At 32.3% G+C, this 60,948-nt stretch overlaps 1 pseudogene; it reads right to left on the bottom strand.

Annotated features, from left to right (window-relative positions):
- Nucleotides 1-9,473: 9,473 nt before the first annotated feature.
- Nucleotides 9,474-36,799, bottom strand: LOC142331250 (26S proteasome regulatory subunit 8-like; annotated as a pseudogene).
- Nucleotides 36,800-60,948: the final 24,149 nt, after the last annotated feature.

Genomic DNA, 60,948 nt, shown 5'->3' with positions numbered 1-60,948 from the left:
ATATTTATGAAAAACGGTAAGTTCCATCAGACTTCAAAAAGAGTGTTGTAGTCATGATACCAAAGAAAGCAGTAGCAGATAAATGTGAAGAATATAGAACAATTAGCTTTACTAGCATCAAAAATCTAAACTAGAATCCTGTGCAAAAGTATTGAAAGGAGAGTGGAAGAAGAATTAGGAGAAGACCAATTTGGTTTCAGGAAAATTATAGGGACAAGGGAAGCAATTATAGCACTCAGATTAATAGTAGAAAGTGATTAAAGAAAAACAAACCAACATACTTGGCATTTATAAACCTAGAAAAGGCATTCGATAACGTAAACTGGAATAAAATGTTCAGCATTTAAAAAAAATTAGGATTCAAATACAGAGATAGAAGAACAATTGCTAACATTTACAGGAACCAAACAGCAACATTAATAATTGAAGAACATAAGAAAGAAGCTGTAATAAGAAAGGCAGTCCAACAAGGATGTTCCCTATCCCCGTTACTTTTTAATCTTTACATAGAACTAGCGGTTAATGATGTTAAAGAAGAATTTAGATTCGGAGTAACAGTACAAGGTGAAAAGATAAAGATGCTACGATTTGCTGATGATATAGTAATTCTAGCCGAGAGTAAAAAGGATTTAGAAGAAACAATGAACGGCATAGATGAAGTCCTACGCAAGAACTATCGTGTGAAAATAAACAAGAACAAAACAAAAGTAATGAAATGTAGTAGAAATAACAAAGATGGACCACTGAATGTGAAAATAGGAGAGAAAAGATTATGGAGGTAGAAGAATTTTGTTATTTGGGAAGTAGAATTACTAAAGATAGACGAAGCTGGAGCGATATAAAATGCCGAATAGCACAAGCGAAACGAGCCTTCAGTAAGAAATATAATTTGTTTACATCAAAAATTAATTTTAATGTCAGGAAAAGATTTTTGAAAGTGTATGTTTGGAGCATCGCTTTATATGGAAGTGAAACTTGGACGATCGAAGTATCTTAGAAGAAAAGATTAGAAGCTTTTGAAATGCGGTGCTATAGGAGAATGTTAAAAATCAGACTGGTGGATAAAATGACAAATGAAGAGGTATTGCGGCAAATAGATGAAGAAAGAAGCATTTGGAAAAATATAGTTAAAAGAAGAGACAGACTTATAGGCCACATACTAAGGCATCCTGGAATAGTCGCTTTAATATTGGAAGGACAGGTAGAAGGAAAAAATTGTGTCGGCAGGCCACGTTTGGAATATGTAAAACAAATTGTTAGGGATGTAGGATGTAGAGGGTATACTGAAATGAAACGACTTGCACTAGATAGGGAATCTTGGAGAGCTGCATCAAACCTTTACTAAACTAGTAAAGGCTAGTTTGTAAACTAGTCTTTACTAGCAGAAAACATAATTGCACTAGTCCTACTCTCATTCTCAGATTTAACAAACGTTTTGCTTTTTCTCAAATAAGAAGTGAACTGAGAGATTCTGTTTATGTTTGAATCTTTGATCCATAAATTCAAAGCTGTTTTGGTTTTTTCAATGTTTGTGTCATGACATACAAAAACAATCGTAGCCAATTGAGAAAACCTACCGTTAAACTTGTCCTTACTTTTTCTTTATGTAGTGAACAATTTATTCATTAATGTTACATAATTTTGCTACTGAAGCTATGCTTTCACTAGTTTTTAGTTTATGAAGAAAGTCAACCTCCCTAATTAGAGTCTTAATATTTTTTGTCATCTTTTCATTGATAAAATGAAAAGAAAAGACCAGACTTATTAAAAAAAAAAAAACCCATGATGTGTGTCTCAAATCTTACTAAAACCACACACAAACTGAATGTATCTGCTCAATACACAACTGCAACTTGCCAGTTGGTTCTATTAATATACATACTGAGCTGGAGAAAATGAAAATGACATAAGTAGCCCGCATACCAACTGCTGCGATTTGCAAATGTCAGCATTGACACCAAGTTTGTTGATAGCGACAAAGCAGTTGCTGGCAATGCTTGTATTTTCTTTATCATCATAATTAGGTTCAGTTAAAATAAACATTTTCACAAAAATATACATATCATGTAGGCTTTGTGTAAATTTATTATCTTGTACTATTATTAAATAAATATTATGTTTATTATTTAATATATTTTCCTGTAATGCTGATAACCTCTTCCCAAATACAGGTGAGAATATTGTTTTCAAATGGTAAAAGATAGTACAGTAATAACAAAGCATTTGTTAACTGCTGTACTAAATGTTCATTTATTTGCAGTTATACTAGTAAAATTCACCCAAAAAATAAGTAAAACTGCAAACAGTGAGGGATTATTTTACAGCAAATTTATTTAAACGATTAAAATATGTTGAAAATGTTACATTACTTAGTTTAAAAAAAATTGTGTTACCTGTTTAAACCTTATTTTGACTGAAGAAAATTTTATTGTACTTCATAATGTTCCTTCCTGTGACATTATTAAGATATCTTTTGTTTAACATCTCTTTTGAAGATATAAAGTAGTTTTTTGTCAGTAAAAAGAAGAAAGCAAGACTTTCTTAGTACAAAAATATAATATTGATTTTATTATTAATTGTAAGTAAATTTTAAAATTATCTAGTTTAATAATAACTACTTTAAATATATTTTGTTTAGCTGCAAGAGATGAAGATATCACTTTGAAGTCGTGATCGGCGTGCTGCTGAATTACAAGTGGAAACTGAACAGTTTAGAGAACAAGCTGCTTGAAAAAATGCAATTATTGCTTCATTAAGCAAGAGAATAAAGGTGGGCTTACAGTGTAGATTATTTTTAATTCATATAGAGATTGGTTAGGTAGAGTATTAGTTAAGGAATATTGATGGCTGAACAGAGTGGAGTTCTTTTATTTGTTTGGTAATTGATTGGTTGGGGTGTATAAGCTGGCCAGTTTTATTTCCACAGTTTCATAGCTGTTATTAATGAATGATAATGTAAAAAATATAGTTTTTTATGTTTATCATTTGGATTATTTTTTTAGTTTATTGTTTGTAAAAATGGATGTGCTCAGTCACCAAAAATAAATGGCATAATGTTTGAGGGTGTATTGGAAAATCAGGATATCGATAACATTGGATAATCTTAAATTATTATTGTTATTTTTATGTCTCTAGTTGGAAAATATTTACTCTAAAACCAGGAAAATTGGACACAATATTTGCATCACAGCTGATATTAGATTGGAAACTTTGTTAATTGGATTATTATTTTCTGTTATATTATGAATGTAAGGAGGTAAAAATGTATACCCTCAAAGAGAAAGTGTTGTGTAAGATTCATTCATACTTTTGAAAGAAATATAGTTATTAGTGAATTCAGAAAGAGCAAAGTTTGTTGAAATAAACAGTGGTACTGCTTCATAGAAAGTAATCGATATAAAATCAATTTGTGCCTCTTGTAAGGTTAATGTAAATATATTTATCTTATAATAGGAAAAAGCTCTGATCGAGTCCTATCTTGAACGGTTAAAAGAGTTATTTACTTACACTCACATAAATCAGGATTATATTTTAGGTGTTGATTTTACTATCTGAGAATCAGAGAATCATAGAGAATTAGAAGTAAGCAGAGGAAGTGAGGAGTTGGTTAATGTGTGGAGAAGAGTGAGATCAAACAAGAGATAAATACAAAAATTTTAAAAACACGATTGCCAAGAAAAAAACATTGCTCTTTAATATAGGATAATTAAAGAGAATGTGGATGACAATTTTTTATATAATATAATTTATGTAAATATAAATATATATACATATTATTATACCCTATGACACTTTACTGGGAAGCATGGAGCTTCATAAACCTTGGTTTATTATATGAAGGTCCATGTTAATTTTAGCTCAGATAATTAATTTTAACAAGATAATTAATTTTGATTTTATTGTACTTACTACTTTTTTAAATTTTAGATATGACTAATTAATTAATTTTGGCAAGGTGTTTAACGAATATTGCATTACATGTTGTAAATGGTATGTTGATTTGCATTAAGTACTACATCATTTTTGGTTAATGTGCGTAAGTATAATGATGGATTGATTGATTTGTTATTTTCTAATGGGAAAAAAAACTCTGATGGGAGGATTTACCTACGGTGTGAAAAGAGATTGACTGATTGACTGAGATTGAAGAATTTTGAGGTTCAGTGTGATGCTGAACATTTTTTTGCCTTTTTTTCAGAGTGTGCTTATTACAGTGTGACATGATTAGGGGCAAAGAAATTTTTAATATGTATAATTCAAGTAAAATAATAAAAAAAATCTTTTTGCTATTTAAAAAAATATTTTTTATTTTGTTACTTAACTCGATTTCTTATGTTTATAATTGGATTTCACATTCATCACTACAGCATTCATTTTCCTCCTGACATTATAATAATTCAATATTAAAGTTTTACGTTTAATAAATTATTTTCAACTTTTTGTAAAAACAAAAAAAACTGCCACAATTTTAACAAATAATATATGAAAATGACTTAAGACACTTTTTTACAATAGCTATGAGTAAAAATAACTTAGTATAATACTAATAATAATAATTTTTGTTAAGCATTAACACAACCCAAAAACGTAGTAGTTATACATAAAAATTCAAATAAAATTTACGTTATTAAATGCAATAAACACTAAAGTACAAATAAAATAGTATAGTATAAATTAAACAACCAGTAATAATTTTTAATTATTTTATACATTTTTGTCTGATGTTGACAGTTGGAGACGATATTAATTTAAAAATTCATACTTCTGATAACGACGATCCAAACCAAATTTATGATTTTTTTTCTAGAAAAACACACTTCACAAGAAATTAGTTGTCTTTTTTTTTTACTGTCACTCACTGTCTAAATCCCCCCCCCCCCCAAATAACTTGTGAAGACCGGAACTGTGTGAAAGTGGCCAGCAAGCAACACAGCAGAGGAGCCCGGCCCGCAGGTACCCACATAACATGTACATCCGTGTCATTAGTTTAGAGGATATGTGTGAATGTAAATGTAGTCTTGTACAATCAAAGGTTGATTTTTCCTGAGATGTGTAGTTAATTGAAACCCAACTACCAAAGAACACTGGTATTCACGATCTAGTATTCAAATCCGTACAAAAGTAACTGGACTATACCAGCCCGTTAGGAACCACTAGACTACCTCTCTCTTTTTCTGTTTACCTCTGGAACGTAGTCTAACCAAACCTAACTGGGGCAGATGGACACCCACCACTCCAGCAGGCTGACCACCATACTATTTCTCAGCCCCCTTACAAACAGTGATGCTCCTCATTCACTAACTCGGAAATTGCATTTGATTACGTTGTTCGTGTCTAGCGCCACAGGAACAAGGCGAGTCTTGTTCCTTTCGGTCTAAACTAAACTGACCTCTGTCTGGAGTGTGGTTAGTAGGAAGTCCCTTGCACGTCTACTTAAGATGTCCGTGTTTCAGGGAAAAGCGAAAGGAGTTATTAGATTCCCTGGGCTATGGAAATATGTTCCAGGTGGAAGACATTCAACAAATATTAATGAGCAGAGAGGAAGAGTGGACTGTGGTGGATCGATGTGCTAGGAAGGTGACAGACAAGCTGCATCCATGAGAGGAGTTCCAGCAGAGAAGAAGACGTCGGAGGTGCCAAGCTAGACAGGTCTGCAGCTGAGTGCCTGGGAGGCTCCTGCAAGCGTTAGGGGGTCACGGTCGCCTTGGCACGTTGAGACCATGAACACTCCAACCAGGTGCCTGAGCGTATGTGTGTTTGAGGAGATCTCATGTTCCTGTGGGAGTGTTTGTGCTTGGATGGAACTGTGTTTGATAGTCTTTAGTGATATGCGTGATGATAAGGCTTTGATGTTTATACATGTGATGATATGGCTTTGACATTAATAACATCCTGCGGAAAGCAAGCCCAACATTGCTTAGGCGCCTGTAAATGGGGTTCCTCCACCACAAAAAAAGGTAAATCTGCGAGCTGTAAAAACTTTGGATTGAAAATGTAATATAATTACGTTAGACTTTGTTAATAATCCCAGTTACCGACTGCCATAATTTCAGATTGGACTAGGGATGGCTTTGTAAATAATTAACTTGTGCAGAGATAATTTTGAGTTTCAGTCTACAATCCAGCCAGTATAAGTGACAAAATTTAGTATTCAGTTATTCTCGTTTTTCCAAAGGTGGGCCTTTTGTCAAGGTGAATACCAAAGTATTTTGTAGAATTTGATTGCAGTAGTTGGAATATCATAGAATATAACAAATGGGCATTTGTTCAGAGCATGAAACTGACATGCATACTTTTATTTTAATTAGACTTTATTTGCCACAACTTTCAGCACGCTTCAATGTTGTTTAAATTTTCTTGAAGCTATGAGATGGTGTCTTGTGAACATCACTTACATGAGAATCACAGTATAAGCAAAGTACATTAGTAAAAGCTGCTATTTTAATGTTGGGAGAAACTGACATATTGGAAGTGTATGTAGAATACAGCATACAGTTCCTTGAGGAATGCCTGTAGAAAATAGTGGATTCAATAGACAATTCAATCTGGAATTTAACCTTGAAATATTTATTACTTAAAAAAGAACTGAAAATGTTAAAATACTGATAACGTAGATACTGATTGATTTTAAAAAGGCCAGTGTGTCACACTTAATCTAAAAGCTTGGCAGATAACAAGAAAACCGGTAGAACAGACTTTTTTTTGTCTAAAGCTATCTGAATATTAGAAAAAACCCTATGAATCTTCAATGTTACAATGATCTGTTTGAAAGCCAAACTGGTAGTCAGATATTAGTTTGCTTTGTTCTAAAAAGGTTTTTTTAATCTTGTGTACAAATTTCTTGAAAACCTTTGAAAGTACAGGTAGCATGCTAATCGAACAATATGATGTTATAAAAAATTAGTATTTAATTTTACAAAACCAAAAATCTATTCATACAATAGTTTTATACTGTTAAGATGTGATTTTTCACTTGATTTCTTATTTCTGCATGCCACAAACATGGAAATTTTTTTAAACAACTTTTGAATTAAAAATTTTTTTAGATGGACTTCAAATTAATTTAATACATATTCTTGGAATTAACCCTCACCATGACAAAGCAGTTCTTATTGTTGACACTTCCTATCTCTTAGTAGTAGATATTTTCTGATACTGATAGAGTTTGGTCTTATTCTTGTTTATGTATAGCAATGATATAAAAATAATAATGCTTGGCTTAAAACTGCACACATAATTCATTTCACATATAACAGAATAATTCATTATATGTAATTATATAATGTATACCGGTCATAAAGCTTATGTGTGTTTTCTTAGTAAGTAAAATTTCTCAACTGATTTATTGAATGATTGAATAAGCCAATCTCTAGTGTTGTATCACACCTATATAATGTATAACACATTGAAACACAATGTATAACATTGAAACACATTAAAATTGTATAACACATAAGTGAGTACATATCCTGGTGTTGTATGCACTCTGAATTAATGATAATACTCTGGTACTGCATGCACTTTAAAAAAATGATAAATAGTTTAATTAAATAATTTAAATTTAAATGAAACATGGGACACATTCCGCATACATAAATCAGGAAGATCCATACAGAATTGTAAGGAAACATATAAAAAGCATGACAAAAGAATTGATCAGAGTTTCAACCTCTGCTCACCATGACAAATCATAATTGAGCCGCCATGGTCTATTGCACAAGAAAAGAATCTTCAGTAAGGAAACTCTAAAATCGGTAACTGACAAAATTGTTGAACTTGGGTTCTAGACCTCTGCCTGCCATGAATAAGAACAATTGGATAGACTGAATCACAGTACTATTTGCAAATGAGAAATCATCAATAAATTCATTATTGTAAGTACCTAAAATACCAAAAAAATTACTTAGTAAAAAAGTATACACAAAAAACTTAGAAAGATGAATGATTAAAAAAAACCCATCCCCAACAACCCCCTCCCATTGCTACTAGCTCCTACTAGCTCATGATATGAATATGTAATAATTATGGTGGAAAGTATAGTTAAGAAGGGTTCATTTCAAAATGGGTGGGTCTTTTGTTAATATTCGATTATTATTCGGAATGATCATAAATTATTCATGTGTTTTAGGTGTTAATAAAAAAGAACAAAGCAGCTTTACTTACATGCAGGTTTTATTGCTGAATAGGGCATTAAACAGTTTTGTTTACAACACTTACTTAACTTCAAGTAACTTCCACATGAGCACCTTTTCTGGTGGGTAAAATGTCCAGACTATATTTAATTTCACACCACACATTACAAAGAATATCTAGAGTTATTCTACAATTACACCTTCGATTCTTCTTTTTAGTTCATTGATGTTGACAGTCTTCATTGGTTACAACAGTTTTTGACAAACCCACATAGAAAGAAATCGAGTGACATAATGTCAGGAGATTGAGGCAGGCAGGAAATTGGTTCATCATAACCAATCCAACATTAAGAAAATTGTTCATGTCAGTAGTTCCAAACATGTAAACTCCAGTGTGGTGGTTCGCGCACCATCTTGTTGAAAATAAACATTGGGTTGTCAATGTTCAATTTGTGGTGCTGCATACTCCTGTAACATGTCTGGAAAAATAGCGCTAATAACCATTGGCTCGGTGAAGCAGAATGGCCCAATCACTTTATAAGCAGTCAACACACCAACTGTTAATTTTCAAGATATCCTGTTGTGTTTGTCAAATATGATTCTCGTTATCCCAAATGTGACAATTATGACAGTTAACATGACCAAAAACATGAAATGTAGCTTTGTCAGAGAAGATTGCTTTTTAAAAAATGAAATAGCTTCGTTCACTTTATCAAAAATGTTCATGGCACAATTATAACGGCACGGGTTATCATAATCTTCAATTGCATGCACTGACTGAATTTTGTATGCTTGAAGTTTTAGGTGATTATATAGAACCTTCAGATTGACAGCGGTCATGCTATTCCCGGTTCTAAATTCACACTAAGAGTTGATTTACCCAAGCTTCTCTTAATCGATCTACAACTCCCTTGGAGACGGGAGGTCTGCCAGCACCTTTTTGTGTACCAGTAACATTTTACCTTTTTAAGGAGGATCCCAGCTGTATCCTAAACTAAAACGAATTCAAAACATCTGTTTTCATGATACCATAGTACGCACATTACTTTTCTCCTGAACGGTAGACAATGCTCAACTGATGATCCCCCCTGTTGTTATCATGCCGGCGTGTTCATTCAAGGTAACTCATTTATTAACTCTAGTACCTATACTAATGTTTGATAAAATCAATGCGCAATACACACTGCTCTGTTTATTTTTATTAACCACCTAAAATGCGCTGAATAATTTATGTTCACCCTGAACTTTAGCTATCAGTCAGGTTATTAAATGCCTATCTTGGGAACCAGGATCTTTACTCTACCTCCATAAAGAGAACTGGTAGAAAACTTATCAAAATCATTCACATAAACATTTTATTCTTAATGTAATATTAAAGTAATCGATTACAATTTTTATAACAATTACATTACTCAAATAATAATAATGTATAACCTTCTTACGTAATTTAAATCAAATAAATCATCTGTATATTTGTATGAAAGTGTTTGTGTGTATATATACATACACACTGATTTAATACACAAATTATCCAGTTTAATCTATTTATTATTTAAATTATACATTAAAAAATTTAATAATAAAACAAAAATAACAATAATAAAAAATTATTTCCAAAGTTTTTTTATTGACATATTTTTTTCTGAATCCTTCTGTATTACTTTAGCTACTGCCATTTCAAAATCTTCTTGAGTTACATGCACTCTACGTTCTTGTAACGCATACATACCAGCTTCAGTACATACACCCTATTAATAACAAAAATATACAAAATTAAACAAAGTTCAATTAGAGTAATACATATATTTTTTTTGTGGGAGAAGAGTATCACAAAAATAAATACAGAAAAATCCAATTTTATATATTACCTACAAATATAGGATTACTTAATCAATTATGTTTAGGATCATATAGAATTAGGTATAAATGTGTTGAATGTATGTTTAGGATTTTTATGTTAATATGTTTAGTAACTTGAATGAATGAAAAAAATCTACATAAATTTTGATGAATACGTAAAATAAAAAAAATTTACATATATTTTGTATTTATATATATTTTTTCTGTATATGTAAAATACACATAGTAAAACCTCCCCCCCCCCCCCCAAAACTGAATCTGACAGGACCGAGTAAGAATTCTGTTTTGAAGAGGTTTCAATCTCGCAGAGTTTAAATCGAGCTAATTTATCGTGAGGTCTTGTGTTATGAATTATACAAATGTAAAATGAAGTTAGACAACTCACAGCACAGAATCGAAAGAATTGTTTAACACAACCCAATAAATGAAAATAGGTGACAACAGCACAATTGAGTTCACTGGAACATTTTCCAGAATATCTGGCAAGAAGCATTACGGTTAATCCAGCCGTATTCATTTAAATGCTGCATGATCATCTTTTTGTAAACATGAAATTGTAAATTCTACTTATAGTATGATCAGAAATTTGTTAACGAAGCAGCGTGTTTAAGAGCTGGAGATTGAATAACTGCTTCAATATTTTTGGGTGTTTGAACACTTCATGGCCTACCTGGAGGTTTCTTCTTCAAAGCTGAACAGATAGCTTTAAAATTGGATACCCATAATTGAATTATCTTCTTATTGAGTTCCGTGACATGTAATAATCACTACGTTGATAACAGAATCAACATTTAAATTTTTTTTTTTGTCTTAAGCCATTTGACTGGTTTGATTCAACCTTGTTTGTTTCATTCCTTAACTAGTGCCAGTCATTTCATTTTGGTATACCCCCCTACATCCTACATCCCTGACACATATTCCAAATGTTGCCTGCCTGCACAATTTTTCCCATCTACCTGTCCCTCCAATATCAAAGTGACTATTTCAGGATGCCTTAAGATGTGGCCTTATAAGTCTGTCTCTTCTTTTAGCTATATTTTTCCAAATGCACTTTCTTCATTGATTTGCCGCAAAAGCTCTTCATTTGTCACTTTATCCACCCATCTGATTTTTAATGTTCTCTATAGCACCACATTTCAAAAAAATGCTTTCTTGATGTTTAAATTAATTTTTTATGTAAACAAATTATATTTCTGACTGAAAGCTTATTTCACCTGTACTATTCAGCATTTTATATCACTCCTGCTTCATCCATCTTTAGTAATTCTACTTCACAAATAACAAAACTGTTTTACTTCCATAGTCTTTACTCATCCTATTTTTATATTCAGCAGTCCATCTACTTTATTTCTACTACATTTCACTACTTTTGTTTTGTTCTGGCATAAACAAATCTCGGCTAGCATTACTATATCATCAGCAAATCGTAGCATTTTTATCTTTTCACCTTTCACTGTTACTCCAGATCTAAACTGTTCCTTAACACCATTAACTGCTAGTTTTATGTAAATATTTAAAATTAACGGTGGTAAGGAACATTCTTGTCTGACTCCCTTTTTTATTATTGCTTCTTTCTTATGCTCTTTGATAATTACTGTTGCAGTTTGGTTCCTGTAAATGTTAGTGATTGTTCTTGTATCTCTATACTTGAACCCTACATTTTTTAAAATGCTTAACATTTTATTCCAGTCTATGTTATCAAATGCCTTTTCTAAGTCAATAAATGCCATCTATATCGGTTTTTTATTCTTTAATCTTCCTTCTACTATTAATCTGAATGCTAAAGTTACTTCCCTTGTCCCTATACTTTTTCTGAAACCAAATTGGTCTTCTTAGCTTAACTACTCATGCATCAAAAGTGTTAACTACAATTCTTACTGAAGAATTGACAGGAGAATGGAGAAGTGTTAGAAACACTTCTCCACTTCAAACATTTCTCTTTTCCATAACTACAATTCTAGTTAACATTTTTGATGCACGAGTAGTCAAGCTAATTGTCCTATTCTTCACATTTATCTTCTCCTGCTTTCTTTAGCATCATGACAATACACTTTTTGAAGTCTGACAAAACTTCTCAAGTTTTGTAACTATAACACACCATTTTTAAAATACGTTAACTGAAATGGCAAGACATCTGCTACAAAATGGGATCCCAACTCCATAACATGTACTATTAGCACTCCACCAGCAGTAGTGGGAAATGAAAGTTACTTCACTATATAAAATTTTAAAAAAAACCACAGTGAAAGTAACTTTTACATTATGGATAAACAATTGATATTTTGAAAATATGTTCTAACAATTGCCTGTTTTAATAAATCCTGAAAAAAAACAAAAACTAAACATACCTTAACTTCAGCACCAGATGCGCCAGGCATTAGTTCAGCAATTTTACGTAAATTGATACCACGTGTTAAATTCATTTTGCGAGAGTGAATACGCAAAATATCAAGACGAGCTTCTTCATTTGGTGGAGGAAATTCTATTTTACGATCAATACGACCTGGTCGCAACAAAGCTGGATCTAATATGTCGATACGATTTGTAGCCATTATAACCTGAAAAAATTACAAAAAATATAATTCAACATCAAATTATTTCCTGTTATTTTTAGACCTAATTAAGTTGTAAATTCTAAATCTCCAATATTCCACAACTTATCTTATAAAAAACACCAAGACAGTCCTAAAGAACTCTATAACTACTCTGTACCACATATTCTGTGACCACATTTTCTCCGATTGTTAATATCTCGTTTAGTTTTTGTGTTATTGTTATTTGAGTGCAAGTGTTAGTGATTTTTGTAATGCGGGATTTTTTGATGACTGAACTTTGTCTCTCAATGTTGTAGTCTTAAACCCAGCTATCGTTTCCCATTATGATCGATCCTTTGCATGAATGTTTCATTGTCATCGGCTTGTTCAAGAAGTTGCCGACAAACATCCACTCGATGTTCTTTCTGCTGTTCGGTCAACAAACAAGGAACAAACTTTGCTGCGACTAGATGCACGCTCAATTTTTCAGTTAAAATGTCACGGCATGATACGATGCAGTTGAAGTAGAGAGCCTTCCTGGTCAAGAGTCATAGTCAATCGATTGACGACCACTTTTAAACCATTAAAAACCATCCATAACATCGCATATGACAAAGAATCTCATAAGCTTGTTTCAAAAGTTGAATCATTTCTGTAAAAGTTTTCTCCAGTTCACGCAAAATTTTATGTTGTTCCTGAAAATCGCACATTATAAAAATTGCTACTAGCACTTCAACATGATGCACTCAAATAACAATAACAAAAAACTAAACAAGATATCAACAATCTAAGAACATGTGGTTACAGAGCATAAGGTTATGGAGAACACAGTGCTGCCAACCGTATCTCAATAAATATCTCTGTTGGCATGTGGCATGTAATTAAAAATGTTCGGTTATTCTCTGAACAGACCTTATACACATAATTATTTTTTTGAAATAATTATCTTAAAATTCATTTTATTTCTCTGTACTGTTACATATAAACATATATATAAAATTTTGGGTTTTATATTTTTCATCATTATAGACATTAATTAAATTTTCAATAATACTATTAGTGTAAGAGTATTTTATATAGATATTATTAACGCTGTGTGATTTATTTGTAGGTTTCTACGTTTAGATTTTAAATTTTGTTTTTTATAAATATTATCAAAGATACAAAGAATATTATATACAACGATAATAAATCACGAGTCCAGGATAATTAAATAAATTATAATTTTTTGGGGGTTAAGAAAAAATTTATCATATCTCAAAAACTTATGCATGGAAATGTGGAATGAAAGTTTTGTAGCACGTGAAAAATGTCATGCCTGATCAAAACCCAGGACCTTCAGGATAAAAGAATGAGACACCACCACTCTGTCACAGATAACTGAAAGCTTCGTAAATTACAAATCACATCAACACTCTTTTAACTAATAAAATTAAAAATAGCATTATTTTTATACCTTAATATTCTTAGTCGCTTCGAAACCATCCAACTGATTCAACAATTCCAACATAGTACGCTGAACTTCAGAATCGCTTCCGCTAACAGACTCAATTCTCGATGAACCGATCGAATCTATTTCATCCATAAAGATAATATATGGTGCATGTTCTCTATTTGATAAATAACAAAAAAAAAGAATTAATAAATTTTTAAATTAACAACTATGGCGTTGAGGGAATGCAATCATTAGACATGTGGTCACATTCAAATAGGTTTTAATTAATCCTTTTATACCTTCTCATTTACATACACAAGGCATATTTATCTAAGTAACATGTTTCCTTTCATTACAAAGCAATTCTGCACAACACTTTAATACTTAAATAATAATTTTATTTCCAAAGAGACTGTATATAATGGCAGTAAATAATGATAAGGGATTGTTGAAGCATTGTACTGAAAAGAAAAAAAAAAATCAAACCAAGATGGGCATAAAACACCATGAAAAAGAAGAAGAAAATAGAGAATTGACGGTTAACATTCTAAGTAAAATATATTATCATTTAATAGCACAGCACCATAAATGTTATTTCTGCATTACTATAAATATGATTGTTTTATCATTAGAAATGCCTACTCGACATAAAACTGCTCAAAGATAGAAAAACGGGTAAAATATTCATTAAGAGCAATATAAATATTTGACACTTCATCAAATTGAACGATTTTCTTTTAACAAAACTTTTCATTTTATACACAACGGGTATAAGTTCGTGCAGAGTCACCAGATGGTGCTTTTCATAGTCATCAGTAAGGTCTTTCATAGTTTTCTTCATCTCTGTTATGAGTATACATAAAGTTTCAGTAAGATACATTCGTAACTTAGCAGTCATTTAATTTGATTAAATAATGCGATTTGTGAAAAATAAACAACAAAGAATTTTATGTGATCAAACATTACTTTCTGAAAGAGAAAGCCACTTCACAAAATAAAGCAAAACAAGTAAATATTATGCTGGTTGGGTTTGTTGACTACAACAGGTTATAAGCGGTTAATTATTTTTAAGTTGGCCAAATGAGCATAAATGGTGCTGAGTATTCTGAACGGTCTGTTGAGATTAACAAGTACAAAGAATAATGAAAAAAATTTTGCATCATAATGCCAGGCTGTATACAACAAATCAGAAAATATATTGAAATTAAAGGCGGCTATATAGAAAAGTAATAAATAAATGTAGTTCTTATAAGTACGTTTCTTCATATTTTTCAGTTTTGTTTTTTATCTCAGGAGACCTTAGTTTAACAACATGCCTTATAATAAGAATAACATTATATAATAGCTTACCTTGCCATTACGAATAATTCTCTGACCATACGTGAACCCTCTCCAATAAATTTTTGTACTAATTCAGAACCATAAACTCTGATAAATGTACACTCAGTATGATGTGCAACAGCTTTTGCTAATAAAGTTTTACCTATATAAATGCATAAACAAATAAATACGGGAAAAAAAAATATATTCATAACACACACAAGAATCATTTTTAAAATAAGAACGGTTTACATACATTAACAAAAGCTGACACTTAGGAATGTAAACTTGCGATTAAAATGTCTTAAAATTACATCCAATAGTCATTTAATTACAACTTAGATGCATTAGACAATATTATTCAGTAGAATTTATTAAATATGTCAACTGATCATCAATCCTACAGATTGCAAGACATGATCGATGACTTGTTTTTTAAATGCAAAACCAAAAGCATGATAAACAAAGTAAAATGTATGGATAAACTGTTCATGATGAAACAAGATTTAATACTCGGCTATCATTACCAAAGAGTTGAAAACTGTTGTCGATATATACATTAGAAAAAAATATTTAATAATACAGGATACATATTTGAAGAAACTGATGAATTTTCCCTAAATCTTTCCATTTTGATAAACACAACTGTTAAAGGTATAGCTTGCTTACTAAGGAGATGCTAGATCCTCACATTATTTGAAGTACACCAGAAAAACTGCAAATGTTTTGACAAGTGACAATCCTTTGAGGTGCAATGTGATTTCATCTTTTCTTGAAATAAAAATCATTTTTAAATGGAAAACACATAAATACTCATAGTGACATTTATCAAATTTTTCAGCTTCTTTCTTGTTTCTTTTTCCTGTTTAGCCTCTGCTAACTACCGCTAAGATAATTTTTCAGAGGATGATATGTATGAGTGTAAATGAAGTGTAGTCTTGTACATTCTCAGTTCGACCATTCCTGAGATGTATGGTTAATTGAAACCCAACCACCAAAGAACACCGGTATCCATGATCTAGTATTCAAATCCGTGTAAAAATAACTGGCTTTACTAGGATTTGAACACTGGAACTCTCGACTTCCAAATCCGCTGATTTGGGAAGACGTGTTCAAATGTTTCAGCTTGGAAATCGTCAAGCTTTCTGTCCTAATCTCAAAAATACTTAATCTCAACGGAGATTATAATACTGAAAGATTATTTTAAGGTTTTTTCATAGTAAAAAAGGAAAGATTTTGAGTTACAATAGTCATCAGTTTATAATAAAATGATTCTTATTTTTAAAAATGCCAGCAATAAATCGCATAATGTTCCTGGGCTATGTCGGTCAAGTTATTAAATTCATTTTTTCAATTCGATCATTTTAAGCTCTATTTGTTGTATCTTTCTGATAGAATAATTCTTTTTTATTGAAAAACAATAACCAATATTATGAATCTTTTTTTACAAATTTTTATGAAAAAAATGTTTATTTCTAATTTTATGAAACACAAAATAATAATTACAAAATACTGATTACTTCTATACTCGATAAATAAAAAATTATTCTTTGATTATATGTAAATCTTCAAATTTTAATTACTGAAACCAAGAAGCTCAATAAAATAATGGGATAACAAAAATTTTTAATATTAATAAATTAGAACTACACTTTCAAAAAATATGTTTTTGCCTTATATAAAAATTTGGGAACTCATGCATCACGAGACTTTTTAATGATTAAAATATTCGCTAAATTGACTTTAAATAAATTATAATAAAATTAAAAAAATAAACTGTTCATTTTTATTTTTAATTTGGTAGCTCCCCATCAGTCAGGGGAGAGATATTAAGTTATTTTAGTAACATAGCTGTTTAACAAAATACATTTTAAATATTAAAATTTGAAATTGTGAAAAAGCTTTTTCTTTCACTTTGGGGCTCCTATACTCAAAGGGAACCATTCAGGTAAAATAAATTTGACAGAAAAGCCTTAAGTAGTGAAAATAAATTTAAAAAATTCAATGGTAGAATCGTAGTTCTAAATAGATGAAGTTGTAATATTCTAAGAGGAGAGTAAAAATTTTTGCCCAATTTTTTTTTCAGGAAATACTAAAGAGTAAAGTCTATCAAGAAAAATTTTAATTTAAAATAAACCTTAATTTTTTTTTTTAAATTAAACATTTGTTACTTCAGACCACTTAAGTGGAATGAGTAAAAAATATTTAAATAGTAGTCTGAAGACCTATTTAAATCAGCTGATTTCGAAGTCGAGAGTTTTAAGGTTCAAATCCTAGTAAAAGCAGTTACTTTTATACGGATTTGAATACTAGATTGTGGATACTGCTGTTCTTTGGTGGTTGGGTTTCAATTAAGCAGGAATGGTCGACCTGAGACTGTACAAGACTGCACTTCATTTACGTTCATACATATCATCCCCATTCATCCTCTGAAGTAATACGTTATGGTGGTTCTGGAGACAAAACAGATAGAAGTAATATTTAAAGTAGTAGTCTGAAGACCTATTGATGAAGAAAATATATACACAAAATCAGTCATTAACTCCTTTTTTGAAGCAAGATATAGATATAGATAAAAAAATTAAAATGTATAAAGTCATTTTTTGGGAAGGAGTGAAAATACTAAGAAATCTTTGGTTATTTCTGATTCAATAAAAAACTGTTCTAAGAAAATATTTTCTCTAAGTGCCCAATAATAGAGATTTGAAATTTTATTTTGGCCAAACATCCCCACCCCTTTTTCTAAATTTAGAAAAATTTTTGGAACCTGTCTACCAAATTTGAAGAAAAATGATCGACATAGTCCAGAGCTATAAGATCAAATACAGGACAACATTCATGCATAAGCACAAACATTCTTTTGGCAAAAATAGATTTTTTAGATTTGAGAGCACTGGAATAAATTTTTTTCTGAGATTATTTACAATTTATTTAAATCTACATTTTTTTTTGTTAAAACAATCTTTTAATATCTCCTTAAGGCACAAAAGTTAAAAACTTCTTTACATACTTTTTTAACTTTATCGACATACTTTCCCATTATTTTTTAGCTGCTTATTAGCTTATTAATTAGCTGCTCTACAGTAACACAACATATAGCTACAGATGCAAGAGTAATTTTTTTTTTAGCCTCCGGTACCTCCATTAGGTATCGCTTCAGAGGATGAGATGAAATGACAATTTTGTAGCGTGTGAAAGTGTCTGACCGGGATTCAAACCTGGGACTGCCATATGAAAGGCTGAGATGTTTTCACTTGAGCCACGGAGGCCGGTGTAGCTAGGAAAGTAATAAGTGACTGATATATTCAATAACAAAAACTATTTTAGAAAAATTTTTAAAACAATATAATCTGCTTTTTTAATTAATATTCAGTGGTGCTTAATGGCCAAATCATATTTAAATATAAAATAAGTTGAAATAATTACGTAGACTTTTCTATTATTTAATAGCGGCTACTATATACTTTATAATGGCAATTATACATTTCATATTTTTATATCATTTACATTTATTTCTATTCCTCAATGAGGCTATATGACCCGATTACAATTCATTATCTCCTATCTCAGACAGGTGATTAATAAAACTATCTGTCCAAGGAAGAAGAGCTAAAAAAGAAGAATAGGAAGATGGTAAAGAAAGGGGACAATCAATCTGCAGAAGAGTTTCCTCTAATCAAGACAATTTTTACTAGGACAATGATTTTTAATATGTACAATAGAAATCTTATCGGGAATACCAGAGTATATAGAGTATATATAGAGTGATTATGAAGGAAAGGGAAATAATTAATTTGGATGCTGATTGCAGAGCTTGTAATAAGGAAAAACGTCCATACAAATGTATGTTCGAAAATGCTTCATCAAGTAATGACTAGCAAAAAATTTTGCCCAGATTTCAGTTCTCCTGGTGAAATGAGTTCATACTGAAATTTTTAAGGCATTATATAAGGATAAACTTTATGATTTCTAATGTTTTCTGATCTGAAAAATAAAAAAAAGATCCTTAATATACGAGGTGTGATAAAAAATACGGTAAATGAATTTTTATAGCGGCAACTGCCGACGCTATATCCATATGCTGTAATTTGTCCAACAGCGTGATCAACTGAGACAGGCAGGGACAAGTTGTAATACGTTCGAGGTTGCCAGTCAGCTGCCAGAGCCGCTAGAGTGAGGTTGTGTTTATCGTGTCTGTCGCCAACACGGATTTTGAACAACGCATTAACATTAAGCTGCAAAAGTGCCAAAGAAGCTCATGAAATGTTAGAATCGGTGTACGGCGATAATGTGGTAACTGTAAGATGTGTACAAGTGGTATGACCGATTTAAAAACGGAAATGAGTCTGTTGAAGACGAGCAGTGTGCGGGACTTCCAGTAACCTCAAAAACAGCTGAAAATGTGCAAAAAGTGGAAACAATGGTCCGTTCAAACAGGCGAATGACTATTCGTGAGCTATCGCAAGACCTTAACATCTCATAGATCCATAAAAGCGTTCAAAGCGAAACGACATACGAAGAAAGTGACCAGAAAAATGGACCAATGGCTTCCTTCTTCACCACGACAATGCGCCGTGTCACACCTCGCTTCTCATTCGCGAGTTTTTGGCCGAAAAAAGTGTTCCTGTCTGTCCCAAAAATTAAAACTGTGCTTAAAGGAAAACGTTTTGACACCATTGCTGACATTGAGAGGGCCACGACCGAGCAGCTGAAAGCCCTTCTGAAAGACGCCTTCCAGAAGTGCCTCCAGTCATGGAGTCAACGTTGGGATAAGTGCATTGCTAGCCAAGGACAGTACTTTGAAGGAGATTAAATTGAATTCTATGTAACCTTATTATTTTTTTTAATAAAAAAATATTCACCGTATTTTTTGATCACACCTTGTATCTTACATATCCTATATTAATCTTAATTAACTTGCATATCCTTAATATATCTCCTGTAGTTTTCATGATAACCAAAGTAAAACAGAAAAATTTGATGACAAAAACACATTTTTAAGGTTTGAAGTACAATAACTTTTGTAAATTTTATTATCAAAACTTGTAGAGGATTTAATTCTGAGAAAACTGATGTAATAAAGTCTATGAAAAACAAAAAAAAAATCACCTTTTATCATTAAAATCAAAACAGAATAAAACTTAACAGAAAAACATTATGAATCAGTAAAAATTATAAACAGCTGTGTTTTTAATACAATAAATTTAGACCTTTGAAAAATTAGGTTGGCAAACTAACTGAATGCTTCGAAATTAATATGAATACTACTCAATGTTATCATAACGCATTAATAATAAATGTTAGGTGGTTAGTAGTTTCTGACATAATATAATAATTTTGATTGTGTTTAATTATGTTTGAGAATCAAGTTATTTAGTATTGTTATATTTAAAACCTAAAAAAAAAAAATTGTTTTTCATCACCAGATTTTTCTAATCTTATGTTGGAGATCATGAAAACTACAGGAAATACAGTTTTGAGACCTATTTTATTCAATTTTTCAGGTCAAAAACCATAAGAAACCATCTAGTTTACCCCCTTATATAATATCTTAGAAATTTCAGTATGACCTCATTTCACCATAGGGAGGGGGGAACTGAAATCCGGGAAAAATTTTTATAGCTGGTCGTAACTTGATAACAAATGTTTGTATCAACTTTTTTCCTCGCTTCAAGCTCTAGAATCAGTTTACAAATCATTCACCTTTCCTCCTGAATCATCCTGTATATCACATATTAATCTAAAGATAAAACGTACTATTAACTAAAATATAATGATATTTATTATTTAGTTACCTGTACCAGGAGGACCATATAATAATACACCTTTAGGTTGTGCAATACCAAGCACATCAAATAATTCTGGATGTTTAACTGGCAACTCAATAACCTCCTTGATTTCTTTAATCTGTTTATCAAGACCACCGACCATTTCATATGTTGAATCCGGAACTTTTTCTACCATCATCAATGAGACCAATGGATCAACCTGAAAAAAAGTTTTTTTAATGTTTTTTGAGTTACAACAAAACAGTGACCCTCACAACACTATTACAATGTGAGAATTGCATAACTTTCATTACTAACTAACAAGAGCAGGCAGAGACAGCTTTCAAGAGAGTTTATTGATGCTCTTTTCCAAGTGGGTAAAAGAGGCATATGTTGTTTCGACATCAAATTTCACAGTTTAATTCTACATTTTGGTCACTTGGGTCATCTCATGAATTTTTTGGGAACTATTATACTCAATTATTTTTTCACAATATCACTCTTTGATAACTGTGAGTTAAGAGTTGATTGTATCAGTCAATGTTTAACATTGCCTATCATAATAATTAGTTAATTTAAAACTGCACGTGACTGTAATCTCATAGCTTTAGTTGGTTTGTTTTATATATATACACATTTGAAGAAACTTCCTAATAATGGACTCCTCATAATACCAGACGCTTTTAAATTCCCCGGTATTTTTATAGTGGTATTAGTAGATAAAATACTTCTCAATAACAGACACGAACAATGAATTTACCTATAAAAACTGTTCAGTTTTGAAAAAGAGACAGCAGAACTAAAAAATTGTTAATTTCTCTTGTTTCATTTTATACTTAGTTTGACTAATTTGTTTACATATTGTGAATTGTATTGTTTCCCACTGAGCTGATCTTCCCATATAGCTGATGTTATGATTTCAATCAATTCATCATCCAGCATGATTTAACGTCAGTTACTGAAAGTGTATTGTACATTGCAAGTATACATTAAGTACATACATTTAGTGTACATTAAACACGTGTAATATTTTTGTTACAGTATACTATACTGTATTTTTTTAATTTTAGTACATTTTCTATGCATACATTTACTGTACGTTCAATTTTGTGTATTGTATAAAAATCATTACAACCAATGTTACTGTGCAAGTTAACACCTCTCAAAAATGTAAACACTTGACATTAAAATAAAAAGTAGCTCTTATAAATGTCTATAAAAAAAAACTCATGTGCGTGATATGGCTAAACGTTTTGATGTTGGAAAAACTAAGATAAGCGATATCTAAAAAGCAAACTTGATATCCTAAGTCTGAACTGAAAATCAGTTAAGCTAATGTGCATTTCCAAAAATGTCAGGTTGACAATTTGACTTACGACTGCTTTTGATATGTGAGATAGCCCTAAAAATTGCTAAAGAACTCTGCTACAATGAGTTTAGAGCATCGGAGGTTGTTAGATAAATTCTGAATCAGACAATGTTTCATTAATAAATGTTTGTGGTGAAGCTGGGGCTCTAGATAGGAATTTGGTGTCTGGGTGGAAGAAAAAGTTAAATGAAATATGCACGAGTTATAATGAAAGAAACGTTTTTAATTGTGATGAGACTGATTTCTTTTCTGGGCTTTATCCAGTAAAACAAAGTGTTTGAAAGAGGAAAAATGTACAGTAGGAAAGAAATCAAAAGAAAGACAAACTTTTATGTTGGCTGTGAATATATCTGGTGAATTTGAAAAACCTTTAAAAATCGGTAAAGCTGCAAAACCATTATGTTTTAAGGGCGTAAACATAAATTCAGTGGAAACTGAACGATATTCAAAAAATCTTGGATGACTAGGAACATAATGATGGAACGGTTTTTAACGTCAACCACCTGATCAGGGGATCTATCAGAACTTTAAAATTTAGTACAGAAAAAAGGTGTTACAGGACTTATTGTCAACAATGAATGTAGTCATGGATGCTGATGAGCTTTCTAAAAGCATTAGCGGAGCTGGAAGCAGTTTTATGGATTCGTGTTAGTGAGAAATTGTTTCATAAAAGCCAGTATTAAACCTCCACAAACTAACTTCAATTCTAACATTGAAAATCTTACTGAAACAAACAAAAATTGTGTGGAACAAAGTAAATTACAAGAACTTATTGAACCATTTGGAAACTACAGACTAGCCAATATTGATGACATGCTCAACAAAGAGGACATTATCAACTGACATCCGTGATCTTGTTGCTGCCTAAGAATTGATTACTTCCAAAATGAATGATGATGAACCTGGATTTACCACCATGTGTAACAAAGCTAGAGAAGAGGTTAGAAAATTAAAGCAATATTTTTTATGAAAAAGATTATCAGAAGACATTATTTTAATATCAAAAGTGCAGTCACTTTTTGAAAAAAATACGTACCAGGACTTACTTTAAACTAAAATAGACAGCTATTTTAAACCATCTACGTATAAATAAATTGTATGTATTCATATTTGTTTTATTTTGATTTTTACATTATTTTTTTGTACATGTATTTTGATTAATATTTTTGTAGTGTATATCGTATTTTATTGTTTTATAGTACAGTAATTTTATTGGTTGATTATAGAAGTACAGTATTAGTTTTATTTTCAGAAAAACGATTAAAAAAAAACTTGAAATTTTACACAGTTGGTTTCATTAGTAACTATTTTATTTATTTATTTTTAAAAAAATTTATTTCAATAAATATGCAATACTGTAGTTCTATTCAAAGTGTTGTTTTTTTCCGTACAATAATCAAACGTAATACTGTATTTAAAATTTTTGTGTACAGCAAACGTCTATATATAACAGACAGCTACTTGTTCCTGAGCCATGTATGATATTGGAAAGTTTTACGTGGCTGGTGTCTGACGTTTCCTTTGTTCATAGCATTTACATTTTATTCGTTGAGATGGAGCCGTGGACGCTAGACCAACGCCTGTACGCGTATGACAGTTTTGTGCGAAATGACGAATCCGTAACTGCTGTTCAGCAAGATATCCGCCATCAGTTTAATATCCACTGTAATGCAAGTGTCCCTTCTCGTAACACAATATTGCGACGGGTAAACAACCTTCGAACAAGCAGTTCAATATTGAAGAAAAAGCCACCGGGTGCCCGACGAACTGCTAGCACTCTGGAGAACATCAAACGAGTAAGGGAAGCCATCATCAGAAGCCCATGCCGCTCTATTCAGAGACATTCAGCAGCCCTTTAAATGAGCACAACTATGGTAAGACGAATTCTGCACACAGACCTGCATTTCCATCCTTACAAGATAGCCGTTGTGCAGCAGTTAGAGCAAGATTTCACACAGCGATTACAATTTTGTCAACAAACGCTTACCATTTTTGAAGAAAATGAAAATTTTTTATTGTTAATGAGTGACGAAGCCCGTTTTCATCTGAATGGCTTCGTCAACAAACAGAATTGCCGGTATCGGGCAGAAAGAAACCAACATCAGCTTCATGAGAGACCACTTCATAGCCCAAAGGTGACAGTCTGGTGTGCAATAGGAAAGGTCAGTGTTATTGGACCGTATTTTTTTGAAGAAAATGACGCTGCCGTAACTGTAACAACCGATTGTTACGTTGCGATGTTGAATACGTTTTTCATCCCCGAATTACGAAACCGGGGAATCGATTTTCAAAATGTGTTATTCCAGCAGGATGGAGCTACAGCGCACACAGCGAGGGCGACGATGGCCGTTCTCCATAACTTGTTTCCGGGACGGATCGTTTCCAGAATTGGCGACATTCCTTGGCCCCCTCGGTCCCCCGACTTGAGTAGTTGTGATTTTTTTCTGTGGGGGTTTCTGAAATCGCGTGTGTACGGCAATAAACTGCGTACATTGGAGGACCTAAAGATCGCAATTCATTGAGGCCAATTACCATGAAAAGCTACAATGTATTGCCCAAAATGGACATCACTTGCCGAACATAATTTTTCGTTCATGAGTAAGTAACAAATGCTTTGATTTAACAAGTGTTTCAGTACCAATAAAACTTTTTTAAAGTAAATATTCAATTTTTTATTATTATTTTAAAAACATCCAGTTCCCGTGAATGACCCTGTGTATATATATATATATATATATATATATATATATATATATATATATAGTTTAAATCTGTGTAAGTACAAGCTCATTATAAGGTTTGTGTAAATACTTCTTCACAAAAACTACTTTAAAATATCAAAAATAGTAAACATGATATTTTATTGTTTGAAATTTTGGTGAAAGAATATAAATATTTTGGATCAAGAAACTATTTTTTTTTTTTTAATTTCTAGTTAAATTTTTCAATTAGGATTTTTAGTTAATCAATAGAATATGTTAATAATCATTTCCTGTTTACCTATTATTACCTACCATCACCTATTTAAGAAACAAGACTAGCCACATCTTGAAATATACCCACAAAGTTTATTACTCAGTTAAATGTGTTTAGAATAGAGTAGAATCTATTCTGTTTGCAGTATATTTTTAAAGTATGTGGAAAATATTCCTGCTTTCATTCTGAATAATTCTAAATGCTACACAAAAGGGATTGATGTAATCATTAATGTCAAACTTAATATCATCAAAGTTGTAAAACTCAATTTCATTAAAAATCTACTGCACATAAGAAATATTTTTCACTGTTCATCTACAAAACCGTACGCTGAATGTTAATCGATAAAAAAAATACTGACCTTGTTCGGTAATATTTTATGCAGAGTATATGATTCATTTCGTAATGCGACTCTTGAATTAGGTGTAACATCGTTGATATCAATATTTTTATCGAGATCGACAACAAATTAACCTTCTGGATGTACTTTAACTAAAACTTTTTTCTTATCCATCGGTTTAACGACTTCGCCTACATAAGATCCTTGCTCTTGTAACAACTGTAATTCTTCACGTAACATACGTACTGAAACAAAAATTAATTTAATTTAAAATTTATAAAATAAGTTAAATGGAGTGGCTATCATATAAGAATGAGAAAAAACATGAGAAGTGAAAGTGTAATAGAACCAGTAAGTTACTACATTTGTTTATATGTCCTTTGTTTATGTTTCCTGGAACCGACTGAGGTTTTTCAAATGCTGGTGATAGCTATCATACTGGAGTAGCTATCACTTGAGACAGAAAAAATATGAAAAAACTTGGAGTAAGTGCAATAGAACCACTAAGTTACTATATTTAACATTAAGTCCTTTGTTACAGTATATGTTTCCTGGAAGTGACAGGTTTTTTCAATTGCAGGTAATATTATTGAACCATAATATTGATATACATAATGTGTTACTCTTGTACTATTCTGTACACATAAAGTGTTGATCGAAATACTATAATTTGGTGGGCAATAACATTTTGTGCATCACCAGAAGCCAATAAAATGAGTACTGTGAATGAACATCACACTGATTGACCGGATTCTGTGAATGATGATCAAAAAAAGGTGATGAATAAATAGATTTAAAATGACTCGTCACATCACACGCTAATGCAACTTTTTTTTCTCTTTTTCTGTTTAGCCTCCAGAACCACAGTAAGGTATTACTTCAGAGGATGATATGTATGAATATAAATGAAGTGTAGTCCTGTACAGTCTCAGGTGGACCATTCCTGAAATTTGTGGTTAATTGAAACCCAACTACCAAAGAACACCGGTATCCACAATCTAGTATTCAAATATACATAAAAGTAAATGCCTTTAATAGGATTTGAAACATAGAACTCCCAACTTCAAAATTAGCTGTTTTGCAATGACAAGTTTACCATTAGACCAACCCGATGGGTAGTAAAGCTACTTGGATAGGCATATCAACCAGATTGGTTACAATAAAATCTGTTTGTGATGGAGACCACGCATTTTCAAAGAAAAGAACAAACAACAAGGAAAGGAATATTTGAAAACAGATCCTGAAATGTTATCGTGAAAAGGGAAAATGACTCCTTTTCAGTAATGTATGAGATAAAACTGTAAGAAGAAAAACAGCAGAACATGAAATACAGGCACTATGGTTCTCATAATAAAAAAAATCAAAACACTACCCTCAAAAAAAATCTCTTGACAGTGTTCTGGGATTCTAAACACATATTCCTGACAGACCTGGTGGGAACCAGGTTGTCTGTAAATTCTGTTTGATGCAGAGACACTAAAACATCTTAGGAGACATATGTGTCACGACTGACAATCCGTGAGGCCGATAATTTTGTAAAAATAATCCTCAGCCATCTAAATCACATGCACCACCAAGAATTTTGTGAAGATGAAATTTAAATCTCTTCTACAGCCTCCATATTCAGCAGAATTGGTGCCCTGCAATTTTCAGTTCTTTCCATAATTAAAGTTACATTAAGGATACTAAAGGACACAGTGAAGATTTCGTGGATGAAGTAATGATTGCCAAAGAGCCCTTTTCATCGACTGAATGAAAAAACTGATTCATCATCAGGTGATATGTGTAGCTATAAGATTGTGGCTAAGTGGAAAAATAAACCTAAGTAAGTGTATTTTTATTCCATATTTGTTTCATTTGACTACCTCTTTTCATTTGCAAGTTATGAGCAACTGTGCATTACACTTCAGCCACTGCTTATATTAATAGCAGTTAAACTTTTCAGGACTAACATACTGTAAATCCTACTTCATCCACAGACTAGGTTAAAAACTCTATTAGTAAACATGGTAAATTCATTACATTCGTGTCCAGATTTCTTTTCATTATGTTTACAACACGCAATTAATGTAATACGATTGAAATAATTGAAATTTTGCTAAATGAAAGATGAGGTAATGAATGTGAAAGTGAATGTTCTAGTGATACTTTTGAAGATCAAAAAAGATGTCTGAAAGTGAGGTTAGTGAAGTTTGTTCGGTGTGTTTATTGGTAATGAAACTGCACCAACTTCTAATAATAGTAATCAACAACAAACAGAAACTGAATCTGAAACTCCAATTCTAATTTCAAATGAAAAAAATCCACAAAATAAAACACAAAAATTAACACGTGTATCTCAATATAGGCTAATACGCTTCTAGAATGCTAGTAACATGATTCGAAAATATTGCAATATTTTCTCTATTTCCAGCTGTTAGCTGCAACCTATTGATAGTGCAAATAGTTCTTTTTAGAGACAATAGAGTGCAGTACACGTTAGTTAAAAAATTATGTTAGTCGTATTAACATGTGAATAGTACTCTAACGATAAAGTTCTAAAAATGAGTTTATGCGACAATAAGTCTATGTGGACAGTTTACTGCAGTCGCATGAGCATGATGGCAGTCCAAATAAGGTTAAAAGTGGGATGGTAACATAAGAGAAAAAGTTTGGAAATTCTTCTCTGAATTCATACAAGTAGGCCTTACCAGGTAAATTAGCTGGAGGTACACATTTGTAAGTATAACACAAACAAATACATTTTTTGACAAACTTAAAAATAATTTAGTAATATTTTAGTATTTTGTATATAAAGGATCTACATCATCATCATTAATATTATCATCGTATAAATCAATTCAGATTTTCCACCACTCCATTCTTAACAAAATTCATCAAAAAATTGCATCAACAAAATTGTTCACTGTAATTAATGGTCATATGTATGAGTTTCCAAGTCAACTTTGCAGAATTTTTTCCTAACCATATTATCTCTTAATTTAGGAACATCATGCAGGTCACTTATCCTTCACTATGCATTTTCTTCCTCTGGTGGAATATGAAACCTTATATATATCTTATACTTTTTTGGAAAAAAATGTTGGGGTTGAAATAATGACTACAGGAAAAACATAAAAATATTGTGTGTTTCTAAATGAATATCAAAGTTTTAAAGTTATGTAATATTTATTAAGTTTTACTTACACTGATAAATTATAAATTAAATGAGAGAGCAACTCAAACAGGCTTTCCTGTAAGTGATCAATGTAAGCACCAATCCAATTTACCAATCCAACCCAGCACACATCCAACCGATAGGAGTTCATTCCATACTTAAATAAGCTCTGGAGTAATTGATACAACAAGTGCTTCAGTCCTATGTCTCAAGTCAGGTAGATCAGTCAGTAATAGTGGCACATACACTTTATCCTTTATAAACCCCTAAAAAAAAATTTCATGGGGTCAGACCAGGTGAACGTGGAGGCCACACCAAATAAGCCCTGCCATCTTGTTTGGCCACGCCAAACAAGCGACCAATCCAGCAGTCAAGGAGAATTTCATTCAACCAATCACATATAGCATTATACCAGTGAGGAGGTGCACCATTTTGTTGCCAAATAAAGTTCTGTGGTTCGTATGCAGTTGAGAAAAGAGCCATATTTTTAGCGTATCGATAAAGTTCATTCCAGATTCACTTGCTTCCACAAAAAGAATGGCATGTAAAACATTCAGTTTTGATTACAAATACAGCCAGTGGTTTCAAACTGTTTATACCATATACTCATATAAATGTTATTGTAACCTGGAAGATCACAACAGAACTTCAAACGGAACACACGTAAAACATAATTACAGATCCATTCTTTGCAAATCGCAAAACACACAATCCTTTCTATTGGACAGGGTCACCATCTTTGCTATTATTGCTTTCAAGTGGAAGGTAAAGGAAACAGTTTATGAATTTTAGCATAGCTAAAACTGTTGCTGAGTTGCTCTTTTGTTTCATGTATAATTGATCAACGAACGTGAAACTTGAAAAATGCTACATAGCTTTAAAACCTTGATATTCATTTTGAAACACTATGTAGTTTCAAAAGTGGGTATACAGAGTGATGGGTAAACTATGTATCATATTAAAGTGCCTACATCAAAATGACAGTATCTGAAGCATGTTATTTAAAAAAACCAGGTAAAATTATATTTAAATGTTTTTTTGTATGAAATTTGTTCTTACATTTAAAAATTAAACAAAATAATTTATCTCATTCGATTTTTAGAATTACCTGAATTATTGAAGCGCATATTAAATCCCACTAGTTTCACTTTTGTGTAAAATTTGAAGTTTTTAAGAACAGATATTTAAAAGTAATAAACACAATTTTGGAGCAGCTTCTCTCACAAACTACAAATATAAGGCACAAGATACAAAATGCATTATTAAAAAAATTATATTAATACACTTCTATAAAAAATTATTTTAAAAAGAAATTCAATTATTGTAACACAGTTTAAAATGTCTATCTTATAACTCTCTATTTAAATTACTAAATTTCTATTAAATCACCTGAAATAATTTTTATCTCTTGAACTTGAGGTGAAGGTTAAATTCTCTTTTTAACATAGTTCGATTTACAACATTCTCTAATAACTATACATTTTTTTAAGATAAATTTCAACAAAATAAATAAACACATAAAAACAAGCTTCACTCCTATAAAAATCTCATTTTTATATCAATTGATACAAAAATGTATCTTTTCAAACAATCTATTCATTACACATACAAAAGTAAATATTCATAATTATAACAGAAAAATAATTTTAATTTAATAGAAAATAATAGAAATTTATCACATAAAAAGTAATAAAAAATAATGAGTTAATACGTATATACCTTTAGCATTAAGTTCATTTCGCTGTGCTTGAAGACGTCGTAAATTTTGGCTTTTTTCAGCAACAATTAGTTGTAATTCTTCTATTTTAGTTATGTAATACGGTCGAAAACCTTCACCTTTGCCAGGTTTATCATCAACTTCCATCTACATAAATAAAATTTTAAATGAATAAATAAGAATTTCAAAAAGTAACACATCATTTTTTTCAAATTCAATAATTTACTATGAAAACAAAACAAAATTTAAAATAATTATATTACAGTATTAATACAATAGTTAAGGCATATATCAAGTAATCGATAGAAAGTTGGGATAAAATCTTGATTTCATTTCCCCATAGTAGAGGGAACAACAATTTTATATATTAACAACTGCTTGTATATACAAATGGTAAGAATGAAGGGACCAAGTTACTCCCAGTATAAGGAGTTCCTTTCATTGCAAATGTTGACGACCTTCTATGATGGTGGATGAGCAGTGGTGCGTACAGAGCACTATTGTCCAGGGGGTGAGAAACTGTCCTCAAAAGTGAAGGAGCTTCTTCTATAAGCCGATGGTATTAGAAAACAGAAGATGATGGAAAATCACTATAATAAAGATCCTAACAATAATTCTCTTCATTATGGAATGATGGCCGTCGCTTCCGTTGAATGTTCCACAGTTAAAATAGCTTCTCATTCAGATTTCCAGAAGTATGAAAAGAATTAAAGGACTGGAAGAATAGTAGAATGGAAAAGAAGGATGAAGATAATAAATACGATCAGAAAAAACAAAAGACAAAATGGAGACAGTGATTGTGTAAGGGACCAACCGCCAGGCAGAACACCAGGTGAGAATTTATGTTCGTTCAAATACAAACTTCCTTTATGATAACATCGGAACTGATCAGCATGCTTTACTATTATTATAAACCATTCTCTTACAGATGATAATTGATCATTCCTATTTAATATTTCAAACGTGATCTCAAATTTTTTACGTACAATCTAAAAATTAATAATTTTTAAGAACATCAAAAGACTAAAACATTTTTTAATAATACCAAAAATGTGCAACGATGAGCACCAGATTTAAACACCCAATCATGTAACTCATTTAACAGGGTGTAACCAAAATACAAATTTTCATCATCTTCACAGTCACTATTATTTTCATTATTATTACTATTATTATTATTATTGTTGTTATTATTATTATTTTGTTGTCTGTGTTTATGTTCATCTAATTTTGTCATACAAACACCCATTTTTATACAAGCTAATCAAAATAATAATGTGAAGATAAAATTTTACTGAAAATTTTGAATCTATAACAAAAAAAAAAATTTACACTACATTTTAATTAGATTAATAATGTTATTATTATTACTATTACACCAATTAGTACCAAAAATAACCATGGAGATTACTTTATCTATAAATATGTAATAAAATTTAAATTTTTTTTAGTTTTGAAAACTATTTCACTCACTTATATTTGGGTCATTTTGAAATATCATCAAAGCTTATTATTTAAACTAATGTTAATCACTTTTTTTTTTTTGTTAAAGCAATTACCTTATGGGAATCTAAAGTCCCCACATTTATTTTGTATATTAAGATTAATATAATGCAATATATTACAGATAATGGAAATTATTTAAATAGATAAATAAATCTAGTTATTAATCGAATTACATCTTCAGTATAGAATGTTTAATAACAAAACAAATAATATGCCTATTAAAAAAAATTTTATATACATACAATTAACAATGAAAGCAAAATAATAGGAAAATAAATTATCAAATTTGACAGTTATACAGAAATATCCAAAACAATTATGTTAAATCATAAAGCATTGTCTACAGACTGATAAAACAAAACTATATACATTTCATTACAATGTAATCTATATCCAAATGTAAAACTTTCTTAGCAACCGTTCACATATTTTCCCATAAAATTCTTTATTTGAAGTAAATTTAATTTCTATTGAAAATATCAAAGAAAACAAAACTGCTAATCTGACAGAATTGTTAATATATCAACTACTTAAAAAACAAACCTTTTACTCTCTCATTTTGGCCAAAACTAATCGCGTTCTCTGAAAGCAATGATTATACTACACTACAGTCAATCCCTGCCGTATGAACAGAGTGAAGGTGTATAGGGCTGAATATCATTTTTTAGTTAATTTGATATGCAACAATATATTTGGCTCGGTGAAGAAAATAACAGAAAGCCAATTATCACCTGCTCTATTAAGCCTTGCATGGAAACTTGTTATTCTTAAGAATGGCATGTTCATAAGAAATTATCTCACTTTTTTTTTGTCTTCAGTCATTTGACTGGTTTGATGCAGCTCTCCAAGATTCGCTATCTAGTGCTAGTCATTTCATTTCAGTATACCCTCTACATCCTACATCCCTAACAATTTGTTTTACATATTCCAAATGTGGCCTGCCTACACAATTTTTCCCTTCTACCTGTCCTTCCAATATTCATATTTTATCATATTCATATATTATATTCAATATTATCTCCAACTTGTGTCACTTAAAAACTTAAAACCATTATGATTATATCACTTAACATAATACAAATTTTCTCTAATCTAATAAACAATAGCTTATAAAAAAAATTAAAAAAACAATCCCTTCCTTTTTGTAGCAGTTATTTTAAAAAGTTAACAGACCAAAAGTTAAACAATGAAAAAAGAGACCAAATTAAAACCACATGCAAATGTTCTTCATCCATTTAGCTTTTTTTCAGCAAAAACAGACACAAAAATTTATTTCATATAATCTTGAAGACATTTTCCAAAGATATATGTATTCAAGACAAAAACCTGACAAAAGTATAACCTAAACATAATTTCCAGTTTGTTTAAAACAAAAAGTAATCCAAAGAAGTAAACCCCACATGAAGTAATAGACTCTTTTTTAAGGCTCTTTAAATCGACTGCAAAAGAAATCCATTACAGCAATTCTGCCGTACTGGATTTCTTTTTGGGTAACATGATATCAAGAGTAAATATCTTCCAGTAGCAAACAATAACTTACAGAATGTGAAATAAGCTGTAGCATACACTTTAATATAGTTAAAACACAGCACTTAATATTTTAAACTAGTCAATTTTTCCTATACATGTGTATTTATGTAAAAAAAAAATATTATGGATGCATTTCTGATTATGATTTCACATAGAAAAGTGAAATTATAACCAGATTTTTTAAAATATAAGGTGTTATAAAAAAGTACTTGACCTCAGCCCATAAAACAATAATATTTACCCTCTTAGTTCAATGACTATTCTCGTCGTTTCATTTCAGTATACCCTCTACATCCTACATCCCTAACAATTTGTTTTACATATTCCAAACGTGGCCTGCCTACACAATTTTTTCCTTCTACCTGTCCTTCCAATATTAAAGCGACTATTCCAGGATGCCTTAATATGTGGCCTATAAGTCTGTCTCTTCTTTTAACTATATTTTTCCAAATGCTTCTTTCTTCATCTATTTGCCGCAATACCTCTTCATTTGTCACTTTATCCACCCATCTGATTTTTAACATTCTCCTATAGCACCACATTTCAAAAGCTTCTAATCTTTTCTTCTCAGATACTCCGATCGTCCAAGTTTCACTTCCATATAAAGCGACACTCCAAACATGCTATTCAGCATTTTATATCGCTCCTGCTTCGTCCATCTTTAGTAATTCTACTTCCCAAATAACAAAATTCTTCTACCTCCGTAATCTTTTCTCCTCCTATTTTCACATTCAGCGGTCCATCTTTGTTATTGCTACTACATTTCATTACTTTTGTTTTGTTCTTGTTTATTTTCATGCGATAGTTCTTGCGTAGGACTTCATCTATGGCGTTCATTGTTTCTTCTAAATCCTTTTTACTCTCGGCTAGAATTACTATATCATCAGCAAATCGTAGCAGTTTTATCTTTTCACCTTGTACTGTTACTCCGAATCTAAATTGTTCTTTAACATCATTAACTGCTAGTTCCATGTAAAGATTAAAAAGTAACAGAGATAGGGAACATCCTTGTCGGACTCCCTTTCTTATTACGGCTGTTTACATAATTTTTAAATTAAAAACAAAATAAATTTATACTTAATTACAGTTTACTTTAACTATATTTTTTAAATAACAATTCACGCTTGAAAATTCCATTATAAAACACAAATGAGATAAAATTCTAAGCAAATATATAAGCATTTTAATGAGTTTAAAATTTAATGACAATTAACAAGTTTAAAACTTAAGTTTGAGGGGACCTATAATTGAAAAAAATTATAATTAACAGGCTTTTATAGAGTAAGAATGTTTCATAAATTAGTAAACATTTAAAGGCAAGCATTAAAAGGAGGGGGTACAACACTAGTGAATGAAATAAAAATCCTGGCAAAGAAATTTTTGGCAGAGATATATAACTCTGACTGGTGAAGGGAATTTGCTGCCTCGGCCGACTACTAATTAAAAGGAAATAAACCAATAGGGAATTTTCATGACCCAAAAACTGTTAACTTTTCCCTTATCCTCTTAGTTTAGGGTCAAACAGCACACAAAAATAATCAAAAATTTTAAGTCTAATAAGAGATTAAATCAAGTAAAAAAAATTATTCTACTCATTGAGTAAATTTTTGATACGGGATCTATGGTGACCGTATCTCCCTACAACCATAACCACTTGTAACAAAAATGAAATTGCATCAATGAAACCATATTCTTAAGCCCCACACACAAGGCCCAAAACAAGTAACAATAAAAAAAAAATTCCAACTACACCATACAAAAACAGGTACGTATCGGTTATCTGCCCACCACAATATTTTGTTCCAACAGGGTAAAACTGTAGTTAGTTCTTAGATGGCGTACTGAAACACTATATAGAAATAAGAAAATAGATAAATAAAATAATAAATATAATGAATGAATACTTATTTTCTTACTTCAGTACGGCGTTTCAGTGGTGCCATCTAAGAAACTGTTTGATTAAAACTTTGATTTTAAACGATAGTACGTGACGAGCAGATATAACTGATAAGTACCCAAAAACAGAAATAAGTAACAGTAATTAAGTGATTGAAATAGAACATCGTAAAAAAGTTAAAACAATCCATAAATATTTTTCTTTGTGGTTGACATAAGCACAAATTTGTGTTTTACCAAAGTAACAGGTGATAGAAGAGCAAAACTGTAGTAGCAGTAATACATTTTTTACAAAGTAAAAGGGAGGTAATTATTTAGAAAGAGGATGTGCATTCAGCAATCAATAATCTTGGCATAAGTCTTTACAATCATGTTAATAAACTATAAAAAAAGTGCTGCACTACCATAGTTTTTCAATTTTACTATCTTTTTGTTGTCAATAACATGATGAATTTTTTAATTACAATAATTAGCAGATTAATGAGCTACAGTATTATCATTTACATATGGGATGTTTATCAAAGTAATTATATAAATTGCATATCTTTCAGAAATTAAATCCACTTTCTAGAAAGATCAAAGCTAAAACCAGCATATTTAAAAAAAAATGCTAATCATTATCATACATTTTTTTTATTTTGTCTTTTCTATTCTGAATTCTCACGTCAAATAATGCGTATTTTAGTACTAGATTAAAAAACATAATTGTATTATTAATACAATTTTAACAATCATATTACATACGTTAATAAATTATTAACATTTATGGAAAAATTAAAACATATAAGCAAACAGTACCAAACCAAACGTTTCATTCCATTTTCTTTTCGGCATTATAAAAAATATAAATAAAACCACGAAAGTCATTCAAAGAAATACAAAAAAGTCTTTAAAAATGTGAATCGAACTTGAAGGAAACAGGTATCAGGGCAGGAAAAAACAGGATCACACCTGCAACATATATAATAAATATCTAAACAAAAAACTTCTCATATTGATTAGGTTATGTTCTGCATTACATTTCAGAACTATATTTACTAACCCCTTCAGACAAATAACATAAAATAAGAAATTATGAATAATAATTTTTTTTTTTTATTTAAATTAATTTTGTTAAATAAATCAAAAACTTTTTACCTCAAAATTAGTTTGAGTCATTTTTGCTTATTTCACTGTCCACTAACGTAAAATAGTTCTTATACACTGCCATCTAAATTGGATAAATCACACAAGTTATACATTGAACGCAGTTAAAAATTTACTTACACATTTAATGGAATAAAAAATATATTTTCTAAACTTTGTGGTATTAAGAATATTTTTTAGTTTAATCATTAAATGTAAATATCATACACAGAATTATATGCACAATCATTTCATAAAGTAGAAACATAAAATAATTTGACATAATTTATACCAAACGACAAAAATATTTTTTTACAATTTTTATACATATAATTTAAGGCAAATTAAACACCGGTAGTTTTTATTTAAAGCTGATTGTTATGAACAAAACAGTTCGTACCGAACCGAAACGTTCACTAAATCGAAGGTGCTTTATTTTAACCCACCGCGTTGGTCTAGTGGTGAACTCGTCATCTTATAAATCAGCTGATTACAAAATTTAGAGTTCTACGGTTCAAATCACACTAAAGGCATTTACTTTTATACGGATATTAATATTAGATAGTGGATACTGTTCTTTGGTGGTTGGGTTTCAGTTAACCACACATATCAGGAACGATAGATCTGAAACTGTACAAAACTGTACACTTCGTTTAAATTCATACTTATCATTCTCTGAAGTAATACCTTATGATGATTCCAGAGGATAAACAGAAAAAGAAAGAAAATGCCCTTCATTTTCACCACTTTCACGTATTAAACTGATATTCAAAAAATATTTTTTTTATGTTTCTCTACGATCGATAGATAGCTTTTTCTTTACTGATTTTTTGTGGAATAATATAGAAATAAACATTTATAAAAATAGAGTAGTGATGTTATACAATTAAATTCTTTTATATGGATTTAATACATTTAAATATATTAAAATACAAAAGAAGACTAAATTACCAATCGGTCTTCTTTTATAATTAGTTTTGAACACATTCTGAATTAATGTCCAGACATAACTTTTGTTTTTTCCCCTTGTTTAAGCTGCAGAAACACTGTTAGGTACTGCTCAGGAGGATGAGATAAATGATTTGTCACGTGTGTGAAAAGTGCCATGTCTGACCAGGATTCAAACCCGGGACCTCCGAATGAAAGGCCAAGATATAACCTACTAGCATATAAGCACACCCATTACCTTCTTAGTAGTTTTCATCACAGAAATATGTTGGTGGGAACGTCTACTATGTTCAATCTCTAAGGTTTGATGTAAAGACAAAAAAGATTATAGAGCAGTTTTTAAACTATATCAGACAAATCTATAAAGAGTTACCAGGTTAACAAGCTTGATCTAATTGCAATTTAGAATTCTTAATATTCGTACAAAGTTTTATTCTATTATTTTATTCCATAAGATTTATTCACCAAAGTACTAATAAGTTCGGAATGTTGTGAAATACTGAAATTTTTTCAACCAGATTTCAAATTTACCTCCATTCTATAAATGTCAACCTAATTTGTATTTATCTTACAATACCTTCTTTGTTTTCCTGTTTAACCTCCGGTAACTACCGTTTAGATAATTCTTCAGAGGATGAATGAGGATGATATGTATGGGTGTAAATGAAGTGTAGTCTTGTACATTCTCAGTTCGACCATTCCTGAGATGTGTGGTTAATTGAAACCCAACCACCAAAGAACACCGGTATCCACGATCTAGTATTCAAATCTGTGTAAAAATAACTGGCTTTACTAGGACTTGAACGCTGTAACTCTCAACTTCTAAATCAGCTGATTTGGGAAGACGCGTTCACCACTAGACCAACCCGGTGGGTTATCTTACAATACCTAATTAAATCTTAGCTCACCTAGCAAGCTAATGATGAAAATTAGGTGTGGTTCATAAATATGTATTTCAAAGTCTGAAAAAAGCTCGCCTTCATCCTTATTCCCAATTCATCATCATTATTTTCAACCTAAACTATTTCTGGAACCTTGTGAACCAGAAGGACTTGCGAATATCCTCAGTTTTACATCATTGCAAAAAGGAACTGAATGATTAGATTTCATAGAAACTTTAAATACATTTGTCAAATAAAAATAGCAGTTAATAATGTGATCTTTTAATTCACATCAAACCATAAAAACATGAAATAGCTCAGTCTTTTGTTCTCTTTTTAGTCATTCCCTTAATTAGATTAAACAGTTAGTCCACATCTTATTAGTGAACTCCACCTACTTCACAGCCAAATAATTTATAATCTCTTTTATTAAAGATGTAATGGTTTTTTTAAGTGTAATTTTACAGCTAAATTATAGCACACAACCAAAAACTCTCCACATCAGTTATATGTTACAAGGAATGTAACATGTAGTCTTTATCAACAGTTATTAATCTGAAATTTACTTCATTGTAATAATCATTCAGTCTAAATTTTATGAAAATAAAAACAAATCAGTTTGTGCATGTTTTAAATATGCAAACTTTTTTATTGAACGACCTTTATTTTATCCAGTTGCATATAAACAACTTATATTTACCCTAATCTACAACCTCTTAAATGATTTTCCTAAATTCTACTAATTTTATTCAAAAATCGACTGGATTGACTGGACAATTAAACAGTTTTCATTGCTTCTTTCAAATTGTACTAAAATAATTCTGGGTCTAGCCTATGATAATGTTTGGTGTTTGTTGACCTTTTTTTTTTTTTTTTTTCGTTCTTAAACACCCCCAACATCCCCTACACTAGGTTGCCGGCTACGCATTGCGCGAAGCCGGCAAACCGCCGCGTCCCCCTCTCACACCTGAGGGTCCCAAATGCATCATCGGAGCACCCCAACTGACCTTCATTCTTGCATATGAAGGAGCCAAAGCGTCCTCTGCATCCAGGCTGCCTCCCTGCCCCTGCACGGCGACCACGATTCGCCCCCTGTATTTTATTTTATTTATTTATTTATTTTTTTTTTTTCACCCATCCGCAGGACACAACACAAGTAATAAAACACACTCACACCACCACTTAGCCGCCATCAGGAAAACGCAGTTAAGCCTAGTAACACACCCATACAGAATACATAATTAATAAAAGTCTATTCTTCCCATCCGTCTCATTCTTCGGCTTCGTCACCGCTGGTCGTGGCCTTCCTACACACGGTCGCAGTGATCGTGTATGCCATCCCGCCAGCAATATAAACACAAAAACATAAACAAAAGAAATGAAATACACACTACAATAAAATAAAATTCAGTAAACACAGTAACTTCCCGCTGCTGCGGCAGCTCTCGTCGCAGTCAGCCACCACTATCACGTTGGCTGCGATTGCACTCCTCAACCGGCAGCAAAACACAAAACAACTCAATAAAATGACATAAAATAAGATAAATAAAACACAATCAGGACAATAGCGAAGAACCCTCCCTTCAGTTGCAGCCCATCACGTTGGCGTCTGAACTTATTCCTCCTTCCGCAATCCGCGGGCACGTTCGCTGTGAGTGCCCTCGTAACCGTTAGAAGGAACACAATCAATAAAATAAAATAATACCACAATCATACAATACAAGGAAAATACATAATAAATTAAACCCACACTTCATGTTGTCTCTTCGGCGATGTCACCTCTAGCTGTGGCCCTCCTGCACACGGTCGAAGCGATCGTGCTTGTCATCTCGAGCCGGCCGTAGAGTACCAACCACAGTGACAATGGAGACAATGAATTCACAATACAATACAATACAACACAAAAATAATATATATAGTAGAAGAAACACACAGTATACTTGCTACGGACATTGCTGCTTACCCGCGCCTAGAAGTCTTCTCCCCACTCTCTTCCATGTACCTCCTTCGTCTTCAGGATGCTAGCCACCGTGCTCTGTACCGCATCCCATTCTATCTTCCCTTTCAGCATGTGAGCTACAGTTGTTTCTGGAGTGAGGCCATCTGTGCCATGCCTACGCCGGACCACAGCCCACCTTTCGCACTCGTAAAAGGTGTGCTCCGGCGTGTCATCCTGACCGCATTAGAAGCACCTCGGTGTCTGTCTTCTCTTGAACCGATGTAGGTAGACCCCGAACTCCCCGTGTCCAGACAGGAACTGCGTGAGGAAGTAATCTACCTCCCCGTGCCTCCGCCTGACCCACGGTCCCAAGTCCGGGATCAGTCTTCTGGTCCATGCCCCAGCCGTAGCCGTTCTCCACATCAGCTGCCTCCCGGCTTCCGCCTTCGGCGTTCCTTCGTATGTGGAGACCAGCTGCGTGGCCCGCAGCTCGATGGGAGGCACCCCTGCGATGGCTGCCACTGCGCATCCAGATACGGTGCGGTACGCCGATGTTATGCGTATCGCCGCTCTTCTGGTAAGGGAGGCTAGCATCCGTACGTTCTTCTTTCTCGAAAGTGCGTCCTTCCAGGCCGGGACCGCGTACAGCAAGACGGAGGAAACCACTGAAAGGATCAGCCGTCGCTTGCTCGCCCGTGGTCCGCTCTTGTTGCCCATTAGTTTTTGTAGAGCGTCTTGTATCTTCTCGGCCCTCTTCGTGACCTCTCTGAGGTGGGTGTTAGACAGCCCATTCTTGTCAATCCACACGCCCAGATACTTAGCGCAACCGGACGTGTGGATCCGTACGTCGTCTACCATGAAGGACATTCCCCTCAGTCTTCTTCTGCCGGTGATCGGGACAGCTGCCGTCCTCTCTCCCCCAGCCATCTGCTGACGACTGCCACCGCCAAGTTTGCCTTATCTTCTACCTCCTCCTCCGTCCGTCCCGACACCATCAGCGCGAGGTCATGTGCGTACGCGACCGACTGGCATCCTTCCGGGAGTTCTTCCCGCAGAAGGCCGTCGTACGCGATGTTCCAAGGAAGAGGCCCAGCTCCGACCCCTGCGGAACGCCTCCAAACATGTTGAAGTCATCTTCTCCTTCCTCTGTGCGTACCCGCAGAGATCTCTCATGCAGATAGTCATTTATTACGGCGAGCAAGTAGCCGCTGATCCCTCTCTCCCGGAGTATTCCCATGATCACTCCCCATGGCACGCTGTTAAATGCATTCCTGATGTCTAGGAGAATGATCAATGGGATTTTCCTTCGTCGCCACGTGCCTGCCGACTGAACTCTGGCCCACTCTAGCACCCGTCGGACGGCGTCGACGGTCGATCTTCCCCGAACGAAGCCGTACTGGTCCGGGGAAAGACCTCCGCCCGCCCCAATCTCCGACCGCAGTCTTTCAGCGATCAGTCTCTCATACAGCTTTCCCATCGTGTTGATGAGGCAGATCGGCCGGTATTTCCTGGTTTCTGGACTGACTGGATAGATCTAGGTTGAGATGTTCGGCATGAAAGCTGACACTGAAGTTATGATAAGGAATACATTAGAAGAAAGGAAAGGAATAAGTATAAGAGAAAGAAAAATAAATTGCACACAGTTTGCTGATGGTATGATAATTCTAGCTGATGGCACAAACAAAGATTATTAACAGCACTGGAAGAAGGATAAAAATGAATATTAAAAAATATTACAAATTTAGTGTTAAGGAACTGAAGAAAGAATAGAAAAAGTAAACAATTACAGATATTTGGAGCCTACGGTGACAGAGGATTGGAAGACCGCAATAAGAATGAAAGGAAGAATAGCAGTAAGAAGAGAAATTACTATATCTTTAAAGTCTGAGCATAGAGTTAAGGAAGAGAGAGGTTAGTCAACTGTTATGTATGGAGTGGTCTGTTGCATGAAATGAAGCATGGATGGTGAGGAAAAGTTCTGGATTGAGGTTTTTCACAAATGGATATGGAGAAGGTAAGATGGATAGTTAAAATGAGGAAGTAATGAAGAAGAGCAACTGCATTGGAAGAGAAATGAAGCAAGGAAGAAGATGAAACCAATAGATGAAGTGAAGCTTAGAAACTACAAGGGGACAAAGGAGAAGGCTTGGAACAGAAATGGGATGGAGACACCAGTGGCAAAAGAGACCTGCTGACAGGCAGTACAACAGATAATGATTATGAATAGCTATAATATAAATGAGAATATACCTGATGAAAAATATAAATCAAGGAAATGTATAATTCTACATACACACTCACGGGCAAACATTGATAACCAAATGCAATTACTAAAATGGGCACAAAGAAATATTGCCATTTACTAACAATTAATATTTTCAGCTAAAACTGAACTGCCATTTGGTGACAGAACCAATATTGACACACTGAAACATTTCCCAGCAGTAATATTAACAACATTGGATGCTCTGGATCATAATCAATGTTACGAATAGTTTTCATGATTTAGAAGTGATCGTCAGTCAATTTAATGTGACCCTCGACCTTGAATATGGCTCAAGGAAGGGCCTTTGACTTCATTTTACGGGGTCTATTTTTATAAAAAATTGAAGAAAAAGTATACAAGTAAAGTACAAATATTCGAGTACGTGTGCAAATTTCAGACCTTAATATTCACAAATATTTTGAAAAAAAAAATTATCTTGGCTCAAGTAGATCGTAGAGCAAAAATCTTCATTTTTTAAATTTGTTGAAAATTAGCATCTATTGAATGAAGTTTTCTAGCCAAAAAAAAATACATTTTTGGTTGATTTTTCGCTTATTTGCAATTGTTTTTTTTACGCGCACTATTTTCTCACAGTTTAGTCCAACTCTTAAAGGAAATTTTAAGCCCCGGATGGTCCACATAGATGCATTACAATTTTAAGAAAAAGTATTTTTTCAAAAAACTAGATTTTTGCAAAAACTATTGAATATTTTGCATAAGTTAAAAAAGGTACTTATTCTACTCGCCAAGGACTAGATATTTTGGAAGTTCGTCAAAAAATCTTTTTTTAATTTTAAAGATATTAATGTTGAAGAAAGTGTTATTTTTAGCGGTTTTTTTGCAATAACATTTTTATTTGTTGATCAATTGACATCGGGCAGGGCTTAAAATTTTTTTTCAAAACATTCTACAACTTTTATTTAAAAGCTTTTTTTTGTAAAACGTCTAGTTTTTCTTTAAAACGAAAAAAGGTGTTTTTCGCCAACTTTGGAGAGGGTAGAACAGTAGTTCATTCAATTCTATGGAATTTTTCCTATTTTTTACATGTCTTACCTAACGGAAGTAAATTTTGGCTTCGACAATTTGATTGGCCTATATAGGCAATGTAGAATAACAGTGGTCAATGTGTGTGTGTGTGTGTGTGTGTGTGGGCGCGCGCGCGAAATTATTTATTTCATAAATACACTATTTGTATACCACCAAGTTATACAGGTAAAAACTGTTTATTTACAATTGTATTAGCTAAAATAATTTATATACCGAAGCAGTAGACTTATAGTTTTAAGATGTACATTTTTAATTTACTATTTTGTTGTAATTATTGATTATGTTTATTTAGCACAAATAAAACTTCATCTGAACAATGAATTTAGTTGTTTTCATAATTAACTAAATATATAATAAAATTTTATTTCAACAGCATAGATATTTATAATAGTCATTTATTTTAAATGTAAATAAATAGTTGTGAGACATTAGCTTTACATTAATGGAATCCTGGTATATGTACTGTAAAGGGCTGTATCAATTTTGCAATGTTCAAGTATATATGTTAAAGTATAAAGCAATGTTCAAGTATATGTTCAAGCATCTTCATAAAATATCATCAGTCTTTATTCAGCATAATTACTGCATAATAGAGAAATGATAAAGGTACAGGAACTACTCTATTTAAAAAGTTACTCTGTGTGGCAACAAGGTGGAAGTAAATACCTAACTGTCAGTTTCTGTTATGTCAAATAGACTGTAACAATTACATATATATAAGTGAGAAACTGTAAGTTTCATGCATAATCATATTTTAAATAAACACAATTTTATTTTAAACAGTATTACTCTTTGCTTTAACAACAATGAAATATAAATACTTAATGTGAATACGAAATAATTTTTACACTTCATGCACACCAACTTCATATATTAATAGATATTTATAATATCAAACCAGATAAACTCTTACTTATAACACCCCAACCAAATTACACTTAGAGGAAAACAAATTGTTACTTGGATTTTTATGGAAATGGTAAAGGGGCTTATAATAAATGTAAAAAAAAATGTGTGAGCAAAAATGGTAGAGGAGTGATTTGGAGGGTTGGGGGATTGGAAAAAAGGAATTTCCAATACAATAGTTGTAGATCATGAAAAAATCTATTACTTTTTTTTAACATATCTGAAAATTTCTGATAAAGATGCAAAAAAATTTTTATTTTAGTTTTTTATATTTCATTTCCGCAAAAATAATTTACTTTTGATGAAACTTGGTGAAAAATTTTACTTTTCTGTGTCTTAAATAATCACAAATTTTTTTGACGTCAACTTTCACCGGAAATCGCAATAATACTATTTTCACCCCTTTTCAACCCCACTCATGCATTTATTTTTTTCACATTTATTATAAGCCCCTTTACCATTTCCACTTATAAAAGTTTACGTAACAATTTTTTTCTCTCTCTAAATGAGTTATTTCAATTTCTTTCCCTCTAAACGAGTTATTTCGATCCTAACAAGCGAGTTTGTAAGTAAAGTCCTATTACATGATTTAAACACAATACTTCCAATTTTCTGAATCATTTTCCTGTAAGTTCAAATTATTTTTAATAGTTATTGTTTAAAAAAGTTATTATTTTTATTATTCTGCGTACAATATACAAAAATTGTGTAAAGAAGCTCTACATAATATACTATATTAAAATAATTATATGGAGTATTTTGTAACTAATACTTACATATGTTTTACCAGTAAGTACTTCCAATAACGATAACAGTCAGGTGCCATCTTGTAAGTCGAATATTAAGTCTGATATAGGGGAAACGCTGCTCTGTAAAATAAAAATAAAATGTAATAATATTAATTGAAAAACCTATTACTGTATAAGTGTTAAATATGAAAAATGTTTAAATAATAATTATAATGATAAGATTAATTTATGTTACACATTCATGAATTGAATTTAAAATCATTCACGATTAATTTTAATTAATTCAAGAATAAAATTTCAGTCTGAAAATCAATAAAAATAAAGTTAATAAAATTTCACAAACAACAGGTATTATTACATATTAAAATAGAATACAATATGTAACAAAAATGGCAGAATATTTTGTACTGTTCAGTGTCAAAAAACAAATGCATAGCACCCACCATTCTCAGAAATAGTAAATAATCATCTCTTAGCAAACTTATTATGAAAAGTAAGGAGTGAAGTGGTTTCATTACCTTCTTCGAGTTAAATGTAACTGTATATATACCAGCTTAAAAGAAGTCACTACAAATAATTTTAATTAAAGTATTTATTTAAATATTTGGCTCTTTCTTTAAGATGTTGGAATTTAATGAAGAACTGAAAACAAACTATTTTTTAAAAGCTTGTTTTAAGTAAATATTTAGTTTTTATTTTCCTACAAAATACCAAGTTCATATAAAAAAAAAAGTTTATACTAGATTTAAAAATTAAAAACCTGCACCTTGAGGTCTGTTAGTATCATAATTGTAATATTTATATAAGGTACGTCATGAATCAAAAGTCATCACTCTGAAAAGCACCATAAGTATTCTTAGGAGTAACAAGCAACCCTTGCCCAACTTACTTAGGAAGTTGAGGATTAAATGATTTTCTACCGCCTGAAACTATAGTTCTAAAATTAAGAATTGTGTAAAGAAAGATTATTTTAAGTTCTAGCATATCTAGCATTGTGATCAAATTTCAGAACATTTCTAATAAGAAAAGCCTTGTAAGTAAATAACTTTATTTGTTAATACTATTGACACATAAAAATTAAGTGATAAACCTATAAAAATAATAAGTGTAAATGTGTGATAGAATTGCGTAAATGGTAGCCTATCATGTAAATTAATAAATATTTAGTATTCTAAATATAATATCAATTAAATAATTAATAGTTTAATGTATATTATAAAAATGTTAATGTATTATTTCATTTTCTTTTTATAGGATTGGGAGTATCTTCTCACTTCATGTCATCATAAAATTGTAAGTTGTGATCTTTGCTCTTTACTTGGACTGAAAAGAGCACATCTTGCAAATAATGATCTACCATCAAACGGTGATGTCTGTGGTAAAATAAACACTTCAGTTCCACTTTTTTCTGCAATATACCTTATAATATTTTCATTTCATCTTTTGTATGAAGTCAGCCAAAGAGATTTAATAATATGATTATTAAATAATAATAATAATAATATTATTATTTATATTTATTATTGAATTAAAATTTAGGCTATATAAAGTCTGTTCAGAAAATAATCAAACTTAATTTTTTTTAATTTTACAGATTACTGGTCCTTGTCCCCTTCGAAGTACTTCCTTTCCCTAGTCAAACACTTTTCCCAGCGGTGTTTCTAATTCGCAAAGCAGTCCTGGACAGCTTCTTGAGGTCCATGATGAATTTACTTTAATGTCATCAATAGTCTCAAAGCAGCATCCTTTCATCACAGATTTTAATTTCAGAAATAAGAAAAAATCATAAGGAACTAGGTCTGGCAAGTAAGAAGGCTGAGAGAGGACAGTCATCTGATTTTTGGCACAACATAGATGAATTGACAAAGCTGAGTATGCAAGCGTATTGTTGTGGTAAAGGAACTATGAGATGTCTCGTCACAACTCTGGTCTGTTTTTGTGGATTTTTTCATGTAACCACTGGAAAAGCTTTGATAGTATTTACAGGTAACTGTTTAACCTTGAGACAAGATTTAAAAATGCACAATTCCATTAAAATCAAAGAAAACAGACAGCATCACGTTGACATTGGATCAAGACTGTTGTTCTTTCTTGGGATGTGGAGGTCCTTTGCCAAGCCGATCAAACTTTTTTCACAATGTCGTAACAATAAACCCAGCTTTCATTCCCATTATGATCTTTTACATGAATGTTTCATCATCATTGGCTTGTTCAAGAAGTTGCTTGACAAATGTCCATTCAATGTTCTTTCTGCTGTTTGGTTATCAAATAAGGAACAAACTTTGTTGCAATTTGATGGATGTTCAATTTTTCAGTCAAAATGGCATGGCATGATCCAATTGAGATGGTAATCTCTTCTGCAAGTTTCCTGACAATCAATCGGCAATTTGCATGTACCAGATCATTGATTTTTTGAATGTAGGTGTCGTCAATTGGAAGCCTTCCTGATCGAGAGTCATCTTCAATTAACTGACAACCACTTTTAAATCGTGAAAACCATTGATAACATTGCATACAACTCAGAGCATCATCTTTGTAAGCTTATTTCAAAAGTTGGAAGTTTTCTCCTGTTTCACGCTGATTTTACGTTGTGTCATTGCTCCTGGAAATCGCACATTATAAAAGTGGCTACTAACACTTAAACACTTGTGCTCAAATAACAATAACGTGAAAACTAAACGAGATATCAACATTCCAAGGACATGTGATTACAGAGTAGGTTAGGCAAAACTCATTGCTGCCAACTGCATGTCACTAAATATCTCTGTTCAATTAAAAATGTTCAGTTATTTTCTGAACAGACCTCATATAGATGTAAGATTCCACTAAAATTAGTTCTTGGAAATTAATATGGTAAGTTTAAATTATGTAATTACTATGTTTTTTGTGGTTTATATTTCATATAAAATGTGTATATATGTATCAGAGGTTCTGATTATATAATTTTAGTTTTTGTAATACTCTTAGCATTATTAATAAGTTCTGCCAGCATGAGAAAAATAATAATATAACAAATGCATTTAATACAATTATTCACAAGGACTGTGGAACTGTGATTGGCTTTACCATTAAGGCTAGAAAAATATATATGTGCAGTGAGGAGGTACTAATCCTACTATTAACTCCAGATTCTTTGTAGTCAAAAATATGATTGGTTAATATTTGAGCTGATCGTATACCTTTCAAGTGTGTCAGAGTAGTCTGTAATTGGGCAAATTCTTTTTTAATCATTCCCATAAGTGATTTGGTTAAAATGCCAGTTTTAGAATACATATTATTTAAGTAAAACTGGGAAAGCAAGTGAAAATCAGTGCCAGATATCTAAGGAAGATAATTTAAAACAGTTCAGGCTGCTTCTTCCTGTGCACATTATACTGTTCTTTGTTCCCTACTTATTTTATGGAAAAAGACTGAATAAACTCAAATAAAACATTGCGCCTTTCCTACATATTTTACTATTATGCTGCTTTTGGTCATTTTCTGCCTTTCTAAAATAAACATTTAAATAATAAAGGAAAAATACATTAGTCTGACTATATATAACTTCCCATTTCATTTACAATTTTAAAAATCACTTGAAAAATTTGCACAATATGATTTGTTAACCTTTAACCCAATGAACAAGTAGTATTCTGTATCAAGCGTCGACTGTGAGTGTGTTATTAAAGCAAGCTGTACAACTTTGAATGTTTTTCATTTACCATTATATCTACCTAAATTTATTTCAGTTATCTGGGTATTAAATTTTCAGTTTTTTTTTGTTAGAGGTGTTGCAGATGTCTTTAAAAAAAAATAAATTATCATTTGTTTCTTACAAAAAATGTCTTTGTTGTTTTTTTATTAAGTAATTTATGAATTTGGTAATTTGTAAAATTGTAAAACAATTAATTATAGCTGTGTAAAAATTGGGGAGAGGGATAAAAATAATTTTCCCAAAGATTATATTTACTCTGAATGGGTTAACATAAAACCACATAAACATATTGTTTTTGAGATTTTATATACAGTGTCAATTTATGTTGGAATTATGTTGCACTATGTTTTTTCAGTTTGGAAAATAAAAGTCAAAAATAAATTTCTTGTTTACCTTAAATCTTTTTGCAAGAATTGAAACTGCACACTGAATGATTGCTTACCAATGTTAGCTCAATTTTTACATCAGTTAGCTGTTGATTTGAAGTTAAATTATTATATACATCATTACTGGAGTGATTTTCCAAGTAAATGCCCTCTCTCACCTTCTGTGGTAAGTTTCCATATTATCAATACTATTAAAATTATGTATCTTAATTAATATTTTTCATTAAATGTGTTCATTACAATTGTTTCTTTTTTTATGATTACATTCTTATAAATAAAAATCTGTTATCTGTTCCAAAGGAGAAACATTCTTAATGTAATAAAAAAATAAAAATTTAGCAGACAACTAATGTTTGAACTGCTTCGTTGATTTTAGTCGCTTTCTTTGTTTGAACTTTAATAATAAATATGTAAATAACAAAAATAAATATATTTTAAGTGTTAGTAGTGACTTTTGTAATGTGCAATTTTCAGGAGCAACGATACAGTGTAAAATTTTGTGTGAAAACTGGGGAAAACTTTCATAGTAATGTTTCAACTTTGAAACAAGCTTACGGAGATGATGCTCTGGGTCGTACGCAATGTTACAAATAATTTTCATGATTTAAAAGTGGTTGTCAGTTAATTGCAGATGACCCTCGACCAGGAAGACCTTCGACTTTAATTGATGTCACCCGTGTTCAGAAAATCAATCTGGTGCATGCAAATCACTGATTGAATGTCAGAGATCGTGGAGAAGAGGTTAGTAGCTCTGTTGGGTCATGCCATGACATTTTGACTAAAAAATTGAACATGCATGGAGTTGCAGTAAAGTTTGTTTCTCGTTTGATAGACTGAACAGCAGAAAGAACATTGAGTGGACATTTGTTGGCAACTTCTTGAACAGGCCAATGACAATGAAAAAGCCATGCAAAGATGACCCATTAAGATGTTTTACCAAAGTTACGTGAAAAAATCTGCAAAAAGAGATCAGAGTTGTGGCAAGACAACTCATGGTTCCTTTACCATGACAATCCACCCGCTTTGTCAATTCGTCATATTTGTGCCAAAAATCAGATGACTGTCCTCCATCAGCCTCCTTACTTGCCAGACCTAGCTCCTTGCGATTTTTTTCTTATTTCCGAAATTAAATTAATGATGATGATAGGATGCTGTTTTGAGAGTATTGATGACATTAAAATAAATTTGACCATTTGAAATGAAGCTATCCAGGACTGCTTGGAAAAGTGTATGAATAGGGAACGGGGTATTTTGAAGGGGAATAGGACCAGTAATCTGTAAAATTAATAATAAAGATTAAAAAAATCAAGTTCGGTTATTTTCTGAACAGACCTCATATATAATACAGTTGAGTAAATTATGCTTAGAACATGTTAATCTTTAGAAAAATTATTCTGGAAGAGGTAAAAGATTGAAGATTGTTCAACTTATTTGTTGAGTAGTTATTTAAATAGATTTTAAAAAAGTGAAAAATCTGTTTATAAAATAATTTGGTAAAAAAATTTAAAACTAGATGGGCATTTTAATTGTTGAACTACCATTTATTTGTTTTGTTTTGTTAATGGTGGAAATTCCATTAAGTAACGATACAGGACAAATATCAAATAACCTTAAAAAAAAAAAATTAAATCTATATTTATTTTAATAAATTATAGTTACTTTTGGAGTATGAATTTTGTTTTAAAAATCTTTTTAAAAAATGTTCTCTTATAAAAGAACATTACCAAATTTAATTTTATTTAAGGAAGTGCTACTATTCTATGATTGGTTGAAATTTCATACTGTTTCTCTCTCTTTCTTTTACTTGAAATAAATTCCTTTTCTATATAACTGTGTATGAAGGGCATGTATTAAGACTAATGGGAAGTCTACATCTGAGTTTGAGTAAAAGCAGTTTGTTTTTATAGCTATCAAAAAAATTGTTTTTTTTTTTTTAATTACTAAAAATGAGCTGAATTATAGTTTATAAACTATCAGTATTTAAAAATAAATATAGTATTAACAGAAACCTTTTCATAAGTGTTTGTAAAAAAGAATAGCATTTTCCTTTGATGTTTTTATTTTAGTAAAACAAATTGGCTCCATATCTATACACCCAAATTTTAGCATATTGTTTTTATCGTGAGCTGATGCAGTCCTTGAAGTCATTAATGTGTTCAATTTTTTATGTTTTTACTTTTAATATTAATGCTGATATCATTCAGAAAGGACACTAAAAGTTAGGTAAATGGTTACTGTCAAAATTTCCTATCAGTTAGTTGAAAAAAAAAATTATGACTGCTATTGATTTTTTATTGGTTTATCACTGCATTTTAATGCTTGGTTTTGATTATTTACATAAGTTTGAATGATTTCAGGTTATTCAAGAAGAGAATTAAGTACATTTCCTGCAGGTGTTACACTTATGTTATATGATGCAATTCATAGAGTACGTGAAAATCCTCCTGTTGATTGGTCTGAAGCAGTGTTTCGTCTAATTGGAAGGCAAGATTATTTATCAGAACAATTATCAAGAACAGTCAACTTTGCCTATTCATGATGAAATTCAGGCAATTATGGTCAAGAATGAATAAATAAATCATTAATCAGTTAGATCCCCAAATCTACATTTTATTGTAGGTTTCTAATTAATAATAAATCCTACCTAGACAAAATATTACAATGTGAATCTGGTTAAACAATATTTCTATTTGACACTCCTACAAGTAACACGTTTGTGGGGATTGATGAGGGAGGGGGTTTTCCTTAGTGATCTGCTGTTTTAGGGTGGTTCTATGATATTGGACAGAAGTATAAATAATTCCAACTATTTCTCATAGGTTGAAGCAAATCACTAATCGTTCATATACTGCTGTCATCCTGGATAAATACAGTTCAGCCTGTCAACTTCTTTGACTAGACTTGTTATCATGTACATCAATATGAATGAATATCATAAGGTGGTTATTACGTTTTTACTCAATTTTTCGTCGTCTAATCTATCGACGCAACCCGAGAATTCATCTTCACGCGAATAAAGTAGAATTTTACATCCTGAACTAAGAAATTCAATCAGAGTAAACCGTACACATTATCGGCGTAAATTCGACTTTGGTATTAATATTGTTTGTTAATAATAGTTTTGCACGAAGTATAATTTAGTAATTGCCAACACCCAATTTAAAAATCATAATAGAAGAATATACACTTGGAAAAAGCCAGGCGATACTGCAAGGTATCAGATAGATTATATCATGGTTAAGGAAAACGATTTAGAAATCAACTCATTGACTGCAAAACTTACCCTGGAGCAGACATTGATAGCAACCATAATTTGGTGATAATGAAATGTAGATTGGATTTAAAAACCTGAAGAAAAGGTGTCAGAAGAATTGGTGGAATTTAGAGAAGCTTGAGGAAGAGGAGGTAAAGAAGATTTTTGAGGAGGACATCGCAAGAGGTCTGAGTAAAAAAGATAAGGTAGAAAATGTAGAAGAAGAATGGGAGAATGTTAAAAACGAAATTCTTAAATCAGCAGAAGCAAACATAGGCGGAATAAGGAGAACCGGTAGAAAACCTTGGGTTTCAGACAATATATTGCAGCTGATGGATGAACGTAGAAAATATAAGAATGCTAGTGATGAAGAAAGTAAAAGGAACTATCGGCAATTAAGAAATGCTATAAACAGGAAGTGCAAACTGGCGAAAGAAGATTGGATTAAAGAAAAGTGTTCAGAAGTGGAAAGAGAAATGAACATTGGTAAAATAGACGGAGCATAAAGGAAAGTTAAGGAAAATTTTGGGGTATATAAATTAAAATCTATTAATGTGTTAAACAAAGATGGTACACCAATATATAATACGAAAGGTAAAGTCGATAGATGAGTGGAATATATTGAAGAGTTATACGGAGGAAATGAATTAGAAAATGGTGTTATAGAGGAAGAAGAGGAGGATGAAATGGGAGAAACAATACTGAGATCTGAATTTAAGAGAGCATTAGAAGATTTAAATGGCAGAAAGGCTCCTGGAATAGACGGAATACCTGTAGAATTACTGCGCAGTGCAGGTGAGGAAGCGATTGATAGATTATACAAACTGGTGTGTAATATTTATGAAAAAGGGGAATTTCCGTCTGACTTCAAAAAAAGTGTTATAGTAATGATACCAAAGAAAGCAAAGGCAGATAAAGGTGAAGAATAAAGAACAATTAGTTTAACTAGTCAAGCATCAAAAATCTTAACTAGAATTCTATACAGAAGAATTGAGAGGAGAGTGGAGGAAGTGTTAGGAGAAGACCAATTTGGTTTCAGGAAAAGTATAGGGACAAGGGAAGCAATTTTAGGCCTCAGATTAATAGTAGAAGGAAGATTAAAGAAAAACAAACCAACATACTTTGCGTTTATAAACCTAGAAAAGGCATTCGATAACGTAGACCGGAATAAAATGTTCAGCATTTTTAAAAAATTAGGGTTCAAATACAGAGATAGAAGAACAATTGCTAACATGTACAGGAACCAAACAGCAACAGTAACAATTGAAGAACATATGAAAGAAGCCGTAATAAGAAAGGGAGTCCGACACGGATGTTCCCTATCTCCGTTACTTTTTAATTTTTACATGGAACTAGCAGTTAATGATGTTAAAGAACAATTTAGATTCAGAGTAACAGTACAAGATGAAAAGATAAAGACGCTACGATTTGCCTATGATATAGTAATTCTAGCCGAGAGTAAAAAGGATTTAGAAGAAACAATGAACGGGATAGATGAAGTCCTATGCAAGAACTATCGCATGAAATAAACAAGAACAAAACAAAAGTAATGAAATGTAGTTGAAATAACAAAGATGGACCACTGAATGTGAAAATAGGAGGAGAAAAGTTTATGGAGGTAGAAGAATTTTGTTATTTGGGAAGTAGAATTACTAAAGATGGACGAAGCAGGAGCGATATAAAATGCCGAATAGCACAAGCGAAACGAGCCTTCAGTAAGAAATATAATTTGTTTACATCAAAAATTAATTTAAATGTCAGGAAAAGATTTTTGAAAGTGTATGTTTGGAGTGTCGCTTTATATGGAAGTGAAACTTGGACAATCGGAGTATCTGAGAAGAAAAGATTAGAAGCTTTTGAAATGTGGTGCTATAGGAGAATGTTAAAAATCAGATGGGTGGATATAGTGACAAATGAAGAGGTATTGCGGCAAATAGATGAAGAAAGAAGCATTTGGAAAAATATAGTTAAAAGAAGAGACAGACTTATAGGCCACATATTAAGGCATCCTGGAATAGTCGCTTTAATATTGGAAGAACAGGTAGAAGGGAATAATTGTGTAGGCAGGCCACGTTTGGAATACGTAAAACAAATTGTTAGGGATGTAGAATGTAGAGGGTATACTGAAATGAAACGACTAGCACTAGATAGGGAATCTTGGAGAGCTGCATCAAACCAGTCAAATGACTGAAGACAAAAAAAAAAAAATAATAGTTTGGTATTAATATTTTCCTAACGTCACCGTCGGCGAAGTTAAAGATAAGAGGAACTGTTAGCGTTACACGAATTTACGATCGTAGACAACGTACGCCAGAGGGTTCTCAAAAACTTAGAGTAACTTATACGTTCGGCTCAAAGTCCAGTTTAACTTTTGGGAAATACGTTTTTAGTCGTGAATAACGATAACTCTGAGTGAAGTAACCGCACGTAATTACCGAAAAACCATTTCCAATTTTTGAAGGCTATATGGATATACCGAGGGCAAAGCCGCTACGGGATGCTAGTAATTAAATAAATTGCAGGTCGACTAATTTTATTACAATAGTCAGATGACGTGATCGATTCATTTTGACACCCGACTCCACGTTGGCTTTCCAGAAGCTTTTATTTATTTTTCTTTTTATACCCCTCATTTTTTTCTGGAGTTTGGTATAGAGCGAGAAGGAGGCTTTGGTGATAATTTTCGGGGTCTGTTTCTACACTCGTAATAGAATGATATTTTATTATTTTGGTCTTTACAACAATGTACTTTTATATCATCTGTTGTATATATTTTTCGCCGTCATGGATACATATTCGTGATTTGTTACATTACCGTGGTATTCAGAAATTTTATTTTATCGTTGTAATCGGTCAGTAAAATATAAAAAAATCCTCAATCCTCAATTTAAAAAACAAACCTTAATTCATTTTGGTAAGTTTTTACGTATTTCATTTAGTAAATTATAATTACTATATTAATTATTATTTCTTATCGTTACATAATTTTTGATCAGCGTACATTTATAATGACACCGAACAATCGTATAGGTTAAACGATCACATCACTCAGCACGGTTGTTCTGCTACTTTTGTTGGACGATGCTGTCTGTAGTTAATATTTAATTCCATACACCCGTCGTTCATTTGAAAACTAAATTACGTTATAAAAACCGAAGTATCTTAAACTTTTTAAATTATATTTTTTTCTGAAAGTAGTTGAATTAATAAAAATTCTTAAGAATTAAATTTATCCGGTATTTTCATTATTTGTATAGCCTCGCTACTCAATTCGATTCCGTTTTCAGCATTTAGTAATTTCATATATGATTTTTATTTCTCATCAAGTTTATTAGTATTTTGCAAAATTTGAAGTTATATCCAAAAAGGATAATTATATTTTAATAATTTTTTTTGCGTTAAAACATAGAATACAAAGCGAAAAATAAGGAGTTCCTTAGTGTTACCTGTGTAGGAGATACCGGCATACATTGGTTACAACAAAAAGGTTATTCTGTGCACAGCACGTAATAATAATTACTTTGTTTAAGCTGTTGTAATCGAATATTAATATTACATATTCCTGAATACGGAACCGATGAAATTTCTGCGATCAGCCGTTCGTGTTTCTTAATTTCAAATAAGAGTCGCGTGTTTTCTGGGCTGTCCATCACGACGGGTCGCAGCTAGAAACATCATAGTGGTTTTCTCCGCACTGAATACTCCATAACCTCAGTACCTTACATGTCTGTGTCGTTCGAGTTCTACCACGGCACGCGAGTTACCCTCGAACAGCAGCAACCCGTCGTCGGCATACGCCACGATGCGGCAGCCGCTGGGCATCCGAAACGGCATTAGAGAGTCCAAGTCACCCGGACGAGTGAACCTAGAACGCTGCCCTGAGGACAAACTTTTGACAGGGTTTTTCCTACTTCCGAGCCGCTGTCACGAAGGACGACGGTTCTGTCGTTGAAATACCTCGAGAGAGTCTCAATCTCATTTTGCATGCGACCAAGCTGCTGCAATTTGAACAAGGCAGAGGGCCACCGCAAGTTATTGAAGGCCCTGGATACGTCCAAAAAGACGCCGAGTACATTCTTGCACTCGCTGGTCGAAGCCAAATCCATTACCCTAAGAATAGCGTCCTCCGAGTCCTTGCCGGGGTGAAAACCGTACTAGTCGTCGATCAGCACAAGTCGGCCTGCTATTGATGCGGAGGTACAAGACCTTCTCGAAAACCTTACCTACTACGGGCAAGAGCGTCAGAGGCCGGTAAGAAGAACTTAAGAGTGGGGTCCTTGTCACCACTTTTTGAAGAGTAGTTTCAACTCTCCGCGTTTCCAACAAGCTGGGAAATGTCCGGCAAAAAGCATCCTGTTAAAAACCCTAGTCGAGGGACCAAGAATCACTGGCTGGCAACGTGCGAACAAGGAGTTCCACTCTGAGCGGTCACAGCAATAACTCATTTTGTCGTATCCCCAAAGGAAGATACCGTTCTACTGTTATTCTCAGAACAAATTTTTTCCGCACTACCAGCGATGAAAAATAACAAAACGAACGGTTTTGTTAAGCGATTTCTCTGAAACCTTCTTGAAGAATCGTTTTTGTTTTATGTTCATACACCGTACAGCTTTTCCAGATTTCTCATTCGTCTAGGCGGTTCACAAATTTCACTTTGTTGCGCCTCTTCTTCGTCAACATTTGTTAATTCGACCCAAATATCTATATTTTGTCGGTTCGATAGCTGTAATTCAGCGGCTAAACGATTTGTAATTTGTTTAATTTCTTACAAATTTCCGCATTAAATTCTCTATCGCCAGGTCGCAATAAATTCTTTTAGCTAGGAACGGCTCCTTCGTGGAATTTAAACCTTTTAATAAGGCTGTAATAATAATAATTTTCCTGATCTGCGGTTTGTGTGAAGTACCTTGTGCGTAAAATCCGACTCGCTATTATTATTTTTCAGGATTACATAATTATTTTCATATTTGGTTACGTACGACCTAGAAAATGGTAAAGTTTCACTGTGTTTTCCTAATTCGTTTAGATGTAACGGATAAACAAGATAAGTTGTAATCATCTGAAAAACAAAAGAAAGCTTTAGGATTGATTTTTTTAAATTATATATTTTCAATAAAACCCGAAGAGAGACGATCAGAAAAATACAGAAATTTTCTTTAACGCCGACGTAGAAAACTAAAAAGCTATGGCCTGATCACCCCGTATAAATGTAAAGCAAAACTAAATAAAATGTTAAGAACCGATTGTTTTTACCCGATCCGCTATTCGAAATCGTCACAAAAAACTAAATAAATACACTTCACGCTAAACAAATATTGTTGATATTAAATTAACTTCAAAAAAAATAACTCTGTAAAGAATGACGCACGACTGCGTGATACGATTATAAATATCCGGTTGATATTTCTTTTTCTGTTTAGCCTCCGGAAACGCCGTAAGGTATTGCTTCAGAAGAATCCCGTCGATATTAAATCGTGTTTACATATCTATATTTTCTATCTCGACATAAATATAGATGTACAGGATGATTCAAAGAAACGGGAAATTTAAAAAATTAAATAACGTTAATAAAAAATATTTTTTAGAAAATTAATTTTATTCCATGTAATCGTACAAATGTTGCCATTTTAGGATACATACATTTTAGTTTATTTTTTAAAGATACATCTTGCAGGTGACCTCCTCTTCTACGTAACCGCTCACGAAGTCTCTTCGATAAATTGTTCACGGTTTGACGTAACATCTCGACTGAAATTTCCGAAATCGCTTCTCGGATCTTTGCCTTCAGTTCTTCCGTTGTAGCAGGTCTACTGTGGAACACTTTGCTTTTAAGGTGACCCCGCAAAAAGTAATCGCAAGCTGAGAGATCAGGCAATCTAATGTCACCATTTCGTGAAATGACACGTTGTCCAAACAATCGGCGTACAGCTGCCATCGATATTCATGCAGTACGTGACGTTGCTTTACGGGTGCTCTAGTTCAATTAACAGCCGCTGCCAACGTTACTGCATGTGTGACTGGCTGCACCTGCCTCCCGTTACTTGACTAAAGCGTAAAATAAAAGATTGACCGCTACGGGAAACGCAAGTAACCGTATAGCGCGGGCGAAGCTGCGACGGGGAGCTATAATGAAAATATAAAACGCAATTGAGGTAGGAGACTATTTATTTTTCGCAGAATTCATATCCGTAAAGTAAATACCGACTGGAAATTGATTAAAAATCTATTATTAGATTTAAATAATATGTAATTTTTGCTTCGTCATTTAAAACAGTTTGCCGATTTGAAAGCGATGCAAATCAAATGCATACACTGTTGCCCAGCAGTTATAAAAGGGAGATTTAAAGCATTAACGACGGAATTTTTGTGGATTAATCTGTCATCCTTTAAAGCGATCGACAAAGGATACCGACGTCTTAATAACTGTCTCTCGGTGATGACTTCTAACCCTTTGGAAACCGATCGACGATATACTTTCGATTACAACAAATGTGAAAAATACTTATCGATTATATACGGTCGATAAAAAGTATGCGAAAAAGACCCGCCGGCGATACGTTCTTTTGTAATACAGAGTGATTCAAAGAAACGGGAAATTTTGAAAGTCGTGTTGGTAGCCGTGGACGATTGGTACCACTTAAGTGGCGCCAGCCTCTCTAACCTAACCTGCCATTTAGTTGTCATGGATCCTTGGAGCGGTGCGCAACGTGCATTTGCTATCAAAGCGTCTTACAAAAACAATGACAGTGTGGAGGGAGCGCGTAGAGAATTTCGCCGTCATTTTAATCTGGGACGGCACGACCGTGTTCCATCAGCACATGCAATTAAAACACGGATATCTAATTTTGAGGAAATCGGTTCGGCAATGAAAATGAAAACCCAGGCCGTGAGCGAACCGTCCGTACTCCACAGAACGTTCAAGCTTTACAAGATGCTGTCACACGAAGTCCATATCGGTCAATCCGTCGTCTCTCAGCATCTTTATAAATTGCATAGTATAAGTGTTCGAAGAATGTTAACGAAGGACTTGCAATACCATCCGTACGAGTTGCAGATCGTCCAGGAACTGAAACCGAACGATGCAGTTGTGCGAGCACAATTCTGTAATGTAATGCTTCAGAAGATAAATGATAACGAAGAGTTTGTTCACGAACTGTGAATGTCAGACGAAGCGTATTTCCACCTCGGTGGATTTGTTAACAAGCAAAATTTCAGATACCGGGCACAATAAAATCCTACGCAGCTACACCAGCGTCCGTTGCACAGCCAGAAAGCGACCTTGTGGTGTGCTATGTCATCTTACGGTGTTATAAGCCCTTATTTTTTTGAGGATGACAACGCTCTTGCGATTACAGTGACGTCGGCTCGTTACGTAGCCGTGCTTGAAACCTTTGTTGTGGAACAACAAAAGAGATTTCCACCGATTCTTAACACAGCCTGGTTTCAACAAGACGGAGCAACGTCACGTACTGCATGAATATCGATGGCAGCTGTACGCCGATTGTTTGGACAACGTGTCATTTCACGAAATGGTGACATTAGATTGCCTGATCTCTCAGCTTGCGATTACTTTTTGCGGGGTCACCTTAAAAGCAAAGTGTTCCACAGTAGACCTGCTACAACGGAAGAACTGAAGGCAAAGATCCGAGAAGCGATTTCGGAAATTTCAGTCGAGATGTTACGTCAAACCGTGAACAATTTATCGAAGAGACTTCGTGAGCGGTTACGTAGAAGAGGAGGTCACCTGCAAGATGTATCTTTAAAAAATAAACTAAAATGTATGTATCCTAAAATGGCAACATTTGTACGATTACATGGAATAAAATTAATTTTCTAAAAAATATTTTTTATTAACGTTATTTAATTTTTTAAATTTCCCGTTTCTTTGAATCATCCTGTACATCTATATTTATGTCGAGATAGAAAATATAGATATGTAAACACGATTTAATATCGACGGGATTCTTCTGAAGCAATACCTTACGGCGTTTCCGGAGGCTAAACAGAAAAAGAAATATCAACCGGATATTTATAATCGTATCACGCAGTCGTGCGTCATTCTTTACAGAGTTATTTTTTTTGAAGTTAATTTAATATCAACAATATTTGTTTAGCGTGAAGTGTATTTATTTAGTTTTTTGTGACGATTTCGAATAGCGGATCGGGTAAAAACAATCGGTTCTTAACATTTTATTTAGTTTTGCTTTACATTTA

This window comes from Lycorma delicatula, chromosome 10, assembly GCF_047948215.1.
Source record: "Lycorma delicatula isolate Av1 chromosome 10, ASM4794821v1, whole genome shotgun sequence".
Taxonomy (NCBI): domain Eukaryota; kingdom Metazoa; phylum Arthropoda; class Insecta; order Hemiptera; family Fulgoridae; genus Lycorma; species Lycorma delicatula.
This window is presented reverse-complemented; position numbering and strand designations above follow the sequence as displayed.